Source organism: Desmodus rotundus, chromosome 11 (assembly GCF_022682495.2).
Source record: "Desmodus rotundus isolate HL8 chromosome 11, HLdesRot8A.1, whole genome shotgun sequence".
Classification (NCBI taxonomy): Eukaryota; Metazoa; Chordata; class Mammalia; order Chiroptera; family Phyllostomidae; genus Desmodus; species Desmodus rotundus.
This window is the reverse complement of record NC_071397.1, coordinates 8,206,826-8,276,729: the sequence shown is the minus strand read 5'-3', so window position 1 is coordinate 8,276,729 and position 69,904 is coordinate 8,206,826. Positions and strand designations below refer to the sequence as shown.

At 49.3% G+C, this 69,904-nt stretch overlaps 3 protein-coding genes across 8 annotated transcripts in view; 1 reads left to right on the top strand and 2 right to left on the bottom strand.

The window, feature by feature from the left end:
• The window catches only part of APOBEC2 (apolipoprotein B mRNA editing enzyme catalytic subunit 2), a 16,279-nt gene extending 5,358 nt beyond the window's left edge, over positions 1-10,921 (bottom strand). The window contains exons 1-2 of one of the 2 annotated variants that reach the window (XM_045193063.3): positions 10,850-10,921; positions 4,878-5,032 (exon numbers count right to left, since the gene is read on the bottom strand). In XM_045193063.3, coding sequence (XP_045048998.1) covers positions 4,878-5,008 — 131 coding nt within the window. In that variant the 5' untranslated portion in view covers positions 5,009-5,032; positions 10,850-10,921. Of the gene's footprint in view, positions 1-4,877; positions 5,151-10,849 lie in introns of those variants that run through there. The other variant, XM_071219715.1, reaches the window with a different exon arrangement.
• A 3,857-nt stretch (positions 10,922-14,778) lies between these two features.
• Positions 14,779-19,594, bottom strand: TSPO2 (translocator protein 2). The gene is made up of 4 exons (XM_024558078.4): positions 19,481-19,594; positions 16,432-16,624; positions 15,930-16,071; positions 14,779-15,707 (listed from the first exon to the last, which is right to left on the bottom strand). Exons 2-4 carry the CDS (start codon positions 16,602-16,604, stop codon positions 15,507-15,509), a joined length of 516 nt encoding a protein of 171 aa, XP_024413846.3. The 5' UTR covers positions 16,605-16,624; positions 19,481-19,594; the 3' UTR covers positions 14,779-15,506.
• An 86-nt stretch (positions 19,595-19,680) lies between these two features.
• Positions 19,681-31,264, top strand: UNC5CL (unc-5 family C-terminal like). Of its 5 annotated transcripts, none has more exons than XM_053913986.2 (9): positions 19,681-19,844; positions 23,717-23,978; positions 24,463-24,763; positions 25,518-25,780; positions 26,478-26,579; positions 26,846-26,913; positions 27,714-27,814; positions 27,956-28,069; positions 29,414-31,264. In XM_053913986.2, the coding sequence occupies exons 1-9, from the start codon at positions 19,842-19,844 to the stop codon at positions 29,646-29,648; spliced, it is 1,449 nt and encodes a 482-aa protein (XP_053769961.1). In that variant the 5' UTR covers positions 19,681-19,841; the 3' UTR covers positions 29,649-31,264. The 5 variants fall into 5 exon arrangements, with proteins under 5 accessions (XP_053769961.1, XP_053769959.1, XP_024413848.2 ...); XM_053913984.1 differs by having other exon boundaries at positions 19,697-19,844; positions 23,459-23,978; XM_024558080.4 differs by having other exon boundaries at positions 19,718-19,849; positions 23,459-23,978.
• The last annotated feature ends 38,640 nt before the right edge of the window (positions 31,265-69,904 follow it).

Genomic DNA, 69,904 nt, shown 5'->3' with positions numbered 1-69,904 from the left:
GCAGTGTTCCCTTCCCCCATCACCAATTCTTCTCTACCCAAGTTCCCATGTCCCTTGCTGACAAGTTAAGTTTCCATTGCAGAGATGGATGTGTTTGAGGATCCAGCCCCAGGGATTCCACCAGGTACTATACTTAGCTCTCTAAGCCCCCTCTCTCTCTGGTTGGATGTGTTTATTATTTACTTAACATTTTGGGAGAATGGATGGCTGATGATTCCCCTCTCCTCTTTCAATCCCTGCTGAGATTAGCTCTCTAATTAAACTCACTTTCCCGCCAGTCTCCCCACCCCAGACCACTTCTGAAGTTTCCTGGTTGCTACACGATCCCTTATTTCCCTGGAGTGTTTTTTTTTTTTTTTCCTTCCCAGGAAGCACAGAGTTTACCTTTCTTGCCCAAACCCTTTTCTGCTTTCAAGACTAGCCAGACCACCCCACTTCACCCCGAGTGTAATCCAAAGTCACTTGTGTGATGGATTCTCAAAAGTCTTCACGAATGTTGTCGATAAGTTCTGTGACTTTAAATAAAACAATGTATAAGGAAACCAAATTTACCATAGGTTAATTGATATAAACAAGACTTAAATTCCTATGGCATCTCATCAACATTATAATGAAATGTCATGGAAAGAAACGTGGTTATTAGAGGACCACAGTTCATGATTGCGTGATTGGCTTGGGGCTTCAGCAAATGACTGTGGTCCTTCAGATTTCCTTCTGGAACCCCCAAAACTATTGGTTCAACTCGGCCAAGTACAGCCCCACTGAGAATGAATTTGGCCCAGCGTGCAATGGCAAGGTGGCTGGATGGTCTGAGACTGCTGTTTTCCTCTGCCCCTCTTAAGCTCTGATGTTTTCCCTCCTCCTCTCCCCTGGGAGGACCCCGAGAAATGTGGAACCCAAGGGAGAGGAAGAAATTTCACCTCTATAAATGCTGTTTTCCAACCCCCCTTGCCAGCAGCCACATGGTCTACCCTGTCCCCCAGCAGAGACAGCAGAGTAAGACAAAAAAGATGCCTCAGGAAGGGCAGTGCTTTCAAAGGGGCAAAGGAAAGTCAGGGAAGGTCTCAGCTCTCATCTCTCCTTTGGGCTTCCTCAGGGACTGAGTTTGCTTGGCTTCTCCTTTTTGGTCTTCGGAAGGAGCAGAAAGATCGAATGAGGTTCTTTGGGAATTCCTCCAGACTGAAACAGCTAGGCCCTTCAGGGAAAGCAGGAGAACAGCATTGGTAGAGGCCTGAAAATTCCCATGGAGCTAAGCCAACGTGGTCATCTCTGGTGATATTACAGAATCACAAAATAAGTCAATGCTATTATGCCCACTAGTAGAAGGAAGGAAATAGTGACACTTCTTAAATAATCACACTTTTTCCTAGTAGCATGACATGGTATGCGGGAGGACCATATTCACTTATACTCTCAACCTCAGCAGATATTTTACTGCCAAAGTGGGAGGCGTGTGCGGACGTTGGGGTGGTGGACAGGGCAGAGATGAGGATGACAGATTTTTCTGCCTGGGCTCAGTCCCTTCTTCAGGCACCAAAACCAACAGCATTATTCCCACTCCCAGCCTCAGACAACACGGCTTTAAGCACCACTTCCTCATGCTTTATGCAAACGAGGCCACTCACACCGCGTCTGCTTAGACCCAGGTTACTGGACGTTGCAATTCTGTAGGCAGGAAACTGAGACCCTGGACATCTAGAAAAAATTGGGACGATGGTCTGCTTGGTGGAGGGGAAGGGATGTGAGTAAGTCCGTGTGTGTGTGTGTGTGTGTGTGTGTGTATCTATACACAGACACAGATTTCATACATCCTGAATTTCTCTCCTTGTGAAGTTCTCCCTGCAGTGAATTTCCTCTCCCAACACCTGGCAGAGAGCCCAACACACAGTAGGTGCTCATCATTGGTTCATTCGTTTATTCAAAAATATTTACTGAGTACCTCTTAGGAGCTGGGTACTATTCTTGGTAATAGAGATAAAGGAGTTAAAAGGCAAAATCCCTATCCTTATGGAAGCTAGATACTAGTAGAGGAGATGGGCAGTAAAGAAATGATTCCTACTCAGGAAATATCAGTTGACTCTCAAATACTCCCCCTTATGTTGTTTTAGACACAGTGTGATGATGTGGAGTCTGACAGTCCTGGGGGTTCATGCTCTGCTCCATCCCCTGGCTTTGGACAAATCATCCATCCTTCCCAGATTTGGTTTCCTCATCTGAAATATAGGTTGAGTAATCCAGCCCCTCAGATTTTGAACCATTGTTGACACTCAGGAAATTAAACCTAGTGTTGAGGGATGGTGTTCTTTGGGGCCCCCAATCCCTCAGGGCCCCCTCTTAGGCGCTACCGAAACCCATCCGTTCTCTACTCTTCCTCATTTTCAGAGGGTCCGCTCAGGGGGGTGCTAGTTCAGCACCCAGCAGATTGGAAGAAAGAGAAGAAAAACGCCTGATTTCTAACTTTGCTGACTTCTGTTTACACTCTCGTTATGGAGACTTCAAGAACGAGAGCTGGGAAGAGAGACGCACAACGGACTCTTTGCCAACGTGAGCTGGCTTGGGCACAACTGCGGCTTGAGACCCTTTTTTAACACTGTCCGCCATGCTATGTGTTAACGTTCTTAGGTCTGCCTCTACCCCGAGCGCCTATTCAAACGTGAATCACGACAAGCAGGATATGTGTCTCCCTTTATTCCTAGCTGCTTCTCTCTCCTCCCTTCAGACTGCTGAAAAGCCACCCCCGCTCTTCTGCTAGTTTGTGGCCCAAGTCTAAGGAGCAGTATGGACAGACCCATCCCTGTGAAGTCCAGGCCAGGAGACCTGCTTGGGACTGCTTTGACTCCAGGGCATCTGGAGAGGGAAGGAGAGGAAAGCCGTCTCCTCATCCTGTCCCTGCACAGACACAGCCGCACCTCTGGGCTATTTTAAGCCATCTGTTTACCCCAAGGGGCCCGGGAGACAGATCTACACAGCTGTTACTTGTGGCCAGGAAACACTCAGGGCCCCACCTCCCTCCTGATCCGCGCTCTCAGAGCGCCCAGAAAGCAGCCCCCCTGTGCCTCTTTTCTGAGCCTGGGTCAGGGAAAGCCTCTGAACCACACTACCCTGCAGAAGGAGACAGATGGAGCTCCGTCTGGTAAACCTGGGAACCAGAATGAAGAAGAAAACAGTGGAAAGGGTACTTGGCTAGAGTCAGAAGACCTGCCATTTACCAGTTCTGAGGTCTTGGACGAGTCAGTCAATGTCCCTGACTCTCAGTTTCCCCATCCGCAAGTGGCAACACTATGTCTCCCTGTCCCAGCAGTGTGCTGAGGGTTGAGAGAGCTCGGGCACGTGAAAGCGTGCCGTGATTACAAAGACCTGGACAGATGTGACCCTTTCGTATCCACCACCCTGAGACTCCAAGGCCTATTCAACTCAACAATCTAATTCCGTTTTGGACCTTCCCTGTGCCTGTGCCGAGGAGGTCACAACACTGCACAGATGGGCGTGAGTGTGTGTGTGTGTGTCTGTGACCGGGACAGCATGGGCCAGTGTGCTCAGGTGTCAGAAACAGAATTGCCTTCCACAGACAGCTCCTGCAATCAAGGACTCTCGGGCCTGGTGGCTCCAGGCTCTCCCTATGTCTCTATTAATCAGTACCCGTAGCTTTTTGATCCCAAGCTGAGGGCGACATTAGTTGGCTGGACATGGGAGAACACAAGTTCAGAGGCTTTACCCTGAACTCTTGCCTCCAGAATCCGGAAGCATTTCCCCTCAGGTTCTCTTAGATACCGGGAAATATCTGAGCTGGAAGGGATCTTAGGAATCGGCTAGTGCAAACTGCTCATGTTACAAATGAGAAAAAGGAGGCCAGGACTGGAAAGCCACTTGCCAAGCTTAAGGCAGCAGCACGTCCAAATTGCCCCCCAGGGCTCCTCCCGCCTCTTGAAGGCAGCACACCTCCATTCTTCCTGAAATTTTCAGTGCGGCCCTTAGTCTGCCTGTGGGCACTGCTGGGCTCCCAGGAAGGAAACCTTGGGGCTCAGGAGGAAATGTGGCCCCACGTATCCCCTTTTTGTTCTTTTCGCTTAGGATCTTAGCAGGGTCTTCTCTGGAAGGGACACAGAGGGAAGAGGAGAAGGGCCACTTGGTGTTATTCCTGGAGATGGCACGATGTGGACAAGACAGAGGGACCCTGTCTGCAGCCCCCTCCTTGTGGCCTCAAGGCCCTTTGCTCTGGGTTCTGGTTCCCCCTGGGGCTGTGGCTGCAGGGGTTAGAACACCTCCTCTGTCCAGAAGCTCCTGGCCCTGGCCTGTTACCTGTGCTGTGACCTCCCTGTTTCCCTGGGGGTGGTTGGGGACAGTCCCTGGGGACACTCAGAAAAGACTGAAAGAGGACAAAACTGTTCCTCACTCAGGCTTGGAAAAGAATGAGTCTGTCTTCCCTGCTTTAGGGTCTTCTCCTGAGAGGCTCTACAAGAAAGGGCGAGAGACATGCAGATAGAGGGGAGGCCCATCAGGAGCAGAGAGAGAAGTGGAGAGAGGAGGTCCTTTGGGGCCATATTTAAATGTGCCAGTGTCATCCTATGTCCTTACCAGGTTCCCTGGGACCAAAGAATCTCTACCCAGAGAGGCAGGTGATGTCCCGAGACCAAGAGGCCTCCGGGGTGGTTTCATTGCCTCCAAGGAGCTACTCCTACCTCCCTGATTACAGGGTCTGTGGTGTCACCCCAAGAAGCCAAGCGAGATTTGCTGTGTCCCTGGCAGCCCCTACTGTGCACCCTGTGCATTCTTACCATTTGCCTCTGACTCCTGCTATTACCATCCTAGATTCCCCCAGCCTGTCCCCAGCCTGTGCTCTCCTAGGGAGGATGACCCCTGGCCACACTGGCTCTCACCCTGTGACGATCTCAAAGGGTGGCAGTTCAATCAGCTCCTTCAGCTTCTCGGGGTCATCCAGGTTCTCCAGATCCTCGCCATTCTGGGAGGCAGGCGCAGAAGCCTCAGCGTCCTCTTTTTTCTGGGCCATGGAGGGGCTGTGGCTGGGGAGTCACTGAAAGAGAGGAGAGGCAGCAGTCCGGGCCAGGGCTTGGCAGCAAAGTCCCAAGCAGCTGTCAGCAGCTAAATCTGCTGAGGGATGGCAGGCAGAGGACTGGGCAGGCCAGGCTGACTGTGCTTACCCTTCACAGGCTTTATAAGCAAAGGCCTCCGGCCCCTCCCCCAGGCCCTCTCCCTCTCTCTTTTTATAATTGAGTGACAGCGGGTGCCAGGATACGGGGAATGGAAAATCTGGCCATGAGTATCCCCTATTTATCAGTCGGCAAAGACAGGAAGCTGGCAGGTGGGGATGGCTTGACCTGCTCTCCCTCCCCACACATATTTATATTCTCTCACTCCTCTTCCCTCACCTTATATCCTTCCCTTTGTTTACCACCCAATTTCCCCAGCTCCTTGTGGGGGGAGGGTGTTGTGGAAGGGGCCTCATGGCAGGTACCCTGAGATTTAGGAGGGAAGCGCTCTCAGAGGTTTAAGTAGGATGAGGCTTGTGCTGAGGTGGTTGCGACACCCAGGCCAGTGTGCTGGAGGAAAGTTGGGTCCAGGGTGGGATAAAGACTGCCATTGTGGAAAGAAAGTGAATTGATACCCAAAAGGATTAGATGCAAATTTGCCCGTTATGGACGCACAATGCAATGACAAATTTGGGAGCCTCCAGTAGTAACAATGCTGCCTGCCGTTTACTAAACTTAGAGTTTTTGAAATAGGCCAGACCATGGGTTTAGTGGTTTACATGTGAAATTGGACTTAATGCGCTCATGGCCCTGGGAGGCAATGTATAGTATCCCCCTGTTATACATGAGGAAACCAAGACACACAGAAGGTTAAGGGCCTTGTCAAGTCGTAAGCCCGTAAGTGGCAGAGCCAGGATTGAAACACAGGCTTTTTTTTTATTATTATTAACTTTATTGGGGTGACATTGGTTAATATGATTATTTAAATTTCACGTGTATAATTCTATAATACATCATCTGTACAGGGTGGGGCAAAAGTAGGTCTACACTTGTTCATATGGAGATAATGGAATAATTAAAATAATAACACAAGAATAAAATCTGTAAACCTACTCTTGCCCCACCTTGTATACTGCATTGTGTGCCCACCACCCACAGCCTCGTCTCCTGCCACCCTGTATTTACTTATCCTCTTCACCCTCCCCCTGCCCTGCCCCCTGGTGACCACCTACTGCTGTCTGTGCCTATGAGGGTGTTTGTTGTTGTTGCTGCTTGTTTGTTTTCTTTTCTTTGGTTGCTTTCTGTTTTATATCCCACGTATGAGTGCAGTCATATGGTTCTGGTCCTTTTCTATCTGACTTATTTCACCAAGCATCACAGCCGTAAGATCCCTCCATGCTATTGAAAATGACAGTACTTCGTCCTTTCTCATGGTTGACTGGTACTCCATGGCATACACGTTCCACATCTTCTTCATCTGATCATCCACCGGAGGGCACTTAGGTTGTTTCCGTGTCTTGGCCACTGTGAATAATGCCGCAGTGAACGTAAGGGTACATATATCTTTACAAACAAATGTTTCAAATTTTTCGGGTAGATACCCAGAAGAGGAATTGCTGCTCATATGGTAGCTCTATTCTTATTTTTTGAGGAATCTCCATACTGTTTTCACTAGTGGAGGTATCAATTTACATCCCCGCTAGGAGTGTATGAGGGTTCCCTTTTCTCTATATCTTCTGCAACGCTTATTTCTTTTCTTATTGATAACAGCCATTCTAAAAGGTGTCAGGTGGTATTTCATTGTGGTTTTGATTTGCAGCTCCCTGATAGCTAGGGCAGTTGAGCATCTTTTCATATATTTGTATGTCTTCTTGGGAAAAGTGTCTGATCAGGTCCTCTGCCCATTTTTTAATTGGATTGGTTGGGTTCGTTTTTGTTGTTGAGTTGTATGAGTTATTGCTATAATTTGGATATTAGCTCCTTATCAGAAGCATTATTTGCAAATATCTTTTCCCATTTAGTTGGTTGCCTTTTTGTTTGTTGAAAGTTTCTTTTGCTGTGCAGAAGCTTTTTAGTTTGATACAGTCTCATTCATTTATTTTTGCTTTTACTTCCCTTGCCTTTGGGATCAAATTTATAAAACCCTCTCTGAGATCAAGGTTGATAAGTTTAGTACCTATAGTTTCTCCTATGTATTTTATTAAAACCCAGGCTTTTTACTCCAGAGGCCAGACCTTCAACCACAATGCTATGTTTCCTCTTAGTCAGTTTTTAAATTCATTTAACAAATATTTATTGAGCATCTCCTGTGGGCCAGGTGCTGTTTCAGATACCAGGGGCATAGCAAAGAACAAAAACAAATGAAAATCTGCTCTTACAGAGACTGAAGGGGTTGGACAATAAACAGGATAAGTAATACATATGATCTATTTGGTGGAGCTAAGTGCTAAGGAAAAAGGTAGGGAGTGGGGACAGAGTGATGAGGGAGGGGTGTTCAATTTTTGTAGGAGAGCCAGGGAAGGACTTTGAATAGGAGACAACTGAGAAAAGATCTGAAGGAGGTGAAGGAAAAAATAATATGGATATCTAAGGGGAAAGTGTTTCAAGTAAGAAAGGGGCAGATGCAAAGGCCCTGAGGTGGGAGCAAGCAAGGGCACCCATGTGTCTGCAGAGTCCTAAGAGACGAGGCCAGAGAGATAAATAAGGGCTAAACAGGCTGAGGCCTCATGGGCTCTTTTTCTCTGAGTGAGATGGGAAGCCACTGTCTTTGAACAGATGAGACACACAATCTGACTGAAGTTTTTACAGAATCGCTCAGGCTGCTTGGTTGAGAATAGACCAAAGGTGACAAAGAGCAGAAGCAGAGGGACCAGTTATAAGCCTATTGAAACTAATGACAGATGGGGTCCCCAGAGAAATCCCTGAGCTGGCACAGAGTCGGAAGATGGATGGATGGTTTTTGCAGTTCACACGAGAGGTCCTTAGCAGGGGCACAGGTTTTCATGTTTGGGGCCATGCAAACACTCTAGAACACTCTCAGGGCTACAGAAGGGTGGGGTCAGGGTCCCCCAGAGGTTGAAAACAGGAACGGAAGAACACTGGGGGACTGAGCCGAACATAGCTCCCAATGGGATTGGCTGGGGGAGATAAGAAGTAGGGGACCTTCCCATGGCCTGGGTAGAGAGTAGGAGCCAGGGTGGATTGGAGTACTGCGGGCTCTCTTCTCCAGAGAATTCCTAGCAGCCTGGTGCCTGGAGATGCCCAGGTATTTTTGTTTGCCTGAAATGGTCATCGTGTATACCTGTTGTCCAGCCATCATTACTACTAGTACCCCTCACACCCCGAATTTGGCCCAGTATAGACAAAAACTATATGGTCACTCTACCTATTGGGTTTATTACTGAAAACATTCTTATCCAGAGATTTTTTCAGGCATATTTCCAGGGGCATAAAGCACAGAATAGTGGTAGGAGTGCCTGTGTCCACGAAGAAAAGGCAGCATTGGCTTATAAACAGTAAGTACATAGTATTATTATCATCACACAAACACCCAGCATTTAAATGCAAAAGTTGGCTTCATTCTTTTACTTGATCCCCATTTATCGAGGGCTCGTGTGTACCGGGCACTACAGTGAACACCGAGAATACGGAGATGAAGAAGACACTGCCTCACCAGGAGCTCCCAGTCTTTAGGACGTCTGTGGCACCATGGAGCAGTCCACACGCATCAGCTCATTTAGTCCTCACACCTGTCTCACACCAGTGTGTATTGTGGGCTTGGTTTTGCCAGTTAGGGACCTGCAGCTCGGAAGGGTGAAGGGACTTGTGCAAGATTACACAAGGAGGTAAATCCAGGTTTTCTGAGCCCAAGTTCTTATTTCCAGAGCTGCACCCAGCTATTGCTGATGAATTATCTGTAACCACTATCAATGTGGCAGCTACAGTGATGTGGTCAGTTCAAGAGAGGAAGAGTAAAGTGTCTGGGTGGTGGGGCGGGGTCCTTTCAGTCTGCTGTTGCCCTGTGGGAAAGACTTCTTCCCTTGGCTGTCATGTGTAACTCTGGATTGCGAGAAAAGAAGAAAATTCCATATTTATATCTCCACCTCAGCCCTTGATTCACTGTGTGATTTTGGCCAAGTTAGTTAGCATCTCTGGGCCTCAGTATTTGCACCTGTGACACAGGCTGAGCTATTGTTCTCTATCCCAGCATAGTCAAAGGGGTGGAAATGAAGAAGCAGGGCTGGCTCCTGGGGACCTGTAGGGAGGAGATGAATAGTATGGTGAAAATGTTCTGACTGGGTGGTGTTGGAGGTGGTGCAGGGGTGGTCCCAGGCTGGTCCTCTCTGAAGAGGTGACCTCTCACTCCCACCATACCTGTATATAGTTTTTCCTTTGACACTTGAGTGCGTGCCCTAGACCTTCCCCTGGACTGATGACTGACAGCTTCCTTTTCCACTGCTCCTTTCCAGTCCCCCTCCCCCCATCTCTGGAGGCCCTCTGACAGCTCTGGCTATTTATGGCACCTTCTGGGGGCCTGAATTCCTGGCTGGTCCTTGTCTCTTCTTTCCAAGTAAGACCAGTTTCCCTTGCTAGCCCCAGAATGCAGCAGCTAATCTGGGGGATCAGATGCCAGGAGCCGGACTCCTCCTCCTGCAGCTGACACCAGACTCTTTTTAGGGCAGGCATTCCTGCTCCCCCTACCCCTCACGCCTCCAGGGTAGCACTACTGAGTAAGTTTCTATCAATATCACCTTCCTGCAAAGGAGGAAACTGGGAAATAAGGTATCTAGTTTAAGAGCTTACAGTCAGTGGGATGCTGGGATTTGAACCCATTGTCCTCATTTGTGTGTGCGTGTGTGAGGATATTGAGATCAGAGAGGTTAAGAGACTTGCCCAAGGTCACGTAGCTAGTAAGAGCTTTGTGCTTCCATGGTCATATGAACCCCTTCACCATTTAGTCCCTACTGCTATCAGGACTCAGGGAGGCCACCCTCTGAGGGAGGAAGGGCAAGAAGGGGGCTTGGAGAGAAGGAGTTCTTGCAAGCAGATTGGGCTCTGGAAGCAATTGGTATATGAGGGTGGGGGTGTGCGTAGGGGGTATAGGCATAGAGAGACCAGACAGATGGTGAGTGGGGAAGGAAACCAAAAAGGGAATTCTCCCAATCTGTCCCTGTGGGCCCTAGCGCCCTCTGTCCAGGTGGCAGTGGCTGGAAGGAGCTTGGTTAGGCCAAGAAGAAGCCACAACCTGCCTCTCCCTGTCCTATTTCCCATGGTCATTTCAGGAAATATTTGGAGATGCTTGGAGGGGGTGGAGGAGGAGGGAACAGGGCCAGGCACAGCTATTTCTTGGGTCTCGGCTGGATGCCGAGCTGCCCTCATGGGGAAGGGAGTAGAGAGGCCAGGAGGGGGCAGGTGGAAAATAGTATCCTCACCAAGGGAAGGTTTAAATTCTCACCCTGTGAAACAAGACACCTCGGGAGCCTGTTGATGGAGTGGGTGCTTTATGTGCAGGAACAGCTGGGACCCCAACAGCACGTTGCCCCAGAAACCTAGCTTGAGAATGCCAATTCCTTGGTCACTAGCGAGACAAGGCACACAAACAAGGGGCTGGCAGACAGGAGCCTGCCGCTTTCAGCAACCACTCTGTTGACACAAACATGGGAGTGTCCAAAGGTTTGGCTGGGTAGGAGGAGGGGCCAAGGGTCTCCCGGAGTCTGAGGCTGGGATCAGAGAAAGCACTAGAATTACATGGGAGTCAGGATTTTCATTATCCTCTTACGCAGGACACAGCACTTGGCTTGCCATGCAGAACACATTGCACCGAGCCAAACGGTGACACCTGGGACTTTAGTCCTGGTTACCTTGGTTCTCCATTCCGGTGGCAACTCCCAGAACTGTCTGGCTCCCTCCACGGTGTCTTTGAAGAAAGTAACCTGATAAGAATCATACACATTATGGTGACTAATAGTGTTCCTCTTTGAAGGGGTGTTTGCAGAGTCCAAGAACCTGCTGGGAGAAAGCGAGAAACTTAACAATCAACTTTTGAGAGGAGAATTTCCGTCCTTAGAAATGTGTTGGAGTAGGTGCCGGTGGCGGGCAGAGGGGTTTTTCTGGTATGCCCCTGAGCAGATAGTTTCCAGGACATGCTGGGGACCTCAGAGATATAGACCTTAGAGGGATAGATGAGGCTGAATAGACGCGACAGAAGCCCCTGGTATGACAGAGAGGCTGCTCCTTGCTTGCACGCTAGGAGAGAGGTCTAAGTGTGTGAAGGGTCCTTGTGAGCCGGGAAGCGGGCAGGGGTCTCTGTGGACTCTACCTGCAGATGAAAGAGGGCATCCAAACCACAGGGGCTCCCATCCAAAGCTAGGCTTTGTTTGGGTGGGTAACTGTGAGCCACTATGGAGGATCAGCAATAAACCTTTAAAAGGGCCTTGTGCTTGCTTTTTGGAGCTACAAGAAAGGGGACCCCTGGGAAGACTGAAATTGGGCTTGGCATGCTGGGGAACCCTAGGTGTTGGAATGGATGGTGGCCACCAAAGGGGAAGACAGACTTTGGAGCCCTGGCAGGGACTGACAGCACAAGGTGGGGTGGGGGGCTTACCTTCCACCACAGCTTGACTCAACCTGCCTGTAGGGAGGCGGGGCCAGAGATGCACAGAGGAAACCCTTCCTGCACTCTGCCCCACTCTCAGCCCCACCAGCCTTTGTCCACTGGACATATTCCCATCAGTTTGCTCTCCTCACTTCACCTTTGGGCATCTCTATCCTGCAGACATTGGCAAAGGGATGCAGAATGAAGGGTTCAGGGAAGGAAAGGAGAAACTAGAATACAGGAGAATGAGACATACCACCTCTAGGGCTCCTATTTTACCTGGTGTTGCTCCCCACCTCTCCAGACATTGGGTGGGACAGCTGCGTGGTGGGAGAAGAGCCATCTCTCCCATACCCACTCAGTAAGTCATCTTCAGACACATGTGCCCACTCAGGGGCAAATGGAGAACACTGCCCAAGGACAGAGAGGCACACACACATGATTTGGATTGTGGAGTCCTGGGACACATTTGGCAGACAGGAAGCAGCTCTGACTCTATTTAGGCACAACTCGAGGTAACAAGAGAGGAGGGGCTGAGGACAGTGTGTGCTCCAGGCCAGGTTCAGGACTGGGAGGTGGGGTAGAGGAGGAGGCCCTGGCAGGCTGGAAGGCTGGGGGATTAAAGCCTCCCACCCAGGAACCAAGGTGCTGGGGCAGAGGAAGATTTTAAGGATGACTTTGGGGTCAGATGTTGAGAGTTTGGGGTTGGGATCCTGCCCTTCCCAGCTGTTTCTGCACAAAGTCAGGAAGTCCTTTAGTTTGGCTCAAGCCATGTCAGGTAGTCGTGCTATTCCAGGGCTTGGGACATGGCCCAAATCAAGCTTCCTTCTAAGGCCAACTTTCTGAAACTAGAGGCCTCCAGCACCCTGGCTTTGTGACATGAGCTCACCCTGTAGAGGTCAAAGTCACATGATAGGCACGGTGCATCTTCTTGGAGGGTCAGTTTAACTTCTAGACCTAGCTGGTCACGCGAATAAAATTGGTAGCACATATTTATGATGCCTATATGAGATGATGATGATAATAATAACGACATATACCTCTAGCGAGTTCACTTGTCTAAGGTCACACAGCAATGGTGGAGCTAGGGTAAGAACCCATGCAGTGTGGCTCCCAGACCACCCTCCATCAATATGTATAGATTACATGTATAAATGGAGTTATAAATTCCACTGAAACTAACTGAGGGGAACATGTAAGATAAAGAGCCAGTGACGTGTGTTTGGCACTGGCCAGGCTAGTCCACAGATCTGAGGGGAGCTGACTCATTCTACTGGCTCTTAGAAGTTTGGAAGTACGAGGGTCCTAAAGCGGGGAGCGTCACATGAATCAGAACCATGTGCGCTTTATAAATGGGTGGCCTCATGGGTTCCCCTCCTAGAAGAGCTAAAATTTGTTAAGCTCTTTCTCTGTGCCAGACATCTTTTTACTCATCATCTCATTTATTCTTCCCAATAATTTTATGAGGTCCCCATTTTACAGATGAGGAGAACAAGGCACAGACAGTGAAATAAGTTGCACCAGGTTACTAGTTAATAAATGACAGTATTAACTCCAAGTCCAGGTCTTTCTGTCTCCAGGGCCAGACCTGAAAACCACTGCACCCCAGGGGTCCCATTACCCCAGATGATCTGATTCCCTGGGTCTGCAGTCCAGGTCTCAACAAGGGTCCCAGGAGGTCCCTGGGCCACACTTTGAGAAGCAACATCCTGTGGCAGCTGTTCTCAATCTGGCTGTACGTTAGGACCACTTGAGAAGTTTCAAAAACTATTAATGCCCTTCCCTTCCCCAAAGAGAGGCTTTTTTAATTGGTCCAGAGTGAGGTGCAGGTCAGCATTTTCTGTTAATGGGACAAGGTCTTCATTTAATCAATGAATCATCCAACCAACCACCCAATCACTAAATGAATCAGCAAAGATGTGTGAAAACCTGCTCTGTGCCCTGTGCCACACTGGAGCCGAAGATACGAAGGTGGGAGGGACCCTGCACGTGTGTGCCCTAGGAGTGCAGGTGACCAACCTGCCAGCTGGGCAGAGCTTGCCCTAAGTGTGGAGGCGGGGCGGGTGACATTCTTTCTAGCTATTCTTCCTTGGCGAGCTCCAGAAGGAGTCAGACTCTGCAGATGGTGGCGTCCTTCTGACTTCTCCCTCTGTGGGGTCCTTGGCCCCCACCGGAGAAGACATAGTTGGGTCCAACCCTAGAACTCAGGTTACAGAAACAGGTTATCAAAGCCGAAAGGGCTCCAAGAGATGCTCCATGCCTGGAGCTCTAAAATTTCAGTGAGTGGCTGACTAAAATGCTGGGAGCTTGTTAAATCTAAAGATGCCTGGAGCCCATCCCCAAGGTTCTCACTCCTAGGTCTTGGGGGGGGGGGTCCTGAGGAATATGCATTTTTAATAAGGTCCCAAAAGGCTCTGATTCATGCTCAGCAGTGGTTCTCAGGGGGCCCATCCTTGGAGAGACTGGTCAATATTTTTATTTTTATTTTATTTTATATATATATATCTTAATCCTCACCTGAGGATATATTTATTGATTTCAGAGAGACAGAGCAAGAGAGAGACAGACAGACAAACAGACATCATTAGTTACCTCTTGTATGAGTCCTACTAAGCAGGGATCAAACCTGCAACCTTTTGGGTACAGGATGATGCTGCAACCAACTGAACCACCTGGCCAGGGCCTGGTCAGGGCCTGGGTAGTACATTTAAAAGCTCCCAGGGCAAGGCATGTGGGCCTTCCAGCTAGCCTTGTTTAGGCTTTGGGCAGGTAGCCTCAGGGGCAACCACTGCTTGCTACCATTAGGGCTTTGAAACAAGAGGAGACAAAAACAAGAGGCAGGAAAGACTGAAATAAAAATGCCAATGAGCAGGTTTACAAAGAGAGAAGCAAGAGAGAAGCCTAGACAAGAAGCTCCTATTGAATTCACTTGTCAGCACCGAACCTTACATCTCCCTTATTCACAACATGTTTTCCCATTATAATAGTTATTAATTGATGTAAAAAATTAATAGTATAAGTATATGAAAACAAAAAAATGATTTATAATATTACTTATATTAATTACATAAAGCCTTAGTATGGCTTAGTATGCCCTTCCCTTCCCCAAAGAGAGGTTTTTTTAATTGGTCCAGAGTGGGGTGCAGGTCAGCATTTTCTGTTAATGGGACAAGGTCTTCATTTAATCAATGAATCAACCAACCAACCACCCAATCACTAAATGAATCAGCAAAGATGTGTGAAAACCTGCTCTGTGCCCTGTGCCACACTGGGGCCGAAGATATGAAGGTGGGAGGGACCCTGCATGTGTGTGCCCTAGGAGTGCAGGAGATTATTATGGCTATATAATGTACAATATATCTTATAACTATATTATATGTTAAATATGGTCATTGATATAATTAATATAATATTACTTGGGGCTAGGTTTGAGAGGGCATGTGAGTGGAGTGGAGATGGTGCATGATCGTCCTCATACATGTGGCCACACATTCCTCCTCGCGTGCATACTTACATACATGCACGCTCACACACATGCACACTCACACGCATGCACACACACTTCTACCCCACTCTGCGGCCCTTGGACATCATGCACTCAAACTCAGACATGCTCTTCATATCACATCCTCAAATTTATTCTCAGGGTTTTATTAATCGCTATTACTAAATTAATAGTTATTAATACAGGATTATTAACTTGCATGAAGTGTAAAGTAATGTTCCTTCCTCTTTCCCATTTCTATAAATTCTAATGAAGAGTGGCACCAGAGGACCCAGGCCAGTGGCCACATTAGGGTCAGTTACCTTTATGAGTTGTCAATCCCTGGCCCCCTCCTTCTCCCCCCGGAGCCTCACAGCCTGCCTGCAGTGTCTCCCTCCCTTCCCTGGCCTTCCTCCTCCTTTTCCCGTGCCCTGGTGCCTCAGCTGCTCTTCTCCCCTGTGGGCTGCGGCGGGTGCTCTGGACAAAGGCTGTCCCTCCACAGGCGGTAGGCGATGGAGGCGGTGACGGTGAGCCAGGCCAGGTAGGGCAGCAGAAGCAGGGCGGCCAGCTTGTTGATGGGGTGCCAGATCAGCGCCATGCTCACCACCAGCCCGTAGAGCAGCAGCAGATGCAGCAGGGCCTGGGCCGGGGGCAGGGCAGTCAGGCAGGCTGGCCTGAGAACCAGACCCCCGACCTTTCTGCAGCACCCAGGACCCCGTGAGCCAAGTTCCTGGGACTCTGTACACTCCACTGGAGTTCAGAAGAAGTCTGCCCGCCCGACACCTGACTGCCCCCGATTGAGCTGCTGTGCTATCTGCTTCTGGGGCCAACATTACCTCCACTGCTGAGCACTGTACCTTACCAGACCGGGGGTGTGGGCTGCGAAAAAGAGAATCAGGGCGGTCCAGCTGATAGCGAGCTGCACAGCATAGAGGCCGAGAGGAAGGGCCAGGGGCCGCCTGAAGCCCCCTCCCATGTCCTTCCACACCAGGTAGGAGGCATAGCTGTGAAGAGACGGTGGCAGAAATGCTCGGAAGGAGGATGTTCCATGGCACATGGAGGAAACCCTCTGGCATAAGGACTCCCGGTTACAAAGAGAGGACCCTTGTGGGCTGAAATGAGGGCAAATGTGTCTAGGCAGCATTTGAGGGCTGAGAGCAGTTGGGCATGGGGAAGTGGGGGCGGGGTGGGGAAACTTGGGGAGGACTGGCTGGAAGCCTAGGCAGACACAGAAGGAACCCACCATACGAGGCAAGAGAGGGTGCCATCCCTTTGGAGGTCAGTATGCAGCAGTAGCTCAGGCATGGGGGACTTGCTCCCGCTCCAGTGAGTGCCAAGGCCACGGCGTGCAAACGGGTGCTCACCCCATGACAGAGTAGATGGTTGTCCACACAAGCAACAGGGCTTTGTAGGGTGGGCACCAGGGCAGCTTCCTCAGGCCGTCACACCAACCAGACAACCTGTGCGGAGCAAGGAGCCCGACCAGGATGGGCCCCAGCTGGGGCAGAGCCACAAAGATGACCCCTTGAGGCCACATTCTCCTCAAGAAGGCAAAATCTGGGTGGAGGGCAGAGAACATGCTCGTGGTGAGCCTTCCCCTTCATCATTTCCTTGTGTCTCCTCGTCTGCCTCCTGCTATCTGACCCCATGCCCTGGTCTGAGCACCCTGTCCCCCCATAGGAGGTCTGGGCATAGAGGCTCTCTCCCTACTTGGGCCACTCCTGTCCCACTCCTTGCCCCTTTTCTGGTTTCCATGGACTTATTTTTCCCACACCTGTCATTTGGCACTCAGAGGATGCTGTCTGGTATTGCTAACTGCTTCTGAGGTAAATGTTCCTCTTCCCCAATGAATATATGAACCCTGCAGCTCAGGTCCACACACGGCCATCTTTTGTATCTCCCATGGCAGGTGGCACTTGGCCCTCAACAGGGACAGTGTCTTAGACCGAACTCAACAAGGTGACATCACTGCCCTGGAAGGCCCATGTTCGAAAGGTGGGAGCCTGAGATCTCTGAGGGTCTTTTCTTGTCAACAGTGGGCCAGCCCATCTGCCCAGGGCTTATCTTACTGCACCAGACTGGCAAACCCCAGGGGCCCAGCCCGCCTGAGCTCCTGCCTGAATTCAAACTCAGCTGAGTGACACCGTGGGTTCTTTTCTCTGAAGCCTTAGGTCTCCTCTACCCCTTGGGGGACGTGGGAAATTCTTCCTATGCCTATCCACTTCCCGAGGTTAGGTACCACAAGCACACACACCCAGATTTCTCATGGCCTGATTTTTCAAGGAAACAAATGCCTGATTTTTGATTAAAAAGCTGCATGCTCATTTGCATGTTGCTGTGAATGCCCCTCCTCCAGCCAAGGCCCCCAAATCCACATCATTCTTCTCATTTGCACATGACTGGCCAGCCTCCTCCTCATGATTGACAGGATTGGAAAGAAAAAAAGGTAGTTATTCTCAGGGTTCTGAAGTGACTGACTGCCTACTGCCTGCTTGCCTGTCAAGAGCCCTCGACCATGTCTTGGAAGTTCCGGGGACAATGCTGACCCACCTGCCTGCCTGTGCATTGATTTTTTCTGCTCTTCACTGCTTATTGGTTCATCCTCTGCCTTCCTGTCTCTCTATCTCTGCGTTTTCTATTATTCTACACAGTGTTGGAGGCCCACCTCACCCTCCCACCCCATCCTCTTTTCTCCTGTTCTCCACCATTCCCAGTGCCTCCTTATTCCCAGGCCTGTGCTCCCCTTACCTCAGGCAGCACACCTCCCAGACTGGGTACCCGAGGACATATGATGTGTGAAAGGCAGAGGAGGGTGGGGGAGGAGAAAAGGGTGGAGTGGGGCTCCCAGCTGGCCTGCCCTTCTCCAATGACAAGGGTGGTGATATTGGCTCCAGAACCCAGGTTGTTGCCTGCATGGTCCTGAGGACCTCTCTCAGATCAGCGTCCCTGGTCTGCTGGTTGTGACCCCTGGAGCAGCCCCTTGATGGATGGTTGAGACTTTGGCATTGTGAGATCTAGATGTCCTGAGACAGCTCAGCCTCAGGTTGCAAGGCCACTCACAGCTTTGGTCTCTGCATCCTGTGAGTCAGCTGTGTGTCTACAGGGGTGGTGAGGGACCCTCAGATTTCTGTAGACCTTTCCTGTGACTGGGATTATCCCCAAGCACCAGCTTTAAAAATGAGTTCATAATACATAGACATGGCCGCTGGTTACAGCCTGCTAGTCAGCATGGCCTTTTCTGGCTTAGGACTCAAGCTCGACATCTTTCACAAACCCCTAGAACTTTATGACTCAGAGGAAAACACAGCCTTCTCTGTGACTCAGACAGAACTTTTCCCAGGAAAGACTAACCTCTCCCCTCTTTGTCCCCATCAAAGTTCTGAGTACTCTCCCTTGCTTGTTGTACTTTAGGCGTAAGGTCCCCTTCCAGGTTGGCTGCTCTCCCCTGTTCCTTTGCCCCCCTCTCCACTTTGTGGACCCTGCGAGATGTTTATCCCACCCTCTTGCCTCCACTCCTGGGAAGGCAGCATGAGGGAGGGGTAGCAGTCAGGCCCAAGACGCTAGAGAATCATTAACTGAGATGAAAGCAGTGGTAGTTCCTTAGTTCCTTCTGTCTTAGGGGAGATGGGAGAGTTCACCGTGGTTTCTCAACTGCAGGAGGCCAGACCGCGGAGATAAGCACTTACTGTGCACCATTTCGCGGTGAGTGCTCTTATTTATTAGCTGAATAATGACAATGATTATCCCTCACAAGGTAGATATTATCTGCACTTGACAGACAAGAGAAATGAGGCTCAGACAGGTTGAGCTATGCACCTAACAGTACCTAGCTGACACCTGGTTCAGTGTCGGCAGTCTGAATCCGAAATGCATCTTTTCTCTTGGCTGGTCCAACATTCATTCAAGTCTTTGTGGAACACCTACTCTGGACCAGGCTGTACCAGGAGCTGAGGATACAGCGGCAAACAGCTAAAAAATAATCCTTTTTCATCGGGAGCTTTCATTCCAGTGTCAGTATCTTTCCTACACAGAGGTTCTAAAGAAGGACTAGGGCTGGCAAATGGCCTGAAGTCCAGCTCTTCCTCAGTGTCCCTGCCAGCTCTGAGTACGGGCAGTGGAAAGAACACTGGGTGGGGAGAAGTGCCTCTCAGTGCCTCTCTGTCATCTCTGGGCAGGAATAGGGTGGAACTGGACACTAAGCTCCCTGGCCTTTGCCCCACTGGCAGCACCTGGGAGCTTCTTAGAGATGCAGAAGCTCAGGCCCCATCCCCGACCTATGGGGCCAGAACCCACATTTTAACAAGATGCTTAGGTGGTTCCTGTGCACATTATAGTTTAAGAGGCTTTGGTTAAGTTTCCCTCCTTTTACATTCTGCCATTTCAATAGCCTTTGGTGGGGGGAAAGTCACTCACCAGCAGAGGGCACTGTAGGGAGGGCATTCTCCTGTACCTGGGGCTGCACCTGTATCCAGGTTGTCTCCTTTCTGTCCCTGGCCCTTCCAAACCTATACTGGCAAGTTCACTGACTTCTGGGATTCTCAGCTACTCCCCCACCTTGGTTGGACTTTGCCAACAGACAGGAACTGGCTTCCCCACTCCAATGTGGGGCGGCTGGGAGGAGGACTCTGCCGGGAAGCCCTGGGCCACTCCTGTCTGATTCCCCGCCCACCTGCACTGGTCTGCTGGTCTGGCGACAGGGTCTGGCTGACCTCTCTTTTTCTCAGAGAAGAGACTACTGTTCCCAAATAAGCAGACAGCCTCTGGGATCACCTGCATGGTAAGGTGAGGACGCCCCTGGGGCAGCTGAGGTTGGGGCGGGCATTGTGTTGGGGCCACCTGGGGCTTACAGGAGGAGTCAGGCCAGCTCAGCCAAGGCTGCCAGAGAGTGGAGACCCTGTGCTGGAGGAGAGGCAGAGGGGCTTGGGAGACAGCCGCTGCCCAGTGGGTGTGAGGACCAGGGGTGTAGTTCTGTGCACTGTGGACATGCATGCCATGCTGATGAATGCTTCCCATGACTGAGGACTGGACCCCCACATCTTGGTACTTTTCATGTACTTCAATAAGTGGGGATCTATTAGGGTCGAGTAGGCGCGGTAAGAGCCAGTGATGTGGGAGATGGGTTGAGAATTTCCTCAAAGAAGATGAGCAGAGCTCTGCAGCAGGAGCCTCAATCTTTGTGCTAGAGGAGGTGACTCCCTGGGGACAGGGAGTGGCAGCATTCCAAAGGGACCTCATCTTGGAAACTGGGGTCTGGCACACTGGACGCGTGGTAATAAGGAGTCAGGCATGGGGTTGGGAAGCTCCAGCCTACATTGAGCTGGTGGCCATGCTGTCAATTCAGGACCCTCCCGGGGCAAAGGGGAGGGAGCCTGGAGAGACCTACTGTCAGTGTGGGAGAACGGGGGGGGGGGGGGGGGGGGGGGGGGGGGGCTGAGCTGGGGGAGGAGCTGACCGGCTCCAGGCCAGGTAGTGAATGGGATCCACGTGAAAGGCCCAGTGGGCTTTGGGGAGCAGTACATACCAACTGCTCCAGGGGGGGAGGCTGGGCAAGGGGACTCTGCTGGGCCACATAATGAGGTGGAAGGGATTTGGACTCTGGTCTTTGGAGCCCAGGGAAGGTGGTTGCCATAAAGCCAGAGCGGAGCTGCGCCTTTCGTTCACCTGGGCCGGCCCATCCCTGCCGCTGGTGCCTCGGTGGGCAGGGGGTGGGGGTTGTCTCTCACTGTGGAACCAAGGATGTGCCTGTAGTTCCTTGTATTTATTTTGACTTTATTTTTGTTTCTTTCTCTCCCAACTTCATTTCTACTGAGAGTGGAAAAGTAGAGAGCTGGGGAAGAACCAGGGGCAGGAAGAGAAAGGGAGTGTTTCTAGAAGTCCTTGTCATCCCTGCTCATTTTCCCTTCTGTCTTCAGTTGTGGCTTAATAATCTCCCGTCCGTCCTCCCTGCAGGGAGAGAAGTTGGCTTCCTTATCTGTGAAATGGAAATAAAAGTACCACCTAGCTTATAAGGCTGCGGGGAGGATCGCAAGAGAGAGGCCACACAGAATGCGTCAATACTGCGGTGCAGAGCAAAGCCCCGTAAATGTTAGCTCTTATTATCACAGTTATAATTCCAATTATCTGTAAACTGGAAGAACTCAAAGGCATGGATGGGACGTAAAGGGAAGCTTCTCATCTGTTTCAGCCCCATCCCCACCAGATGTGGGGCATTGCCAACTCACCCACTTCACTCGTGTGCCTGAAAAAGGCCGGCAGCACCGTCCGCACAGCTGGGTCCTATGACAAAGGGAACAATGCCCAACCTTCCCTTCCTGTCTTCATTTTCAGTGAGGACACAGGGAGACAGATCCCGCCCCAGTTCTCAATCCTCAGGATACAGAGAAGCTTCTGCTCCTGTCTGGGAGGAGCTAGGAAGGGGGCTTAGGCTCTAGGGGTCCCAAGGAAGGAAGGAAGCAGATGGACAGTGAAGGAGCGGGGGGAGGGGGGGGGCTGGGGCAAGGCCTCAGCTCCCCGTGGGTGGTTTGAGTGAAGGGAGTGGGGGGAGCAACAGATGCCAGACCCTTGTGAATCTGCCCTGGAGTGAATGAGTCCCATTCCCCCAGAAGCTTCTTGAGAGCTGAATCAGATGCCATCTTTGGCAAGACTACACTCGCAGTGCCTGGTACGCAGCTGGTCCTCAGAAAATGTTCATCTGAGGGCAAAAACACACGTGACCAAGTTTAATCAAGAGTACGATGGGATGGCGGTGGAGAGAGATTTTGGAGGCACAGGCTGTCTAGGGCTGGTGAGCCAGGGGTGGGGGTGGCACTGGGGCTTTACTGAGTAGGAGGGGTCCAGGTGAGGAGAAAGTCAGCTGGGGAGCACAGGCGAGGGGTGAAAGAGCAGTATGAACAAAAGCCAGAGGCAAGAATTAATGAGATGTGAGGAGCTCAGTCTGGCCGGAGTGGAGAGTATATTGGAAATCAAGGGTGGGAGAGGCAGTAGCTTCTGGAGGGCTTCAGGAAGAGCTGACATGTGTGCAGGAGGCTGCTGGAAGGCCCAGGTCCCAGTTTAAGGCCCCCCTGCTGCCGGTTGGTAGCTGGGTAGCGAGGTAGCCAGGTGAGCAGGTGGTCAGTTCATGCTTTAGCTCTGCCTCATTCCAGCCTCACTGGAGGCCCCCATCTTTGTTTTCTCTTTTTGCTTTCACTAATTAACTTTTGTTACTCCTATATTTTGATGTATCCCTGTGGGCTCCCTTCCGGCCTTTCTGCAGGAGGAGGGGCATAAATAAACGAGCATATTAGGATAGGGCTTTATCACCTACACATGCTTTTCACATGATCTCACGCCACCCTCGGAATCACTCTGAGAAGTAAATTTTTTCTACCCGTAATAGCTTTTAAAAAGAATTGCAAAGTTAATATAAAATACATGCCTAGTGTGAAACACTCAAAGGATACACATAAAAGAGAGTTTAAAAAAGTTGGCTCACACCTTCCACCCTCTCCATTTCTCGTCTCTTTCAGTAGTGACCACTGGGAATGGGTTGGGGTGTGTCCTCTCAGATCTGCATATCCAAGACAGGAATCACCCGCACAGGTGGCTATGAGCACTTGAAATAGAGCAGGTCCCAACTGTGATGTGCTAGTAAGGGCGAAATACACACGGAGCTCAAAAACTTACCGTGAAAAAAGGATGTAAAATATCTCTCGAATAATTCTATATTGATTACTTGTCACAATAATACTATTTGGAATATCATTGAGTAACATATTATTAAAATTAATTTCTCCTCTTTAAATTGGCTGCTAGAAAGTTGAAACGTACATACGTGGCTTACGTTATAGTTTCATCGCGCGGGACTACTCTAGCCTACTTTCCCTGTAATTTGTATCTGGGGCTGGCAAAAGTCGGCGTACAGCTGTGAGTGTGCAAAACAGTTTATTCTTGCATTATTTATTTATTAATTATTGTATGATTTACTTGTATTATGTAAACTTACTTTTGCCACCCCCCCGTATATACACTTATAAATATGTATCTATGCATATATATAGTTTTGTTATTTACATTAATGAGATCAGAGGATTCTAGCTCCCTGTGAATTGCTTTTCCACTTAAAGATTTTTTTCTCTCTTGGCATGTGTAGGTCAAGGTAGATAGTTTGACAGACGAGGAAACATTAAGGAATATGACAAGCACCTCAGCCAGTGGCCAAGGTGGCATTTGAATTCACATCCTCTAAACCCAAGCTCTGTCTGCCTCAGGGGAGTTTAATTGGATGTTTAGGTCATGAAGAGCTATGGCAGGTTCCTGCGCGAGAGAGAAATAGGTGAAGTTCCGTTAAAGGAATTCATCTGACGGGGTGTTCGGGGTGCACTGGAATAAAGGCAATTCGCTCTCTCATTGCAGTCATTTGGAAGCCAAGTCTTGGCCTGTACGACACTGAAAAGGCTTAGCCTGGCACTGACCTCCTTCCCCGTCCTGCCCTTGGCCTTGGCTGTCACAGGGGAGCAGGGGAGCTGGCTGCATCCAGGGACAAGGCAGATGTGCTTCCATCAGAGTTCCTTCCAACCTGCCCAGTTCCTACTGCTGGTGGGGGTTCTGGTGGCAAGTGTCCTCCTTCTGGTCCAGTGCCTTCGATGGCACTGTCCTTGTTGGATGGTGCAGGCCTTCTGGAAGCTGGATAGGCAAGAGGAGCCAGTGTCTGAATCCCCACCGCTACCAGAAAATGAGTCCCCAAGGCCATGCCCACCAGCCACCCTGTCGGAGATGGCTGCCTTCTACCAGGAACTGCACATGCCCACCAAGGGCCTCACCGTCATCCGTCAGCTGATGCACAAGCTGTTGGTATTTTCGGCGCGAGAGGTGGATCACCGTGGCGGCTGCCTGATACTCAAGGACACGGGCATCTCTCTGCTCATCCCGCCAGGTAACAGCGCCCCGGCTCGCTTCTCGCCATGTAGTTGTTCAGATTGAGCATTGTATATTGGAGAGTGCATCATTCAGAGACCGCTTCCTAATTTTGAAAATTATTTATATTTTTAGTATGACTTTATTGACTCCAAAGATAAATATATTGTGTATTTTTTGTGACAACTTCCTGGCAGGTGGAAGTAAAGTGCCTTGTTCTAATGAACACTATGTTATGACAATCCTCCAATAAAGGAAAATAGAGTGGAGGAGAAGCATTCTTTGCAAATTCACACAAGCCCTGGGTGGGCTAGTGGCAGCCCTGTAAGAAGGGCGGGTGACTCATCAGCTCACAGTCATCCTGATCTCCATCGTACTGCCTTCCCGGGTGGGCACCCTCTACCCTGGGCTCCCGCCCCTCCTGCCCTCCAACTCTGGCCTGGCCCTCCTGGGGCATGGGTGTGCCTGCCTGGCAGGCCCATCTCAGGTCTCCGTCTCCCCAGGTGCTGTGGCTGTGGGCCGCCAGGAGCGGGTGTCACTGATCCTGGTGTGGGACCTGTCGGATGCCCCATCATTGTCCCGAGCCCAGGCGCTGGTGAGCCCCGTGGTGGCATGTGGACCCCACGGGGCCTCCTTCCTGAAGCCCTGCACCCTCACCTTCAAGCACTGCGCGCAGCAGCCCAGCCATGCCTGCACCTATAGCAGCAACACGAACCTGCTCGAAGCTAAGGCCTGGAAGCCCCTGGGACAGTCAGGGGCCCACACCTCCCTGGACGAGTGTCGCATCAACCTCTCCCACTTCAGGTAGGCACAAGCCTATCGGCCTGTCCTTTCTGCCCCCTTTTTTTCCTGTTTGCCCCGTCCTTATTTCTCTGTATGGATTTGCCCCCTTGTCTGTCCCAGATGGCCTGCAAATCCCTTATCCCGCTGTGTCCCTTCTTGATCCCTCTGTCCTAGAGCCTCTGACAGCTTGTGTCGCTCCAACCCTGTCCAGGACTGCACTCCCCCCCCCATGTTCTCTGTCTGTCCAGAAGGGTCTGACTTACCCCCAGCCCTCCTTCTGGAGGGGCCCTGTCCTATCCCCGCCTTTGTCTCTCTAAGGTTGTCTGTCTGTGCCCTGTGCCCTTGTTCAGGATTACCCCCCAACTGTCTAGGGCAGTTTGCCTCCTCCAGTGCTCTAAGAAACCATCCCATCTCTTGCGTCTTTAGCTCTGTCTTTCTAGGACCTTAGGCCCTTCTTCCTCTCACTTCCTTGCCACTCATTAACCAGAGCAGGACCGGCCATCTGTGGGGCCCTTCTGAAGCATGGTGGCCCCGAGCCCTCCTTCCCACTGTCCTATGCTGGAGGGTATTCATGGGCTCTTCTCCCACACTCTGTGATGGTCACTGAATGTGACCCACTGTTTGTCCCCCATCAACTCCCCACCTCCACTTCCTCCCTATACACCCCAGCCTGCTCTCCCCCGCTCCTTGAAGGGCCACACAGAAGCCTCTGGCACAGCAGGAGCTGGGTGGCTGATGTGCTTGTCTCTGTCACCCTCTCCCATCTACTCTGCAGCCTCTACACCTGTGTGCTGGAGCCACCCGCAGGCCAGGAAGCTCGAAAGTGGCTACAGCTGGCGGTGTTCTGCTCCCCACTGGCACCAGGGCAGACCCACCTGCAGCTGCGCGTCTATTTCCTCAACAACACACCCTGCGCCCTGCAGTGGGCCCTGACCAATGAGCAGCCCCATGGCGGCCGCCTGCGTGGGCCATGCCAGCTCTTCGACTTCACTGGGGCCCGAGGGGACCAGTATCTAAAGCTCAAGTACATCTCTGAGGGTGAGGGAGGCTGGGGAGACCCCACAAGAGGGACGGGTCTGGGCCTCCCACTGGGGTGAAAATCTAGGAGCCTCAAGTTCCTTTCAGAGACCCCTGGGCAGACTCCAAGGGGAGCCCTCTGGCTTCTGCTGCTGCCTCCAGGGGCCCCAGGCTCTGCCCACTTCCTCCATCTCTCTGTGGCTCACTCAGCCCTGCCTCTTCCATGGGAGGATAAGGTGATGCAGAGTTGGAGGAGGGGAGGAGAGGCGTGGCACCGTCAGGAGGGCGGAGGATGCTTTTATTGTTCCACCTGGATGGAGCTTGCGTGGAGGAGGAGTCCCAGTCTTCCCTGCTTGGGCCCTTTCCTGTGTGGCATGGGCTGTGGGAATTGCCCCGGGACCTAGGGCATCTGTATGGGCACGGATGCATGGAGTTTCTGGGGGTAGTGGATGAGGGGGGACTTGGAGGGGAGGGTGCAAGGGTGGGGCTGTGTGCTGTGCATGTGTAGGAAGTGTGTGGGGGTAGAAGGAAGACCACCCACAGGGTCTCCTGCCCAGGCTCTGGGGACTCCCATTCACTGCGGATGCCCCTCTTGACTTTGCTCCCTCCTCACCCCTCAGCACAGCACCCTGCATAGTACCTGCCACAGAGCAGGCTTCCTTAAACTCTGTGGAAGGCCCTGCCCTCTGAGACCTTCTGCTCTCTGTCCCCTCCCCAGGTTGGGAGAATGTGGATGACAGCAGTTGCCAGCTGGTTCCCCATCTCCACATCTGGCACGGAAAGTGTCCTTTCCGTTCCTTCTGCTTCCGGAGAAAAGCAGGTAGTCTAGGCACCTGAGCCCACTTCCCGACCCCTCCTCTCCTCTCCCCACCTGGGCATCGTGGAGCTCTGCAGCTCCACATTCAGCCACGCACACAGACCTGTTCAAGGAGAGGACCCACAACAGGTCTTTGTGGAGAGAAAGGTGGAGTGTCCTGCCCGGCTTCTTCAGCTTTCCAAAGCCTCCCTGGAGAGCCCCTTTCAGGTCTCTTGCTCTTACGCCAGGACTTTTCCTTTGTCACCTGCTATGTCCTCTCCTTTTTGTAGCCAATGAGAATGAGGACTGCTCGGCACTAACCAACGAGATCATCGTCACCATGCACACCTTCCAAGATGTGAGTTGGAGCTGAGGGCAAAGGAAGGTTAGGTCCTGGGGGGAGTGCTGGACCAGGTGGGAGAGGAGTCTGGTGCCCGGTAAGTATGGCCCTAATCACATAATTGAGCAGGTGAAGATGGTACCTGGCCTCCAAGTCACTCCCCATCCTTGACTCTTGTCTGTTCATGGATGAATCCAGTAGACGGGTGAAAGAACCAAACCTCTTCTCAACCCAGGGAACCTGGGCATCAGAGGGGTGTGGTTTCTTTCTAAGCTGACTGTCTTCACCCAATAGATGAGGTGTATCTTCAGTGTGGAGAGTGGCCAGGAAGGGGTCTTCAGTAGGTGGGATTGGAGTTAGAAATCCCACTCTCTCAAGGGAAGATATGAAGAAATCAGGGTTGAGAATCTTTGGGGAACCATAGTGGCATCTTAGTGGAGGGCAGGCAGATACCCCTCAGGGGTGTCAGCAGGGGAGGAGGAACCAAGGAAAGGAGGAGTGGAGGGAAGGGGACAGGTATGCCTGAGTTCAGTGTCCCAGGACCCCACCCAGGACTTCTCCTGGCGTCTTAGGATGCACTCTATTTGGTCTTCATGTCCCAGGTCCCAAAAACCTCAGCACACAAACTTAAGGCTGAAGGTTCTGGGGTCAGAGAAGCAGAGGGTGGGGGTCCTGTGTGGGTAGGGCTGCATCTACTGGTAAAGTAGCTCTGAGTGACAGGCTGAGGGATGACATGAGAAGTGGAGGTCGGTTCCCCAGCTTCTTGCTTAGATGTCTCCTGACCCCTAAGTGTGTCCCTGGCACTTCTGTTGGTGCAGGGCTTGGAGACCAAGTACATGGAAATCCTCAGATTCCAGGCATCAGAGGAGGAATCCTGGGCAGCACCACCCTCTGTCTTCCAGCCACCCCCATGCAATAGGTGAGGTAGGGGTTGCTTGGGCTGCTGCCTGCAGGGTGTTCGGGATTCCCTCCCCAGTGCCCAGGGCATTTGGGAGTGTGTAAAACCAGACTGGGAGTCTTTGATCCTCCCCTCTGAGAACACGCTTTCCTGGGGCCTCAGGTTGCCTCCCGAGCTCTTTGAGCAGCTGCAGATGCTGTTGGAGCCGAACAGCATCACAGGCAATGACTGGAGGAAACTGGCCACCCACCTGGGGCTCTGTGGCATGAAGATTCGGTAAGAAGGGCCAGTTCTGTGGATGAGAGAGGAGGGGGGCTCTTAGGATGCCAGATAAGGGAGAAACTTAAAAGGCAGAGAATGGCTACTCCCACCCTATTGCCCATAAAAGGGCAGCTCTTTCCCTTTGCCACTATATTCTCAGCCTAGAATGATGCCTGGCTCCTAATACGTGCTCAATGAAAACTTAAACATGAATCGATTAACATGTAAGTTACATGTGAGCACTTAACATGCTGTGCCCTGAGGTGTAGATTGGCAGACTGTAAGATAATGGGTATAAGGCATGTAGTTGAGTGCCTGGCACATGTTAATAAATGTTGGCAATAATGGGGGCAATGCAGCCATGGTCTCTGTCAACAGAAATCAGCAGAACAATTTCGAGCTAAGCCCCAGAACCCAGACTCAGGGAAGCGCTCAGGGAAGAATTCACCCAGGAGATGGACTAGACCTGGGCCCAGCTGAAAACAGGATGGATTTAAAAATCACCCATTTATTGAGCATTTATCAAGTACCTACAATGTCCTGGAGAACTACGCTAAGCGTTAGGACACAAAATGAATAGTCCTAGCCCCCAGGAGCTCACATTCTAATAAGGGGTACAAATTGCTTGACAGAATAAAGGCAAGTGTTCCTTGTGCCTTATTGCATGTCTCCTGTATGGCAGAGCAAGTTGAAAACAGGCACAAAATAGTTAAAGGAAGTTGTGAGTGCAGAATGGGAGATGGGAAGGGAGGTTGGCCATTCTGTCTGGGGGGAGCAGCAAGAGTTTGGAGGCGGGCTGTGTGCAAAGTGGTAAATGGTTAGCCTGAAGAAGGAAGGTTCAGGACGGGAGCAGGAAGGAAAGGTCAGAAAAAAACAGGGTGAGGCCAAGTGGTGAATGAGCAGGAAAATCAGGGGTGTGGGCTTGGTGAGTAGGCAAAAGAGACTCTGGAAGGTTTTTGAGCAGGGGAGGGTCTTGGTAAAAGCCACGGTTTAGAACATGTTTCCCCAGTGGTGGGCACAATGTTGTGGCCTGGGAGAGAGGGAGGAGGAGAGGAGAGTGTTTTGGGGTGGTGGAGTTTGGAGGTAGAGAGGACAGCTGCAGGAGATCAGAGCTGGAAGCCACCTCAGGTCCTCTCATCTAAGCCCTCGGGGTAAGAAGAGGAAACTGAGGCTTAGAGAGGAGTGACCTTTGAGCCACGGCAATCTCAGATTTCGATGTCCTGAGCCTTCCTTCCCTTCCCCCACCTCGAGTCTCCTGGAAGGCAGCTAGAGCAGGATGAAGACCAGAGCTGGGGGCAGGGTGCGGATCTCACTGCAGTGGCCCTGGCTCCTCCCCTTTCCTCCCACACCTGCGGCCAGGTTCCTGTCCTGCCAACGAAGCCCTGCAGCGGCCGTCCTGGAGCTTTTTGAGGAGCAGAACGGCAGCCTGCAGGAGCTGCACTACCTCATGACCCTCATGGAGCGGCTGGACTGTGCCTCCGTCATCCAGAACTACCTGAGCCGGACGAGCTGCGACAGCCCAGCCCCGGTCCGCGGCGGGGCCTGGGAGACCCAGGGGCTGGAGCTGGAGCTGGAGCTGGACGAGAAGCTCTGAGCGCCCTACCACCCGCGGTGGGGTGCCGTCCGCAGCACTCTAGGAACTGGGGTGTGCCCGGACACCTAGGAAGAACATAGCCGATGTTCCTGGCTGTGCCCACCGACCTCATCAGAATCCCCAGACCCTGCCTAGGGCCACTGTGAGGCTGGACTGCCATCGCCAGCCTCCCAGGGTCAGGACCACCCTTGTGACCCTCTTTGTCCTGCATGCAGATCCCCTCCTGGACAGCAGGGGGCGCAGGAGGCCGGGAGATGGCCCCGCTTTACCGCAGGAAGCTATTTACCAGACCAATGGACTGCGAGGTTGCTGTGTTGGCACCTTTGGGGACTGGTCAGCCCACAGGGTTCCGAGCACTTAGTGATACCCAGAATTGGACTGGGTACCACGCGGAATCCTGGAATATATGAGAGAATTTGGAGACTTGACAAGCCCACCGTTCTCTTGTGGGAGTCAAGATGGGCGTATAGGAGCTGGGGGAAAACTGTAAAACAAGGCATGCGGGGTGGGGGGAAAGCGGGTTTACAGTTGTGAGTAGCGGAAGAGTTTATTCTTGTATTATTATTTATTAATTATTGTATTATTTTCCATAGGAACAATTGTAAACCTACTTTCGCCCCACCCTGTCCATCCTGTGGTTAGGGGATGCGGCAGTGCAATGAACTGTACTGCTTCAGGAGCTGAGAAGAGAGGGAGCTGAGTAGGGCTGGAGCAGTGAGGATGCTGGACAGGCGAAAAGTGACTCAGAGACCTTCAGGTGGGGGTAGGGGCAGATGGCGACTATACTGAGGGGTAGAGTGAGCGTGGAGGGCTGAGGCATTAAGGAGTTTGGCCTCGTGGGTGTGAGGTGAGGGTCCACAGGGGTTCAAGGCCAGATCTATCATGCCGACTGTCCACCTGCCTCCTTTGCCTTCCTTTGTCCTTTTATCCTTGCCTTGTCTTTCTCTCTCTGCCCTATGTCTGTTATAAAACAAGAAAGCTGAAAGAAAACTTCAAGATTATCATTCTTGCCCAACCTTTTCATGTCTTTATTTGAAACGGGGACTTTTAAGTCTCTGTGACTTCATTTTGCTGTCACAGTCTCCTGCAGTCCTTCATCCCTGACCCTGTCTCTCTATTACTCTATGTCTTAGTATCTTTTTTTCTCCACCTTGTTACTGCACCTGCCTTTGTGTGTTTCATTCTCTGAAACCCTCAGTCATTCCCCTCAGGCAAGTGTCTCTAAACCAATGTTATATATCAAGGGCTATCGAAAGACACTAGGCTACCCTAGGAATGAATGGGTGGGGATTTTACCTTATGCATCAAGATCCAGTTTAGGGCCAGGAAACAGAGGGATTAAAGAACACCCCCCTGCCCCCAGTCAAGCAAATATTTTATTCAGCACCTACTATGTGTTAGACACTATATAGAAAAGAAGTTGATAGCTGGGTCCTGAATAGGGAACAAAGGATCTGACTCAACTCTAGCAATTCTTTTGTTTGCAAACAGGTGTTAACTTTTTCAAAGGCAGGTGAACAATGTTTTTGGCAACATTAACAATTTGCTTCTGTATTTAATTTAAAAACATTAAGCCTTTTTCTGTGACAAACAATGTTGTATAATAAAATATGAAAATTGCCTTTCTTTGTTACTAGCTCTGTTTTGCTCAGATTGATACATTTGGTTGTGGGTATAAATGACTTTATTTGGTAAAATTGTACTGAGAAGGGCAGGTTGGAGGGAGCATTTTGCAGATTGTTCTTCCAGTTTGAAAATTGTCAGAGTCCAGCATGGTAATCAGGGAGGTTCACTTTTCTTCCTTGTTGGAAGCAAACGAGGCCCTCACACCATCTCCCTCTTAACCTTAGCTCCATCCACCCTCCCCCACCCTTCTCATTAGCCCTCCCACCCCACCAGGGCCTGCCAGCCACTGCAGGTTGGTACCTAGGCCTCCTCCCTCTGCACTTGGCTCAGGATCGGTCTGCTAAGAGCATTTTACCCCTGGAATCCCAGCAGTTTCCCCCTTTCTCCCATCATCTCTTCCTTGCTTTCCACACCAGCCAAAGGCATCTTTATTTTGTGTTCGTCCTTGCCCGTGAAGAAATCATCTTAAGGGTTTCAAGTGTTCCAGAAATGTGAATGAAGGCCAGGACGGTTTCTGTGATGGGACTAATGCCTCTGGCCCCTCCCTGCCCTAATTCCTGGGAAAGGACTTGAAGTGGAAGTGCCAGGAAAGGGAGGCTTGGACATCTTGGGGGTAGGTGGCAGGCTGCCTGATCCCTGTATAGTGGGTTTTGCCTTCCCCAAATCAAACCTGACGTGCATGTATCTGCTGTCACCTGCAGCTGAGACATGTTCTAGGGACATTAGGAGACTTAGTGCTTGCCCTGGCCATGGCATTAATTAGAGCAGCTCTCATTTCTCTGGCTTCAGTCTCTTTACCCTTTGAATGAATCAACTGTGTTCCAGGCTCTCCAAGGGTCTTCTTTTGAATTCATAGGGTTGTGCAGAAATGGCACAGTGGTAACCCAGGGGACATACACTTGGGGATTTTTCTTTGCATATGGCCTTTAAATAGAGCAATTGGTTACTGCCTGTGGCGTTACCTGCAGCCCTTTCTTGATAGGTTAGTGTCACCAGCATGTCTTGGTGATGTAGTCTTTCCTATAAGTCAGCTGGGCAACTGCTGGGCTGGCTGCCTGCTGAGAAGCCGGGCACCAAAGAATAGACAAGAGTCACACACAGTAACTCTGCTATTCATTCAGCTTTTATTGAATGCAGGTTACTTAATATCCTACTCACACTCTAACAGTCTGAGAGAATTATAACACAGCAATCAACGGGCGATAACGAACCCGAGTCCCAGCGTCTCAGTCTGCAGGTGCGGGAGGCAGCACAGTGGGCAAAGGAGTGATCAGTGTCTTGTAAGGAAGGTCCTCCAGAGCCAGGTGGGCAGCAGGGCAGGTGAAGTCCTCAGTCCAGCAGGGCAGAGCCTCTAGTGGCCGATGCCAAGGGAGACCAGCTTGGTGCGGAGCAGCACTCTGTTGTTTGGGGCTCGGCTGTCTCAGCAGTGGTCTGGAACTTGTCTGTCATACCTTGAAAATGGTGTACTTCCCCTTTCTGGGTCTTTTTGATAAATGTCTTGGCAGCCCTGATGTCAAATGTGGAATTGGCCCAGGAGCCTATGGGCGGCACATGGCTGTTCTGCTTGACACCCTGCTGGCAAGTGTGGAGTTTGCCCAGGCACCTAGCTATGGGTGGTCCCACTCGGCAGACATGGCTGTTCTGGTCACATGTGCAGATATTTTGGGTGTGTCTCCTTGCCAGATGTGTCTAGCATGACTTAGGTAGTTTTCCTCCTGAACCAAAGTGTCATGGGTGATGGACAGCCATCTTGGTTGACATGAGTGACTCCATTTTTTTAATATAGTTTATGCCATCTTGATTGGACCAATGCCATTTTATTGATCCTGCTCTCCACAGTTATCTGTCTAGTTCCTAAAAACACGAAATTTGTGATTCTGCTTTTATGCATGTTGTAGAAGCCCATGCCTAAACTTCTCCCGTTGGGTTTAGAGCTGGGAGGAGAATGAGCAGGAGAGGTCAGGTCTTTAGGGTTAGAGACTCCAGTGCTCAGAAGTAACATGTGTGCTTGACACCCTGTTTACCTGCCGAGTGACATTCGTGCCAGTGGCCAGATTTGTGTTGCCCAACAGAAATAGAATGAAAGTCACATATTTAATTTTACATTTTCCAGTAGTCACCTCAAAAAATGTAAAGAGAAACAGGTCAAGTCAGTTTTAATAATATATCTTATTTAACCTAACATATTCAAGGTATTATAATTTTCCTATGTGATCAATAAAAAATTATTAATGGCGTTTTTTACATTCTTTTTTCTTAAAGGATTTGGAATTCGGTATGTAGTTCACAGTTACAGCACATCTCAGTCTATACTGAGCATGTGCTACCTTTTTGTTAGAAATATTTGGCCAGTATTTCGCTTTTATAAAATTTATAGCATAAAAAGTACATTTACATACACAAGTTAAGCTAGAAGTGTTCCAAAAATGAAATGAGGTATAAACTTAAAAATTTAGATCAATTGAAATAAAATAAAAGTGCAGTTCCTCAGTTGTACTAGCTGCATCACAAGTGCTCAGCAGCTGTGTGGCCAGTGGGTCCTGTAGCGGACGGTGGGGGTATGGGTTATGGCTCCAGTTGGGCGTAACTTTATAGTGTGTTTTATAGCGTGTTTGATTCATTCATTCATCAACCATTTGCTGAGCACAAAGTGTTGGTGATAAAAGTTCAATGAAGAAAAGCATACTTGCTCCGTAGGAGCTTCTGGAATGGTGGCAGTGGAGAGAAGGGCTCTTTTCCTCCCTCTCTTTCCGCACTCCACACCTGACACAAGAAGGAAATGAGGAGGCTCAGGCAGACCCCCTCTGCTGTAGAAATGGCTTGCACACCGGTGTGATGGAGAGGCCAGGGGCTCAGTCAGGTGCTTCGTCATCCAGCACATTAGGTGGGTGCTTGGCTGTTGACAACAGAATTCGCTCTGGTTGGTTGAGGCAATCAGAGGATTTTACTCTGAAAGATAAATAATAACTTGGAAGGCTGAGAAATAAAATTGAGGTAATGTTTCTTCCAGCAACGATGCCCTAAACTGTGCGGTAGTGTTACAGAGCAAGGGCAGGGGGTGGTGGTTCACGATAAATTATTACAGAAAGGATTCCCCCTTTCTGTCTCTGGAGGTTCCTTCCCCCACGCCCACCTGCTAGGTTTGAAATGCCCGCCACCAGAGGAAAGACGTCTCTCAATGCCAGAGACTGGTGAAAAGGAAAGGAATTGTTTACTTAAAAGTTACACAAACTTAAAAGTAATGACTTAATGTCTTCAATAAGATACTAAAGTCCTTTAGAATACCCACAGATGCACAGTCCTTCCCTCTCCCTGTGCCCAGTCCGGGGTACCGTGTCTCAGGAAAGGAAGTAGAAGTCTGTGATTCAGGCTCCCGGCACCATCAGCTGTGTGGCTGCTGCAATCTCCAGTTAATCCAAAGCCATGTGGCACCTTCTCACGGCCCACCAGCAAGAGTCCTCTCTCCCCTTTCTTCCTGGCAAAGTCTCTCCTGCTGCCTAAGCTGCGTGGCAAAAAGAAGCACTCCAAAACCACATGGTCCTCTCTACTCTCCTTCAGAACCGCGTGGTCCTCTCTTTACTTCACCAAAGCTGCCTGATCCTGGCCCTCTTCCTTTCCCCTCAGAACCTCGTGGTACTCTCCTCTTTACTTCAGAACCACATGGACCTTTATCTATCTACTTGCTTCAGAACCTCGTGGTTCTCCCATTTACTTCAGAGCCCCATGGTCTACTCCTTTCTCCCTCAAAACCTTGTGGTCCTCCCTCCTTCTATGGCTGCCGCGCCTAGGTTTAAATCCCAGCGCCCATCTTCCTTTGCAGCCCCATTTCCGACTCCTCCTACAGTCAGTTACACCTGCCAGCATCCCCGTATTCTTCCAGCTTTACTGGGCTGCCATAGTAAGTCTGGGCAGGTGTGGCCCCATGGGCATGGAGCCAATCGTCTCCAAGCTCTCACGCAGGCCCTGTAACCAGGGGGAGTTGCTTCCCAGTCCCATCTTGGGTGGAAGTCACTCCCATCCCCCTGGCTCAAAGCATGGCCACAGCTATTTAACATATGTATGAAACCAGTTAAAGGTTATAGATATGTTAAATGACCGTGCCAGCGGATAGCTGCAAAGCTGTTGCTACCCAAAACAGCTCTGAATGGCCCTGTTCCATGTGTCCCATCCCCTCTGGCTCAGGCTTGTGGGGGTGAGGACATCCTACATACATTTTTCTAATATTTCCTGGACACCCCGAGTCCTGGACCCCATTACAAATCCCTTCTTGGGGCCCTCCTCTTGGCTGCACCCTGCTTCAGTAGGACTAGCCCAAGTGGGAGACGCTGGTGTTTCTATGGCTGCACTAGTGAGCGCTGAGTCTCAGGAACTGCAGGTGCCCCTGCCCACCACCGCCACTTCTGAGGCGGGAAGCAGATCTCACCACCACCGGTTCTGAAAGCTGAGGCCTCTGCTGCCACCCTTGTCAGCAAACAGGAAAACTCCATGCACTGTACTGCCCGCTTCTTCACGCTACCCATGTCTGGATGAATCTCAAGTACAGGCATCAATCAGATTGGCAGCACCCTGATTGCATGCCGAATCCTGGCTGCAAAGGAGTCTGGAAATTTGAACTCTGACTTGCATATTGGGGAGGTAGGATTCATTACATGCAAATATTCCCACATATGGAAAAATATTCAGGAGTTGATTGAGAGCCGTGCACACGACAGATTTCCGTTAGAGCCAGGTGCCGTTAATGCTGTGGCCCCAGGCAGCGAATCTCTTCCCCCAAAGAGTCCTGACCTCAGCAAGGGTTGGTGGTGTTATTCCCTGACCTTCAGAATCATCTCGGTAAAGTATGACTTCACACATCCCTCAGGATGCCCTTCTGATCCCTGCACAATCCAGGGTCAGACCTTGACATATTTCATGAGAAGGCAACAAAAGTGCACCCACAGAAGTGAACTGATTTACTGAGTTCCTCCTCCAGCCCCACGTACCTTCCTGTACTGCAGAGGCTGAAAAGGAAACCCGCGTTCCCCCGATTCCTTGGCAGATGGGGATCTAGATATGTTTGGTGTCTGCCAACCTGCTGAACTCATGGAGGAGCTTGACTCAGCATTAAATAGTCTGGGGGGTCGAACAGGGCACGAGCCTGCTGCTTATTTTTGAGGAGCTGCAGTCCGGGAGCCAGCAGCTGTGGCAGCACCTCCCTGACTTGGCAGCTGCCTCAGCGCCCTGGTTCTGGGATGTGGTTTGGGGAAGTTTGACTTCGAGTCTGTTCCTTCAGCCCTTCCAATGTTTCTGTGAACTATCTAGATTCCATATGATAGTGTTTTGTGCTTAAACTAGCTGAAGGGGATTCTATAATGTACAACTATGACCCCTATCCAATATGCTCATGATTCTTTCTTTGGAAAGACTGTCCCTTATTCTGTGATCATACCCTCCCTTCTTTGTTGGTGTCAAAGGGTCTTTTAATTTATGAATATATAGTGATAGAAATGATAGTTTTATTAAACTATTTTTACTTGGCAAAATAAAAAGTTAGTGATCTTGTGTTGATTTCCCCCTCCCCAAATTAAAGAACCGAACCAAACCAATGATTAATATTAGAAATACAAAAGCCTGGGCCCTGGCTGGTGTGGCTCTGTGGGTTGAGTACTGGACTGCGAACCTAAGGGTCTCTGGTTCTATCCCCAGTCAGGACACATGCCTGGGTTGTGGGCCAGGTCCCCAGGAGAGGGGGTGCGAGAGGCAACAACACACTGATGTTTCTTTCCCTCTCTTTCTCCCTCCCTTTCCTTCTCTCTAAAAATAAATGGAAAAAAAAAGAAATACAAAAGCCTGGGAATACTCTTTTATGAGAACTTTTATCCTTAATCATTCTTTTAAAAGCCTTACACAAGTATGTTTATTCATCTACTCAGCACATATTTGAATACTTATTATGTGCTTAGAATCATGGTGTCCCTCATTTACTTTCTTATCTTTAGGCAATCTTTCTCATGCTGTCTTAATTCTAGCCTATGCTAGTTTCTTCTTGGCCAACAAAAAGCTAACATCAATAGTAGCTGGTTAGTGTCATAAAGACATTACCCTGAGGACAGGAATATGCTTTATATTAACTAGCAGCCTTCAGGTGGGAGTAGATTTGCTTTGCAAAAAAGCTAGGAAAGATGCAATCATAAAATTAAGAGTAATATTTAGGAAATGCTGAAGTGGGTGAATATGGGATTTTAGAAAAATTCCTTAGTGGAATAGAGAGTAGAGATGGGGATGGGGAAGGACCTAACACCTAATCTGGGGAGGAGCTGGCCATCCTGTCCCTGGGGATCTCAGAAAAACATGAGACGCGTGTGTGACAGAGAAGGGGACCTAGTGTCATTGGTCATCTTGCATATCTATGAAGGGAACCTTCACATCCTGCTTGTGCCCATTGTATGCCCATCCACGGGCTTCCCCAAAGTTGGGCTTCCTGAGCTGGGGCCGAAGAGGCCATCTGTGGCCAGGTGGCAGAAGTGGACAACTTGCCGTGCACATGGTCTTAGGCCTTGGGAAGCTCCCGTTTCTGGAAACTCTTTCTTTGTGTGTTTGTGCTGCCCTTTTTGCCTGTGACGACCCCCTTCTTTCCGGACCAGGCTGGTCAGACATGACGCTGGTACATTTCCCGGTGGGAGCACATCAGGTGACCTTCTTCAGCCTTTGTCTCTTTCCCTTAAAGAACATTTTTTAACTAATTTGATTTCATCAAAGCAGAATGCAATTCCATTCCTTGGAGGCTCAGTCTTGGCAGCCTGGTAACATGGGACAAAGTAAGGACCCTGAAACTCCACAGACTTGAACTTAAAAACCAAATCTACCACTTTTCACGAAGACCTGGGCAAGTTACTTGATGTGTGTGAGGTTCCATCTCCCTGTCTGGACGATGGGGATAACAACACCCTTCTTGAAAGACTCTTGTGAGGATGAACGAGACCATGAATGTAAAACACTCAGCCCACTGCCTGCATTTGATTTGGTTCAATAATATTTGATGTCTTTCTCCTGATGTCTGCAACACCATGCAGGGGCCCCTGGGTTGGACATTTATGGATTCCATCCCCCTCCCCAACATCACCCCAATTTCCTTTCAGGAATCATCTTTCCCCACTGGGCATAGTCTTAGAGGGAGATAATACCAAAGAGGCAGAATCTTTCTTTCCTGCCCTTGGTGTAGCCAGGAGGCTGGAGCACATCATTATCGCTGCAGACACTCCTGGGACAACAGATGGAGGACTTGCCATAAAATGAGTGTTTGTGTTCTTTAAAAATTCATATTTTAAAACACGAACACTTAATAGGGTGGTACGAGGGAGTGGGGCCTTTGGGGTAGCTAGGCCACGAGGTGGAGCTGTCCCAGATGGGAGTAGTGCCCTTAGGAGAGAAGACGCGCGCGAGAGATCTTGCTTCCCCTCTCTCTGCTCTGCTCTCTGCCTGTGAGGATGTAAGAAGATGCTCATGTGAAACTGGAAAGAGCTGTCACCTGACACCAGATTGCTGGCACCTTGATCTTGGGCTTCCCAGCCTCCAGAATTGTAAGAATTCAATGCTTTTTATTTAAGCCACCCAGTCTATGGTATTCTATTAGCAGCCTGAGCTGGCTCAGATGGGATGTGTGGAATGGTTAGTGGTTCCTCAGAGCCATGGAGGTGTGCCTACCTGGGTATTCCTCTCTCTGTTGCCCTGGTTGCCAGGAGCCCCTCCCAGAAACTTCCCCTTTGGCTTACATTTGCCAGAACTGGTTTCTCTTGGAACCAAGAGCCCACTATAACACCCCTTAACCTTGTACTTTAGCCATGAAATAGCCTAGACTCTGTATTAGTTATCTACCACTGTATAACAAATTACCCTCCAAATCAGTGACTTAAAACAACAATCATCATTTACTAGCTCTCCGTTTCTGTGGGTCAGAGCAGTTTTTGGTTCAGGGTCTCTCTTGAGGTTGCATTGCCCGAAGGTTTGGCTGGGGCTGGAGGGCCCTCTTTCACAGTGACCCATTCACATGTGGCAAGTTGGTGCTGGTTGTTGGCCAGCCTCCTCAGTCCCTCTGCCCAGGGGGCTCCCATAGAACACCTTGAGAACCTCTACAGTGTGGTGGCTACATGGTTGATTCTAGATGTTCTGATGAGGTGGTCAGGGGTAAAACAACTGTGACCTCTGGGGCTTGGAACCATCCGTGCCAGGCAAGTCAACAACATTCTTCCTCTGAAGTTGTTTCTAAGCAGAAAAGGCTTATTTTAATCTTGGCTAATCCTAACTGTTTTGTTCTCCAGCTGCCTAAAGCAGGATCGCCTCAGCAAAACTTGGAGCAATGCTGTTTAACCTTTTTCAGAAGGCTTGGAAAGGTAACGTACTCCTTGGCAATCATTTCCTGGTGGAGCCTCACAACAACCCTATAGGGCAAGCAAGGATGCGGTGACCCCAGTTCACCAATGAGACTGAGGCCGGTGGTTGACAAGTAAGTGATGGTTAGTGAGGCCCAGAGGTTAAAGGCATAGTGTCAGTACAGAGATAGGCCTGGGTTTCAAGCCTGAGTCTGTCATTTACTAGCTGTGTGACCTTGAATGAATTGCTTAATGTATTTGTCTGCCTCCATTTCTGCATCTGTAAAACCTGGGGAACAATAGTGCCACAGTAATGGTGGCAGTCTTCGGTCTTGTCAGGGTTAAATGAGGCAGCTGATATAAAACGCTTAGTGTAGTGTCTGACACTTAATAAGCACCCAGCAAACGTGAGCTGTTGTAATGAATATTAGCTCAGGGCAGATTATGTTCTTTAGTAATTTTCACAGTGGGTTGGTTTGTTCTCATTGGTGAACACACTCTTTGGTGCTTGGAAATAAGAAAGACAATGTACCACACCCCCGCACACACACACTCGCTGTCTCACCCACCTCCCTAGGGCTCCTCCTTCTTTCCCATTCTTCCTCAGTTGTCTTTTATACTACCCTGATATTTGAAGAATGCAGGGCTATAAAAATTTATAGGGTTCCTGTGTAGTATCCAATTTACTGCAGGCCTTCAGGAAACTGTGTTCAATAAGTACTTGTTAACTCAATCAAAAATCAAGTCATCCATGTGGATTAATGATTAGCTGCCCAGCTGGCTCAGCAGCCCACACACATGCTCCTGCAAAGCTCCTTCAGGCTCACCTGTGGAAACCTGTTCATCTTCAGCCCAGACCTTGGCCAGCATCACCTGTGGCCTTCCCTAGGGGCAGCTTTGGTAGTAGGCTGTGCAGGTCCTCTTGGACTGAAAATAATCCCTTGACATGTGACAACACTTCTCAGCTTAACAGGCCATGCCACATCCATTATTTTCCTGGATTCCCTTCTGCAGAGAACTGAGGGCTGAGAGAGAAGTTCAGTGATTCTCCCAAGTAGACGCCCTGGACCCAAATCCAAGCCTCTTTGTTCTGAAGCCTGGACTATGATGACACTTGAAATTTCTGTCCAAATCCTCACCCCTGTTAGAGCTAAGTCTTGCATCTCCCTTAGATCCCTGTAGATAAAACATGCAAAGCACACATTTTATCCGTAGGACATCCAGCTCTACATCAGTGGCTAAAATTGTTAGGCGAGATAGCTATTACCTAGGGCGAGTGTTTATCCACATGTTCATGGGTGTGACGAGTGGAGGCTGACAGCTGTCCATGAGAACAGATTTCCCTCTTCTTCACTGTAAAAGGATTGCAGGGGGCACACATTTCCCAGGGTCCTTGCAGTTAGGTGAGACCATGTGACCATGTGACTGGTGAAATGTGGGGGATGCCCGTTACGGTGAGTCCCTCTGTAGACCGGTGTGGCTGGAAAACTTGGGTTACCCTAAAATAAAGTTTCCCTAAAATAAAAGAGTATACAAGGGGGCAGCTATGACATCTTATACCCCTTACGATTGGAATGAGGGCTCCTACTGCACGATGAATGTTTATGTGCTGTTCTTTACTTAATACGAACTATTTAGAATCTCCCCACCCCATCTTGGCCCTGTATTTTCAGTGGGATGTTTCTATATGCATTCTTTTGTTTTTTCAGTGTTTCACTTTGAAGGAACTATAGACTCACAAAAAGTTGCAGAAAGGGTCCAGAGAGCTCTGGTAGCCTCATCACGTGCCCCCCAGTAGTGACATTAAAACAGGGTGCAGACAAGAGAAGGGCCCCAAATAGGGATTTGTAATGGGGTCCAGAACTCAAGGTGTCCGGGAAATATTAGAAAAATATGTATAGGATGTCCTCACCCCCCACAAGCCTGAGCTGGGGGAAGGGACACATGGAGCAGGGCCATTCAGAGCTGTTTTTTATGGGAACAGCTTTGCAGCTAACCTTTGGCATGGTCATTTAACATATCTATAACCTTTAACTGGTTTCATAGATATGTTAAATAGCTGTGGCCTTGCTTTGAGCCAGGGGGATGGGAGTGACTTCCACCCAAGATGTAACTGGGAGGCAACTCCCCCTGGTTATAGCACCTGTGTGAGAGGTTGGAGATGATTGGCTCCATGCCATGGGGCCACACCTGCCCAGACTTACTGTGGCAGCCCAGTAAAGCTGGAAGAATGAGGGAATGCTGGCAGGTGTAACTCATTGTAGGAAGAGTTGGAAATGGGGCTGCAGAGGAAGACTGGCGCTGGGATTTAAACCCAGGTGCAGCAGCCATAGCCAGGAGAGGACCACACGGCTTTGGCAGAGTGGGGACCCCATGGCAGCAACACAGCTGATGGTTCTGGGAGTCTGAATCATGGACTTCTACTTCTTTTCCTGAGACACGGTACCCCGGACTGGGCAGAGGGAGAGGGAAGGACTGTGCATCTGTGGGGATTCTAAAGGACTTTAGTATTTTAATGAAGACGTTAAGTCATTACTCTAAGTCTGTATAACTTTTAAATAAATAATTCCTTTCCTTTTCACCAATCTCTGGCATCAAGAGACATCTTTCCTCTGGCGGCAGGCAAGGTGAACCTAGTAGGTGGGGGAGACCCCCAGAGACAAAGGGGGGTCCTTTCGGTAACAGTATATCGTTCACTCCCCCGTTGGGTCTGTTCTGTAACATGGTGATTGAGGAAGGCCAGCCTTGGAACTTACCGACTACGTGACCTCTGGCGGAAGGGTTATGCATTATAAAGTGGGGTTTATAACGCCATCCGCACAGGATGACCGAGGATGAATTGAGCTGAGCTGAGCTGAGCTTAGACACAATGTCAGCACAGCTACTGCATTTGGCCCAGTGCCTAGCACAGGACCAGAGCTTAATAAATGGCTGTGGTTGTTGCTGTTATTCTGTTCAATGACTTTAATTCTTTCTTCCATTTTAGCTAAGTCCGTCCCCTGCTCCGGATCATTCATTTCTCCTCTCCTTTCCTTTGGTTAACCAGGGATCCTGGAATGCCCACATGACCCCCTTGCCGTGCAAGGCCATCTACAGCCCCCCTGCACACGTGCACCGACATTCCTGAGGGAGGACCTGCTGGGAGAATGAGGCTCGCCATCCCTGGAGTCTCTGGAGCCTGCAGTGAGGGCTTGCGAAGTAGGGAAATACCCAGCCCTGGCCCTAGCCGTAAATCCTGGGACATTTATTCCCCCAGTTTCACTGAGAAATAATTGACACATGTCATTGTGTAGGTTGAAGGCATACAGCACGATGGTTTGACTTACATCTATTGCGAAATGATTACCACAATAGGTTCAGCTAACATCCATCACCTTATAGAGACACAATAAAAGGAAAGAAAAGAACATAAGCAAAAAGAGAAAAAATTTCTCCTGTCACGAGAACTCTCAGCATTTACTCTCTTGACACCTTTCCTGTGGAGCGATCGGCAATGTCAGCTCTAGTCATCCTGCTGCGCCTTACCTGCCTAGGACTTACCTTGTAACAAGAAGGCTGCACTTTTGACCACGTTCTTCCATGTCCCTCCCCCACCCTCTGCCTCTGGTAACAAGTCTGAGCTCTTTTTTGTAAGTTATGCTTTTTTCATATTCCACATACAAGCGAGATATACAGTTTCTCTTTGTCTGTGTCTGTCCTATTTCACTGAGCATAATGCCTTCAAGGTCTGTCCGTGTTGTCACAAATGGTAGGATTTCCTCATTTTCCTGCCTGAGTAATATTCCTCCATGTGAGTGTACTAGTATTTTTATCCATGCATCAACGGACACTTAGGTTGTTTCCGTGTTTTGGCTATTATAAAAAAATGCTGCAATGGACGTGGGGGTGCAGGTATCTTTTAGAGTTAGTGTTTTTGTTTCCTTTGCATATAGTTCCAGAAGTGGAATTGCTGGGTCATACCGTGGTTCTATTTTAATTTTTTGAGGAACCTCTATATGTTCCCACCGACAGTGCACAAGGGTTCCCTTTTCTCCACATTTTTCTCCAGCATTTTTTACCTCTTGTCTTTCTCATGGTGGCCATTCTAACAGGAGTGAGGTGATATCTCACTGGGACTTTAATTAGTATTTTCCTAATGACTACTAATGTTGAACACCTTTTCATGTATCTGTTGGCCTTTCCGAAATCCAGAAGGACATTTTAACTGATTTCAATTCAGTAGATTTTGAATGAGAACAAATTGTGTGTTTGGGAGACCTAGAGACAAAAAACAACATGGACATGCCATTTGGGGCTTCTCATTTCATTCAGGACACTTCACTAAGGTAAAGAACCCCTACACTGCAAGCTGTCTACACTCGCTTTCTCTAACCCTCTCTTCCTATGTCCTTTTGGACCTTCTCTAGCCAGGGCTTCAAGGACCCCCTCTCCCTGGACCTCCTCCCCACTAGCTGGAAGCCCTTTCTAAGTCCCTTTGGCTGGTTTCTCCCTGTCTCCTCCTTCAGTGACCTCATCTAGTCCTGTGGCTCTAAAGACTACCTTGATTCTGAGCGCTCCCAAGTTCATGTTTCTGATCTCTCTGAGCTGAACTTCAGGCTCATCCAGGTATCTGCTTCCTATCTCTGTCACTTTCTGATACTATTTTCCTGTGGTTACATATTTATTTACCTGTTTGTTTCCTCACACCACCATGTAAGCTTCATGGAGGCAGAAACTTTGTTCTATTTACTGCTGCATCCTCAGCACCTGGAACATAATAGCAGTGATTCAATAAATATTGATATTTATTGAAGGGAAGAAAGAATGAAAGAGTAAGAGCCAGAGAAAGGATGTAATGTTACAGGAAGTCAGGAGAGCAATGAAGATTGCTACCATTTATTGATACCTACTAGGAGCTGATCACTCGACATTCATGTTTCTTTAAATCTCTTGCAACAACTTTGTAAGGGCGGCATGTTGACTTCACAGATAAGGAAACTGAAGCAGAGTGGCTACACTTTGTTTGTGGGATCCAGGATCCTAGCCCCAGTCCGCACCAGTCTGCCCACCTCTCCCTCTCCTCCAGACTGAACATCTAGAAAGGTTTGTGGGAGCAAGGAAGTGTCCCTGAAGACATGTGTTCGTGTCTTCCCACAATGCCATGTTTATCAGGGAGACCTTCCCCCACAAACCAGTGGAGTCCTGCGCACGTAACACACGGAGGGGAGCTTATGCGATAGAAGTGAGCAGAGTGAGCACCGGCAGCAACGTTTCCATCACTGGTGGCGTCTGCAGGTGGAGGGGGGTGTGGGTCTCCAGCCCAGCAGCTGCAGTGGCCGCACATGCCTGGCAGGGCTCCGAGTATGACCCATGGTACAGCCAGGCTCAAGCACTGGGTGGGCAAAACATTGTTTTTCTAGCCCACTAAGAATGAAGGTCCCATTCATATCGGTGTCCAGATGGAGTCCTCATCCAAGTGTCCAGACTTGTGGTTTGGGGCATTCCAGCCCCCTCCGAAGGGCATTCTCATCACACCCCTTGCCTCGGTCTTGGCATAGCTCTTGACATCACCATCACGGCTGACAGTGACTCCACATTGGATCGTCAAAGGCGTCCAAAAAGTCCACCGTGCTCTTGCTCTGTACATGTTGTGAACTCCCAGTAGCTTCATCCACAGCTCCTAGGAGTTCTGAGGGCCAGCTTCTCTCCCCAGCCCACTCTTGGTAGATCCTGCCTTGGAAAACAAAGGCAGGCCCTGGCCGCTTGAAACTTCTTTTTCAGGCCTGGAAGCAAGCAAGTACTGAAAACTACCTATGAAAGGTTCTTTACGAGAAGCTGTGACTGGAAGGTGGGGTAGGGGGGTGGGGGGCTTCTGGTATTTTGAAGGTCAGGGAGTGAGGAGAGGGGCCTGGCTACAAGTAGGATGGACTAAATTGTGTCTGTCCATCACCCTGCCCCGAAACTCAGATGTTGAAGTCCTAAGTCTGGAGACAGGGTCTTTAGGAGGTAATTAGGGATTAGTGTCAGGTGAACTCATGGAAGGATTATTGTCTATGAGAAGAGACACCAGAGTGTACTTCTCATGCTCACCCCTGCCCTCCCACCCCCCTCGCACGCAGCCTGTGTGAATGCAGCAAGGAGAAGTCACGTGAGCACACTGAAAGAAGGCAGCCACTTGCAGGCCAGGAAGAGTTCCCACCAGAAACCGCAGTGGCCAGCATATTGGGCTTGGACTTCCCAGCTTTGACTGTGAGAAATGAATTCCTGTTATTGAAGCCACACTGTCTATGGACTGGTGTTATGGCAGCCTGAGCTGACTAAGACATCAACCATCTCCATTTGCTGGGATTGAGGGTTTCCCAGAAGGCAGGACTTTCACCGAAAGTCCTGGGACAGCAGGGACAAGGTGGTTGCCCTAGCTATTCGTACCACTAGCCACAGTGTGCTGAGGTGGGGGATGTGTGTCTCAGACTTTTCTGCCGCTCCTTTCTCAACTCCTTTCACACATCCTTACCCTTAGGAAGGCAAAGTTCTCACACTTTTAATAGCTGAGGTCTGTGAAGAAGACACACTCTGGGGGCACACACGGTTCTTGCACACAGGCAGGCTCTGAACCTTGTGGAGAGATGACAACACACAGCACTGTGCGGAGTGGGGGGCCCGAAGGGCTTTTCCAGGACAAGTGCAGGGCAGTGGAAAGTGGCTGAGGTCCCAGAGATTCTGGTTTCAAACCCTGGGGCAGCCACCTAATGGCAGTGTAATCCTGGGCAGCAAGGTGCTCCGGGCCCTGCACTGCACAGCCCCAGGGGATTGCCTGGTCCTCTGACGACTCTGCCTGCCATTCGCAAAGGAAACAATGCGAACGGTGGTGCCTTTCAGCCTTGTGCAACACGACAGGACTGAAGCACTCTACCTCAGGCTCCCTTTGCTGAGCTTCCTCAAAAGAAACAGATAAGAGCTACTTCATGGGGCTGCAGAGAGAATTCAACAAGATAATATCTTAGTAGGTGCTTGATAAATATCAGCTCTTGCTTTCCTTTCCTTCCCTTAAAGCCTCCTATATGAGCAGTAAGGTATAGCAGAGTGGTTAAAAGACTGGGCTTCGGTCCAAGATTGCTAGGGTTCAAGCTGTGTGATGCTGGGCAAGTTAATTAATCTTTCTGGGCCTCATTTTTTTTTCTTTTGTTGTGTGGCATAGAAAGAGGGTGACAGTAGTACCTACCTCATGAGGCTGGGTCCTAGGGTGGATTTCGTGAGATACCATTGGTAGAGCGCTAGTGCCCTGCCTGCACCTAGAAAGGGCCCCTGGGAATGAGGGTGACTCTGCTCCCTGGATGAGACCCTCTCCTGTCCCACCTTTCTCTCTTTCCTTCTTGGACCCTCTGCCTCTGGGCTTTTCTGGATTAAGTAAAATCCTGCCTTTAAGATCATGTACTTTTTCACCTCTGCCCCATGAAGGGCCAGGGGATGCAGTGTGAGTGAGGCCACCTGGCACACGTTTCCTTAGGTGTGTCAGGTAAGACTGTTTCTGGAGGCTGCGTGAGCATAGGGGAAGACACAGCCTCTGTCCTCCAGGTTCTCCAAGGCAGCCCTGAAGGGCAGTGTGAGGGAGTGAGCAGGGGCCCTTGGAGGGAGAGGCCTTCTGCTACAGGGAGCCAGAAGGACCTAAAGGTGATCAGGGTTCCTGCGGGAAGCAGAGGCGTCCACCGCGGTTCTTTCTCCTGCTCTGCCCAAGCTTCTGAGCCAGAGCTGCAGAAGCCGGCGGGAGACCAGATGCCCCTGTGACCTTTGGGAGACCTGTTTGCAGGGTCCCTGGAAGCTAAGGGCAGATGGTGGGGGTAAAGGGCTCATGAATAATGTAGGTCAGCGGTTCTCAGCGCTAGTTGCGTGGTAAACACTTCTGAAGAACTAGAGATTCCGATTTAAGTGGTTGAGGTGGGGCCAGACATCCCCTACTTCAACTTTTAATTTAGAAAAAATTCAAATCTACAGATACGTTGCAAGAAGAATACAATGAAAACCTAGTACCTTTTGCACATATTTGCCACATGTGTCACTCTCTCTCTCCTTCCATATATATGTTACAACAGAATCATTTGAGTTAATTTGTAGACATCACAAATCTTCCCCTTAAATGCTTCAGCACGCCTTTCCTACAGATGCTCCGCTACATAACCACAATACAATATCATACCCAGTAAATGTTATATCGACATAATAGTATTTAATATACCATCCATGTTCAAACTGCCCCTATTGCTCCCAGAATGTTCTTTATAACCCCCTCCCAGCTCCACCCCCCCCTCCATCCAAGTCCTGCATTGCACGTCTCTCTATCCTTGAATCTAGAATAGTTCCCTCCAATTTTCTGGCTTTTTTGATACTGACATTTTTGGAGAGTCCATGGCATTTCTCCTGAGGAGTACCCTGCAGTCTGGGTCACTCTGGTTGTTCCCGCTGATTGAGTTCAGGTTCAGCTCCTTGGTAAGAAGCCTGCAGCACACTGGGAGCCGTTCTATGTCATTGGTCTTGCCCCGAGTCAGGCCAAGCTGATCCCTCGGTGCTCCGGTGTCTGCCGTATTTCTCCACTGTACCCTTTTAATTAGCAAGTAATCTTGGGATTGTATTTTGATTGTATGACTATCTTACCAACCTCTTACCCAACCAATGGTGAGAGAGTAAGTACACTGATGATCCTTAGTGGAGTGATTATTACATCATAATATGGTAAATGATAATTTTCCTGCTTCTATCATTTTTTCTACGTCATTAACACTTTCTTCTGTGAAAAAGAGTTTCCCCATGCTTTTGAATAGCCCCATGAACTTCAAAAAAATTCCTATCAAATTTTATAATTCATCATAAATATTAAAGCTCAAACTGTCTCAAGTTTTGCCAGTGGGAGCCCCTTCAGATTGGCTCCTGTGTTCCTTTGACATGTCTTCATTAGAATTTAAGCATTTTTAAATTTCTAGTATAACTTGATGTTCTAGGCTTACTTTGTACTTTGGCTGCTGGATTGAATCAGTCATTTCTCCAAGGATCCTGGCCTGGTTTCTTTTCACGGAGAATGGTATTGAAAAACCAAGATCTGGGCACTCCGTGTGCTCATTGTTGTCGGGGCATTGTTGTTTTAGGCCTTTTCAGGGGACAGAGCTAGGAAACGCTTTTTAAAAAACAAATCTCAGTTTCGCTTTGGTGCTTCCAATTCAAATCCAACACGTCAGGTTCTTCCTCTCCACACTCCATATTGACGTTTCCTTCCTCTCCTGGCGGGACCTTGTACTCAACAATGTCAATATGTTTACTAATTTTCTCTATTCGGCAATCTACGTAACGTACATTTAGAATTACTGCACCAGAAACACTACGAACAACAAACGCAGTAAGAAGAGTTGATGCTTCTTTGTAGTTCTTTTTCCTTTTTAGAATATATTCCGTTAAGGCTATATAGTCAGAGGAGACTGTGTCCAAAATTACTTGAATTGTGTTTTTTTCTATATGATTTTATATAGAGTTAGTTGTTGATTTAATTTTATTTTTGAAACATGGAAAACATTAAACGATTGATACATAAAAAATGAAAAGAAATATATGTGAAGAAGTCTCATTTTTACCATTTCCGTGACATTTCTACACACCTCCTGCTGGTAACTACTTTCATTAGGTCCTCATTTACTCTTCCTGCCACTGGTCCAGCAGAGGAGGAAAAGGGGACGTGAGCTAAAGAAACTAGGTGAATCTCTCTTACGGTCTCGATGAAAAGAAAATAGTGCAAGAACGAAGAGAAAAATCGTAGTAGGAAATGGAGGGACATATAAAGCAGAAGCCAGGGACCCAGGAGGTCACTCAGGCTAGAGAGTCTCAAAAATTCAGATGACCCTAAAGACAATCGCATAGGGGCCTACCTTGCAGGAGATGAGTGCTTCCTGAAGGTGGGGCCAGGTGGGCCTCCCCTTAAAGTGGTGAAAGGGGCGATTTCACGAGCCCTGCCCTCAGGAATAAAGGCAAAGGGGAGTGGAGTATGGGCCAAGCATTATGACTAAGAACTGTTAGGCTCTCAAGAAGGGAAATGACAAGTTGTATAGAAGGACAGACACCTGTCAGCCAGAGAAGCAGCAGGCTGGGTCCCAAGACAATTAGTCTGGGACTGGAAAGTGGCCACGGAGGTTAGATTTTTGTCAAAGGGCCCTCAGGGTCCCTTAAATGGCACAGGGCGAGGGCTGAATCCAGCAGTGTGTCCCTATTTCTAAGAGCAAAGGCAGGAAGGCTGACACCCTGAGTGAGCTAAGACTTGTGAATTCTACGAGGAATCCCGTTTATCGCTGTTGAGCATGCCTAGATTAAGGACGGGCATTGCACTGAGAGAACGATTTAATGTGCAGGCCGAAGACAGCGTGACGGCAGTGCTGCCTAAGGACTAGTGTACCTCTTTCTCCTCCAGGGAGAAGAAAGCGGTCTTCCGCTTGGAAAGGTGGGGAGAACGCTGCAAAGAGGGGATTGAAGTCAAGGACAGGTGTGGAGGCAGGAAAGCCAGCTGCAGCAGCTGTAACGAACTCGGGGCTCTGAGCCTGATGAATTATGTCCTGGGGCCCTGGAGGAACTTGACACGCGATTCCAGAGCCAATGTCATTAATCTTTGATAAATTACAGAGGAAGAGATTTGTGCTCAAAGACAAAAGATGAGCATATGTGCTCTTGTCATTCAAAAGGGGAAAAGAGTGAACCCTGGAGGCTGCAGTGCAGTGGGCCGGGGTGTTCTCACCGGCAGGAGTATGGGAGGGTGTGCACGCTCTCAGGAAAGTTGGTTTTGAGTCCCAGCTCTGGTCCTGGGCTGGGGCAGGGACAGAGCAGAAATCTGGAGGCCTGGTCCCCACTTTCAGGACCCGGGTGGTCTGGAACAGGTCAAATCAGAGGGAAGATGGGAAGTTGGGGGGTTTCTCATTGCCCCTTCTGTCCGATCCCCAGTTTACCACTGTGGACCTCTGGCAGCCACGTTTGATCTGCCTCAGGTGCGGTTCCCCAGCAGCAGACCCTGAGACAAGTTTCCATGTAAAGCGTCAGGAAGGGTTTCCAGGAAAACTCAGCTGGGGGTGGGGGGAAGTGGGACGGGGGAGAGAAGGGCATACAAAGCAAAGTCCGTGGAAACTTTGTCTCAGTCTTGCAGGGACCTCTACAAACAGTGTAGGTTTCACTTGGGGTTTGTTCGGGTCGGGGAGGGAAGTGCAGTATGCTTACTTCCCATTTTGTCTCTTATCGATTAATGTCCAAGGCAGATATGAAATCCTAGGGGTGAGGCAGCCCAAGAGCAGTCCTCTTGTTACAGAACACACGGGGGGCGGGTGCTGAACAATATACTATTACCAAAAGGACCCCCACTTTCTCTCTGGGGATACCCCCCTACTAGGTTCGCCTTGCCCTCTGCCAGAGGAAAGATGTCTCTCAATGCCAGAGACTGGTGAAAAGGAAAGGAATTATTTATTTAAAAGTTACACAGACTTAGAGTAATGACTTAATGTCTTCATTAAAATACTAAAGTCCTCTAGAATACCCACAGACGCACACAGTCCTTCCTTCTCCCCGTGCCCAGTCCGGGGAACCGTATCTCAGGAAAAGAAATAGAAGTCTGTGATTCAGGCTCCCAGCACCATCAGCTGTGTTCCCACCACAGGGTCCCCACTCTGCCAAAGCTACATGGTCCTCTCCCCCTTCTTCTCCTACAATCATTTACACCTGCCAGCATTCCCATATTCTTCCACCTTTACTGGGCTGCCATAGTAAGTCTGGGCAGGTGTGGCCCTATGGCATGGAGCCAATCTTCTCCAAGCTCTCACACAGGTACTATAACCAGGGGGAGTTGCTTCCCAGTTACATTTTGGGTGGAAGTCACTCCCATCCCCCTGGCCCAAAGCATGGCCACAGCTATTTAACATATCTATGAAACCAGTTAAAGGTTATAGGTATGTTAAATGACCATGCCAGGGGTTAGCTGCACAGCTGTTGCTATGCAAAACAGCTCTGAATGGCCCTGCTCCAGGTGTCCGTTGCCCCAGCACATTGAGTTCTGGACCCCATTACAAATCCCTATTTGGGGCCCTCTCTTGGCTGCACCCTGTTACACTCTGACAAAGAGAATTGGGTGCTGGTTGACTCAGGTGAACACACACCAGGAGCTAGTCAAGGGCTCCAAAGGGATGCAGGTGGGGCCCTGACTGCCTGCACACACTGCTTGACCCAGTGGCCCTGGCCAAGCTGGCAAGCCTGTGGAGAGTATCTGATCCCAGATTGGCCCATCAGGTTCCCTGTCCTGGGTGCTCAGAGCAGGGCCTGCTATCTTGGTGATGGCCATGCTCCACCATTTGGGCTCCGGGGACTTGTGTCCTGTTGTCTGAGTGGTGCCTTTTGAGTACTCTCCTAACGCTTGCTGGAGTTCCTGACGTGTGGAAACTGCTGTCCCAAGGCAGAACGCAGAGAATTGGGATTTTTCAGCATCCTTGTAGTTGGGGTCAGGTGTGTGATCAGGTGGCAACAGGGAGGAGAAACTTCGTGGGACCCCATTTAGAAGCAGATACAAAGTTCTGCGTGGGGTGTCCATTTTACTCATGCTGCTGGTAGCCCAGGCTTCTTGCTTTTGGCATACAATGTCTAGTTCCTATACAGAGGTGGCAGCATAGGGTGGCAGCGGAGTTGAGTCCCTGGCAGCCAGAGCTAATCTAGTTCCTTCTGGGGGAGGCATTAAGAGTGACAGGTCTGAGGAATGCTGTGGGCAAGGCTCCTTGGAGTCCAGAGAGACATTTGACCAGGTCTCTTGGCCATCCCAGGGGACAGATAGTAGAAATGTGGTGGACTATTACCCAACACTGGTTCGCCATAATGAAGGAAAAAAGTGACCGATGTGTAGGCGCTGGCCAGAAAGGAGTCCCTGGGAGCACACCACAGGGGTCTGTTAGCTGCGTCCACTCAACGTTGTTCTCAGCGACTTGGGTGGAGACGTGGAAGGTGTGTTCCGCGGCACTAGGGTAACACAAAGCTGAGAGGACCAGAAATGCATCAGGTCACAGTCTCGGATTTCAAGATGAGCTTGCTACCCTGGAAAACCAGGATGAAAATAAAACTCAATGGAATAGGCGCCCGTTCTACACTGAGTTAAGAAAAAAAAAAAAGCAAGTGCTTAAGATAGACTTGATAACTGCGTGGAGAAAAATCTGAGGGAGAAGGAAGAAGTATCCCTCTTTACATATTTATACCCCACTTATGTCACAAAGAATTTTAGGGGGCTTAAAAGATATGTGAAACTGTTACAGAGCAAGGGCAGGGGGTGGTTCACGATAAATTATTACAGATAGGATTCCCCCTTTCTGTCTCTGGAGGTTCCTTCCCCCACGCCCACCTGCTAGGTTTGAAATGCCCGCTGCCAGAGGAAAGACGTCTCTCAATGTCAGAGACTGGTGAAAAGGAAAGGAATTGTTTATTTAAAAGTTACACAAACTTAAAAGTAATGACTTAATGTCTTCAATAAGATACTAAAGTCCTCTAGAATACCCACAGATGCACAGTCCTTCCCTCTCCCTGTGCCCAGTCCGGGGTACCGTGTCTCAGGAAAGGAAGTAGAAGTACGTGATTCAGGCTCCCGGCACCATCAGCTGTGTGGCTGCTGCGATCTCCAGTTAATCCAAAGCCATGTGGCACCTTCTCACGGCCCACCAGCAAGAGTCCTCTCTCCCCTTTCTTCCTGGCAAAGTCTCTCCTGCTGCCTAAGCTGCGTGGCAAAAAGAAGCACTCCAAAACCTCGTGGTCCTCTCTACTCTCCTTCAGAAACTTGTGGTCCTTTTCCCCATTCCAGAACCGCATGGTCCTCTCTTTACTGCACCAAAGCTGCTTGATCTTGGCCCTCTTCCTTTCCCCTCAGAACCTCGTGGTTCTCCCATTTACTTCAGAGCCCCATGGTCTACTCCTTTCTCCCCCAAAACCTTGTGGTCCTCCCCCTTCTATGGCTGCCGCGCCTAGGTTTAAATCCCAGCGCCCATCTTCCTTTGCAGCCCCATTTCCGACTCCTCCTACAGTCAGCTACACCTGCCAGCATCCCCGTATTCTTCCAGCTTTACTGGGCTGCCATAGTAAGTCTGGGCAGGTGTGGCCCCATGGCATGGAGCCAATCGTCTCCAAGCTCTCACGCAGGCCCTGTAACCAGGGGGAGTTGCTTCCCAGTCCCATCTTGGGTGGAAGTCACTCCCATCCCCCTGGCTCAAAGCATGGCCACAGCTATTTAACATATGTATGAAACCAGTTAAAGGTTATAGATATGTTAAATGACCATGCCAGCGGATAGCTGCAAAGCTGTTGCTACCCAAAACAGCTCTGAATGGCCCTGTTCCATGTGTCCCATCCCCTCTGGCTCAGGCTTGTGGGGGTGAGGACATCCTACATACATTTTTCTAATATTTCCTGGACACCCTGAGCTCTGGACCCCATTACAAATCCCTTCTTGGGGCCCTCCTCTTGGCTGCACCCTGCTTCAGTAGGACTAGCCCAAGTGGGAGACGCTGGTGTTTCTATGGCTGCACTAGTGAGCGCTGAGTCTCAGGAACTGCAGGTGCCCCTGCCCACCACCGCCAGTTCTGAGGTGGGAAGCAGATCTCACCACCACCGGTTCTGAAAGCTGAGGCCTCTGCTGCCACCCTTGTCAGCAAACAGGAAAACTCCATGCACTGTACTGCCCGCTTCTTCACGCTACCCATTTCTGGATGAATCTCAAGTACAGGCATCAATCAGATTGGCAGCACCCTGATTGCATGCCGAATCCTGGCTGCAAAGGAGCCTGGAAATTTGAACTCTGACTTGCATATTGGGGAGGTAGGATTCATTACATGCAAATATTCCCACATATGGAAAAATATTCAGGAGTTGATTGAGAGCCGTGCACACGACAGATTTCCGTTAGAGCCAGGTGCCGTTAATGCTGTGGCCCCAGGCAGCGAAGTCTCTTCCCCCAAAGAGTCCTGACCTCAGCAAGGGTTGGTGGTGTTATTCCCTGACCTTCAGAATCATCTCGGTAAAGTATGACTTCACACATCCCTCAGGATGTCCTTCTGATCCCTGCACAATCCAGGGTCAGACCTTGACATATTTCATGAGAAGGCAACAAAAGTGCACCCACAGAAGTGAACTGATTTACTGAGTTCCTCCTCCAGCCCCATGTACCTTCCTGTACTGCAGAGGCTGAAAAGGAAACCCGCGTTCCCCCGATTCCTTGGCAGATGGGGATCTAGATATGTTTAGTGTCTGCCAACCTGCTGAACTCATGGAGGAGCTTGACTCAGCATTAGATAGTCTGGGGGGTGGAACAGGGCACGAGCCTGCTGCTTATTTTTGAGGAGCTGCAGTCCGGGAGCCAGCAGCTGTGGCAGCACCTCCCTGACTTGGCAGCTGCCTCAGCGCCCTGGTTCTGGGATGTGGTTTGGGGAAGTTTGACTTCGAGTCTGTTCCTTCAGCCCTTCCAATGTTTCTGTGAACTATCTAGATTCCATATGATAGTGTTTTGTGCTTAAACTAGCTGAAGGGGATTCTATAATGTACAACTATGACCCCTATCCAATATGCTCATGATTCTTTCTTTGGAAAGACTGTCCCTTATTCTGTGATCATACCCTCCCTTCTTTGTTGGTGTCAAAGGGTCTTTTAATTTATGAATATATAGTGATAGAAATGATAGTTTTATTAAACTATTTTTACTTGGCAAAATAAAAAGTTAGTGATCTTGTGTTGATTTCCCCCTCCCCAAATTAAAGAACCGAACCAAACCAATGATTAATATTAGAAATACAAAAGCCTGGGCCCTGGTTGGTGTGGCTCTGTGGGTTTAGTACTGGACCGCGAACCTAAGGGTCTCTGGTTCTATCCCCAGTCAGGACACATGCCTGGGTTGTGGGCCAGGTCCCCAGGAGAGGGGGTGCGAGATGCAACAACACACTGATGTTTCTTTCCCTCTCTTTCTCCCTCCCTTTCCTTCTCTCTAAAAATAAATGAAAAAAAAAAGAAATACAAAAGCCTGGGAATACTCTTTTATGAGAACTTTTATCCTTAATCATTCTTTTAAAAGCCTTACACAAGTATGTTTATTCATCTACTCAGCACATATTTGAATACTTATTATGTGCTTAGAATCATGGTGTCCCTCATTTACTTTCTTATCTTTAGGCAATCTTTCTCATGCTGTCTTAATTCTAGCCTATGCTAGTTTCTTCTTGGCCAACAAAAAGCTAACATCAATAGTAGCTGGTTAGTGTCATAAAGACATTACCCTGAGGACAGGAATATGCTTTATATTAACTAGCAGCCTTCAGGTGGGAGTAGATTTGCTTTGCAAAAAAGCTAGGAAAGATGCAATCATAAAATTAAGAGTAATATTCAGGAAATGCTGAAGTGGGTGAATATGGGATTTTAGAAAAATTCCTTAGTGGAGTAGAGAGTAGAGATGGGGATGGGGAAGGACCTAACACCTAATCTGGGGAGGAGCTGGCCATCCTGTCCCTGGGGATCTCAGAAAAACATGAGACGCGTGTGTGACAGAGAAGGGGACCTAGTGTCATTGGTCATCTTGCATATCTATGAAGGGAACCTTCACATCCTGCTTGTGCCCATTGTATGCCCACCCACGGGCTTCCCCAAAGTTGGGCTTCCTGAGCTGGGGCCGAAGAGGCCATCTGTGGCTACGTGGCAGAAGTGGACAACTTCCCGTGCACATGGTCTTAGGCCTTGGGAAGCCCCCGTTTCTGGAAACTCTTTCTTTGTGTGTTTGTGCTGCCCTTTTTGCCTGTGACGACCCCCTTCTTTCCGGACCAGGCTGGTCAGACATGACGCTGGTACATTTCCCGGTGGGAGCACATCAGGTGACCTTCTTCAGCCTTTGTCTCTTTCCCTTAAAGAACCTTTTTAAACTAATTTGATTTCACCAAAGCAGAATGCAATTCCATTCCTTGGAGGCTCAGTCTTGGCAGCCTGGTAACATGGGACAAAGTAAGGACCCTGAAACTCCACAGACTTGAACTTAAAAACCAACTCTACCACTTTTCATGAAGACCTGGGCAAGTTACTTGATGTGTGTGAGGTTCTATCTCCCTGTCTGGACGATGGGGATAACAACACCCTTCTTGAAAGACTCTTGTGAGGATGAACGAGACCATGAATGTAAAACACTCAGCCCACTGCCTGCATTTGATTTGGTTCAATAATATTTGATGTCTTTCTCTTGATGTCTGCAACACCATGCAGGGACCCCTGGGTTGGACATTTATGGATTCCATCCCCCTCCCCAACATCACCCCAATTTCCTTTCAGGAATCATCTTTCCCCACCGGGCGTAGTCTTAGAGGGAGATAATACCAAAGAGGCAGAATCTTTCTTTCCTGCCCTTGGTGTAGCCAGGAGGCTGGAGCACATCATTATCACTGCAGACACTCCTGGGACAACAGATGGAGGACTTGCCATAAAATGAGTGTTTGTGTTCTTTAAAAATGCATATTTTAAAACACGAACACTTAATAGGGTGGTATGAGGGAGTGGGGCCTTTGGGGTAGCTAGGCCACGAGGGTGGAGCTGTCCCAGATGGGAGTAGTACCCTTAGGAGAGAAGACGCGCGCGAGAGATCTTGCTTCCCCTCTCTCTGCTCTGCTCTCTGCCTGTGAGGATGTAAGAAGATGCTCATGTGAAACTGGAAAGAGCTGTCACCTGACACCAGATTGCTGGCACCTTGATCTTGGGCTTCCCAGCCTCCAGAATTGTAAGAATTCAATGCTTTTTATTTAAGCCACCCAGTCTATGATATTCTATTAGCAGCCTGAGCTGGCTCAGATGGGATGTGTGGAATGGTTAGTGGTTCCGCAGAGCCATGGAGGTGTGCCTACCTGGGTATTCCTCTCTCTGTTGCCCTGGTTGCCAGGAGCCCCTCCCAGAAACTTCCCCTTTGGCTTACATTTGCCAGAACTGGTTTCTCTTGGAACCAAGAGCCCACTATAACACCCCTTAACCTTGTACTTTAGCCATGAAATAGCCTAGACTCTGTATTAGTTATCTACCACTAGGTATAACAAATTACCCTCCAAATTAGTGACTTAAAACAACAATCATCATTTACTAGCTCCCAGTTTCTGTGGGTCAGAGCAGTTTTTGGTTCAGGGTCTCTCTTGAGGTTGCATTGCCCGAAGGTTTGGCTGGGGCTGGAGGGCCCTCTTTCACAGTGACCCATTCACATGTGGCAAGTTGGTGCTGGTTGTTGGCCAGCCTCCTCAGTCCCTCTGCCCAGGGGGCTCCCATAGAACACCTTGAGAACCTCTACAGTGTGGTGGCTACATGGTTGATTCTAGATGTTCTGATGAGGTGGTCAGGGGTAAAACAACTGTGACCTCTGGGGCTTGGAACCATCCGTGCCAGGCAAATCAACAACATTCTTCCTCTGAAGTTGTTTCTAAGCAGAAAAGGCTTATTTTAATCTTGGCTAATCCTAACTGTTTTGTTCTCCAGCTGCCTAAAGCAGGATCGCCTCAGCAAAACTTGGAGCAATGCTGTTTAACCTTTTTCAGAAGGCTTGGAAAGGTAACGTACTCCTTGGCAATCATTTCCTGGTGGAGCCTCACAACAACCCTATAGGGCAAGCAAGGATGCGGTGACCCCAGTTCACCAATGAGACTGAGGCCGGTGGTTGACAAGTAAGTGATGGTTAGTGAGGCCCAGAGGTTAAAGGCATAGTGTCAGTACAGAGATAGGCCTGGGTTTCAAGCCTGAGTCTGTCATTTACTAGCTGTGTGACCTTGAATGAATTGCTTAATGTATCTGTCTGCCTCCATTTCTGCATCTGTAAAACCTGGGGAGCAATAGTGCCACAGTAATGGTGGCAGTCTTCGGTCTTGTCAGGGTTAAATGAGACAGCTGATATAAAACGCTTAGTGTAGTGTCTGACACTTAATAAGCACCCAGCAAATGTGAGCTGTTGTAATGAATATTAGCTCAGGGCAGATTATGTTCTTTAGTAATTTTCACAGTGGGTTGGTTTGTTCTCATTGGTGAACACACTCTTTGGTGCTTGGAAATAAGAAAGACAATGTACCACACCCCCGCACACACACACTCGCTGTCTCACCCACCTCCCTAGGGCTCCTCCTTCTTTCCCATTCCTCCTCAGTTGTCTTTTATACTACCCTGATATTTGAAGAATGCAGGGCTATAAAAATTTATAGGGTTCCTGTGTAGTATCCAATTTACTGCAGGCCTTCAGGAAACTGTGTTCAATAAGTACTTGTTAACTCAATCAAAAATCAAGTCATCCATGTGGATTAATGATTAGCTGCCCAGCTGGCTCAGCAGCCCACACACATGCTCCTGCAAAGCTCCTTCAGGCTCACCTGTGGAAACCTGTTCATCTTCAGCCCAGACCTTGGCCAGCATCACCTGTGGCCTTCCCTAGGGGCAGCTTTGGTAGTAGGCTGTGCAGGTCCTCTCGGACCGGAAATAATCCCTTGACATGTGACAACACTTCTCAGCTTAACAGGCCATGCCACATCCATTATTTTCCTGGATTCCCTTCTGCAGAGAACTGAGGGCTGAGAGAGAAGTTCAGTGATTCTCCCAAGTAGACGCCCTGGACCCAAATCCAAGCCTCTTTGTTCTGAAGCCTGGACTATGATGACACTTGAAATTTCTGTCCAAATCCTCACCCCTGTTAGAGCTAAGTCTTGCATCTCCCTTAGATCCCTGTAGATAAAACATGCAAAGCACACATTTTATCCGTAGGACATCCAGCTCTACATCAGTGGCTAAAATTGTTAGGCGAGATAGCTATTACCTAGGGCGAGTGTTTATCCACATGTTCATGGGTGTGATGAGTGGAGGCTGACAGCTGTCCATGAGAACAGATTTCCCTCTTCTTCACTGTAAAAGGATTGCAGGGGGCACACATTTCCCAGGGTCCTTGCAGTTAGGTGAGACCATGTGACCATGTGACTGGTGAAACGTGGGGGATGCCCGTTACGGTGAGTCCCTCTGTAGACCGGTGTGGCTGGAAAACTTGGGTTACCCTAAAATAAAGTTTCCCTAAAATAAAAGAGTATACAAGGGGGCAGCTATGACATCTTATACCCCTTACGATTGGAATGAGGGCTCCTACTGCACGATGAATGTTTCTGTGCTGTTCTTTACTTGATAGGAACTATTTAGAATCTCCCCACCCCATCTTGGCCCTGTATTTTCAACGGGATGTTTCTATATGCATTCTTTTGTTTTTTCAGTGTTTCACTTTGAAGGAACTATAGACTCACAAAAAGTTGCAGAAAGGGTCCAGAGAGCTCTGGTAGCCTCATCACGTGCCCCCCAGTAGTGACATTAAAACAGGGTGCAGACAAGAGAAGGGCCCCAAATAGGGATTTGTAATGGGGTCCAGAACTCAAGGTGTCCGGGAAATATTAGAAAAATATATATAGGATGTCCTCACCCCCCACAAGCCTGAGCTGGGGGAAGGGACACATGGAGCAGGGCCATTCAGAGCTGTTTTTTATGGGAACAGCTTTGCAGCTAACCTTTGGCATGGTCATTTAACATATCTATAACCTTTAACTGGTTTCATAGATATGTTAAATAGCTGTGGCCTTGCTTTGAGCCAGGGGGATGGGAGTGACTTCCACCCAAGATGTAACTGGGAGGCAACTCCCCCTGGTTATAGCACCTGTGTGAGAGCTTGGAGATGATTGGCTCCATGCCATGGGGCCACACCTGCCCAGACTTACTGTGGCAGCCCAGTAAAGCTGGAAGAATGCGGGAATGCTGGCAGGTGTAACTCATTGTAGGAAGAGTTGGAAATGGGGCTGCAGAGGAAGACTGGCGCTGGGATTTAAACCCAGGTGCAGCAGCCATAGCCAGGAGAGGACCACACGGCTTTGGCAGAGTGGGGACCCCATGGCAGCAACACAGCTGATGGTTCCGGGAGTCTGAATCACAGACTTCCACTTCTTTTCCTGAGACATGGTACCCCGGACTGGGCACAGGGAGAGGGAAGGACTGTGCATCTGTGGGCATTCTAGAGGACTTTAGTATTTTAATGAAGACGTTAAGTCATTACTCTAAGTCTGTATAACTTTTAAATAAATAATTCCTTTCCTTTTCACCAATCTCTGGCATCAAGAGACATCTTTCCTCTGGCGGCAGGCAAGGTGAACCTAGTAGGTGGGGGAGACCCCCAGAGACAAAGGGGGGTCCTTTCGGTAACAGTATATCGTTCACTCCCCCGTTGGGTCTGTTCTGTAACATGGTGATTGAGGAAGGCCAGCCTTGGAACTTACCGACTACGTGACCTCTGGCGGAAGGGTTATTCATTATAAAGTGGGGTTTATAACGCCATCCGCACAGGATGACCGAGGATGAATTGAGCTGAGCTGAGCTGAGCTTAGACACAATGTCAGCACAGCTACTGCATTTGGCCCAGTGCCTAGCACAGGACCAGAGCTTAATAAATGGCTGTGGTTGTTGCTGTTATTCTGTTCAATGACTTTAATTCTTTCTTCCATTTTAGCCAAGTCTGTCCCCTGCTCCGGATCATTCATTTCTCCTCTCCTTTCCTTTGGTTAACCGGGGATCCTGGAATGCCCACATGACCCCCTTGCCGTGCAAGGCCATCTACAGCCCCCCTGCACACGTGCACTGACATTCCTGAGGGAGGGCCTGCTGGGAGAATGAGGCTCGCCATCCCTGGAGTCTCTGGAGCCTGCAGTGAGGGCTTGCGAAGTAGGGAAATACCCAGCCCTGGCCCTAGCCGTAAATCCTGGGACATTTATTCCCCCAGTTTCACTGAGAAATAATTGACACATGTCATTGTGTAGGTTGAAGCCATACAGCACGATGGTTTGACTTACATCTATTGCGAAATGATTACCACAATAGGTTCAGCTAACATCCATCACCTTATAGAGACACAATAAAAGGAAAGAAAAGAACATAAGCAAAAAGAGAAAAAATTTCTCCTGTCACGAGAACTCTCAGCATTTACTCTCTTGTCACCTTTCCTGTGGAGCGATTGGCAATGTCAGCTCTAGTCATCCTGCTGCGCCTTACCTGCCTAGGACTTACCTTGTAACAGGAAGGCTGCACTTTTGACCACGTTCTTCCATGTCCCTCCCCCACCCTCTGCCTCTGGTAACAAGTCTGAGCTCTTTTTTGTAAGTTATGCTTTTTTTGTATTCCACATACAAGCGAGATATACAGTTTCTCTTTGTGTCTGTCCTATTTCACTGAGCATAATGCCTTCAAGGTCTGTCTGTGTTGTCACAAATGGTAGGATTTCCTCATTTTCCTGCCTGAGTAATATTCCTCCATGTGAGTGTACTAGTATTTTTATCCATGCATCAGCGGACACTTAGGTTGTTTCCGTGTTTTGGCTATTATAAAAAAATGCTGCAATGGACGTGGGGGTGCAGGTATCTCTTAGAGTTAGTGTTTTTGTTTCCTTTGCATATAGTTCCAGAAGTGGAATTGCTGGGTCATACCGTGGTTCTATTTTAATTTTTTGAGGAACCTCTATATGTTCCCACCGACAGTGCACAAGGGTTCCCTTTTCTCCACATTTTTCTCCAGCATTTTTTACCTCTTGTCTTTCTCATGGTGGCCATTCTAACAGGAGTGAGGTGATATCTCACTGGGACTTTAATTAGTATTTTCCTAATGACTACTAATGTTGAACACCTTTTCATGTATCTGTTGGCCTTTCCGAAATCCAGAAGGACATTTTAACTGATTTCAATTCAGTAGATTTTGAATGAGAACAAATTGTGTGTTTGGGAGACCTAGAGACAAAAAACAACATGGACATGCCATTTGGGGCTTCTCATTTCATTCAGGACACTTCACTAAGGTAAAGAACCCCTACACTGCAAGCTGTCTACACTCGCTTTCTCTAACCCTCTCTTCCTATGTCCTTTTGGACCTTCTCTAGCCAGGGCTTCAAGGACCCCCTCTCCCTGGACCTCCTCCCCACTAGCTGGAAGCCCCTTCTAAGTCCCTTTGGCTGGTTTCTCCCTGTCTCCTCCCTCAGTGACCTCATCTAGTCCTGTGGCTCTAAAGACTACCTTGATTCTGAGTGCTCCCAAGTTCATGTTTCTGATCTCTCTGAGCTGAACTTCAGGCTCATCCAGGTATCTGCTTCCTATCTCTGTCACTTTCTGATACTATTTTCCTGTGGTTACATATTTATTTACCTGTTTGTTTCCTCACACCACCATGTAAGCTTCATGGAGGCAGAAACTTTGTTCTATTTACTGCTGCATCCTCAGCACCTGGAACATAATAGCAGTGATTCAATAAATATTGATATTTATTGAAGGGAAGAAAGAATGAAAGAGTAAGAGCCAGAGAAAGGATGTAATGTTACAGGAAGTCAGGAGAGCAATGAAGATTGCTACCATTTATTGAAACCTACTAGGAGCTGATCACTCGACATTCATGTTTCTTTAAATCTCTTGCAACAACTTTGTAAGGGCGGCATGTTGACTTCACAGATAAGGAAACTGAAGCAGAGTGGCTACACTTTGTTTGTGGGATCCGGGATCCTAGCCCCAGTCCGCACCAGTCTGCCCACCTCTCCCTCTCCTCCAGACTGAACATCTAGAAAGGTTTGTGGGAGCAAGGAAGTGTCCCTGAAGACATGTGTTCGTGTCTTCCCACAATGCCATGTTTATCAGGGAGACCTTCCCCCACAAACCAGTGGAGTCCTGCGCACGTAACACACGGAGGGGAGCTTATGCGATAGAAGTGAGCAGAGTGAGCACCGGCAGCAACGTTTCCATCACTGGTGGCGTCTGCAGGTGGAGGGGGGTGTGGGTCTCCAGCCCAGCAGCTGCAGTGGCGGCACATGCCTGGCAGGGCTCCGAGTATGACCCATGGTACAGCCAGGCTCAAGCACTGGGTGGGCAAAACATTGTTTTTCTAGCCCACTAAGAATGAAGGTCCCATTCATATCGGTGTCCAGATGGAGTCCTCATCCAAGTGTCCAGACTTGTGGTTTGGGGCATTCCAGCCCCCTCCGAAGGGCATTCTCATCACACCCCTTGCCTCGGTCTTGGCATAGCTGTTGACATCACCATCACGGCTGACAGTGACTCCACATTGGATCGTCAAAGGCGTCCAAAAAGTCCACCGTGCTCTTGCTCTGTACATGTTGTGAACTCCCAGTAGCTTCATCCACAGCTCCTAGGAGTTCTGAGGGCCAGCTTCTCTCCCCAGCCCACTCTTGGTAGATCCTGCCTTGGAAAACAAAGGCAGGCCCTGGCCGCTTGAAACTTCTTTTTCAGGCCTGGAAGCAAGCAAGTACTGAAAACTACCTATGAAAGGTTCTTTACGAGAAGCTGTGACTGGAAGGTGGGGTAGGGGGGTGGGGGGCTTCTGGTATTTTGAAGGTCAGGGAGTGAGGAGAGGGGCCTGGCTACAAGTAGGATGGACTAAATTGTGTCTGTCCATCACCCTGCCCCGAAACTCAGATGTTGAAGTCCTAAGTCTGGAGACAGGGTCTTTAGGAGGTAATTAGGGATTAGTGTCAGGTGAACTCATGGAAGGATTATTGTCTATGAGAAGAGACACCAGAGTGTACTTCTCATGCTCACCCCTGCCCTCCCACCCCCCTCGCACGCAGCCTGTGTGAATGCAGCAAGGAGAAGTCACGTGAGCACACTGAAAGAAGGCAGCCACTTGCAGGCCAGGAATAGTTCCCACCAGAAACCGCAGTGGCCAGCATATTGGGCTTGGACTTCCCAGCTTTGACTGTGAGAAATGAATTCCTGTTATTGAAGCCACACTGTCTATGGACTGGTGTTATGGCAGCCTGAGCTGACTAAGACATCAACCATCTCCATTTGCTGGGATTGAGGGTTTCCCAGAAGGCAGGACTTTCACCGAAAGTCCTGGGACAGCAGGGACAAGGTGGTTGCCCTAGCTATTCGTACCACTAGCCACAGTGTGCTGAGGTGGGGGACGTGTGTCTCAGACTTTTCTGCCGCTCCTTTCTCAACTCCTTTCACACATCCTTACCCTTAGGAAGGCAAAGTTCTCACACTTTTAATAGCTGAGGTCTGTGAAGAAGACACACTCTGGGGGCACACACGGTTCTTGCACACAGGCAGGCTCTGAACCTTGTGGAGAGATGACAACACACAGCACTGTGCGGAGTGGGGGGCCCGAAGGGCTTTTCCAGGACAAGTGCAGGGCAGTGGAAAGTGGCTGAGGTCCCAGAGATTCTGGTTTCAAACCCTGGGGCAGCCACCTAATGGCAGTGTAATCCTGGGCAGCAAGGTGCTCCGGGCCCTGCACTGCACAGCCCCAGGGGATTGCCTGGTCCTCTGACGACTCTGCCTGCCATTCGCAAAGGAAACAATGCGAACGGTGGTGCCTTTCAGCCTTGTGCAACACGACAGGACTGAAGCACTCTACCTCAGGCTCCCTTTGCTGAGCTTCCTCAAAAGAAACAGATAAGAGCTACTTCATGGGGCTGCAGAGAGAATTCAACAAGATAATATCTTAGTAGGTGCTTGATAAATATCAGCTCTTGCTTTCCTTTCCTTCCCTTAAAGCCTCCTACATGAGCAGTAAGGTATAGCAGAGTGGTTAAAAGACTGGGCTTCGGTCCAAGATTGCTACGGTTCAAGCTGTGTGATGCTGGGCAAGTTAATTAATCTTTCTGGGCCTCATTTTTTTTTCTTTTGTTGTGTGGCATAGAAAGAGGGTGACAGTAGTACCTACCTCATGAGGCTGGGTCCTAGGGTGGATTTCGTGAGATACCATTGGTAGAGCGCTAGTGCCCTGCCTGCACCTAGAAAGGGCCCCTGGGAACGAGGGTGACTCTGCTCCCTGGATGAGACCCTCTCCTGTCCCACCTTTCTCTCTTTCCTTCTTGGACCCTCTGCCTCTGGGCTTTTCTGGATTAAGTAAAATCCTGCCTTTAAGATCATGTACTTTTTCACCTCTGCCCCATGAAGGGCCAGGGGATGCAGTGTGAGTGAGGCCACCTGGCACACGTTTCCTTAGGTGTGTCAGGTAAGACTGTTTCTGGAGGCTGCGTGAGCATAGGGGAAGACACAGCCTCTGTCCTCCAGGTTCTCCAAGGCAGCCCTGAAGGGCAGTGTGAGGGAGTGAGCAGGGGCCCTTGGAGGGAGAGGCCTTCTGCTACAGGGAGCCAGAAGGACCTAAAGGTGATCAGGGTTCCTGCGGGAAGCAGAGGCGTCCACCGCGGTTCTTTCTCCTGCTCTGCCCAAGCTTCTGAGCCAGAGCTGCAGAAGCCGGCGGGAGACCAGATGCCCCTGTGACCTTTGGGAGACCTGTTTGCAGGGTCCCTGGAAGCTAAGGGCAGATGGTGGGGGTAAAGGGCTCATGAATAATGTAGGTCAGCGGTTCTCAGCGCTAGTTGCGTGGTAAACACTTCTGAAGAACTAGAGATTCCGATTTAAGTGGTTGAGGTGGGGCCAGACATCCCCTACTTCAACTTTTAATTTAGAAAAAATTCAAATCTACAGATACATTGCAAGAAGAATACAATGAAAACCTAGTACCTTTTGCACGTATTTGCCACATGTGTCACTCTCTCTCTCCTTCCATATATATGTTACAACAGAATCATTTGAGTTAATTTGTAGACATCACAAATCTTCCCCTTAAATGCTTCAGCACGCCTTTCCTACAGATGCTCCGCCACATAACCACAATACAATATCATACCCAGTAAATGTTATATCGACATAATAGTATTTAATATACCATCCATGTTCAAACTGCCCCTATTGCTCCCAGAATGTTCTTTATAACCCCCTCCCAGCTCCAACCCCCCCTCCATCCAAGTCCTGCATTGCACGTCTCTCTATCCTTGAATCTAGAATAGTTCCCTCCAATTTTCTGGCTTTTTTGATACTGACATTTTTGGAGAGTCCATGGCATTTCTCCTGAGGAGTACCCTGCAGTCTGGGTCACTCTGGTTGTTCCCGCTGATTGAGTTCAGGTTCAGCTCCTTGGTAAGAAGCCTGCAGCACACTGGGAGCCGTTCTATGTCATTGGTCTTGCCCCGAGTCAGGCCAAGCTGATCCCTCGGTGCTCCGGTGTCTGCCGTATTTCTCCACTGTACCCTTTTAATTAGCAAGTAATCTTGGGATTGTATTTTGATTGTATGACTATCTTACCAACCTCTTACCCAACCAATGGTGAGAGAGTAAGTACACTGATGATCCTTAGTGGAGTGATTATTACATCATAATATGGTAAATGATAATTTTCCTGCTTCTATCATTTTTTCTACGTCATTAACACTTTCTTCTGTGAAAAAGAGTTTCCCCATGCTTTTGAATAGCCCCATGAACTTCAAAAAAATTCCTATCAAATTTTATAATTCATCATAAATATTAAAGCTCAAACTGTCTCAAGTTTTGCCAGTGGGAGCCCCTTCAGATTGGCTCCTGTGTTCCTTTGACATGTCTTCATTAGAATTTAAGCATTTTTAAATTTCTAGTATAACTTGATGTTCTAGGCTTACTTTGTACTTTGGCTGCTGGATTGAATCAGTCATTTCTCCAAGGATCCTGGCCTGGTTTCTTTTCATGGAGAATGGTATTGAAAAACCAAGATCTGGGCACTCCGTGTGCTCATTGTTGTCGGGGCATTGTTGTTTTAGGCCTTTTCAGGGGACAGAGCTAGGAAACGCTTTTTAAAAAACAAATCTCAGTTTCGCTTTGGTGCTTCCAATTCAAATCCAACACGTCAGGTTCTTCCTCTCCACACTCCATATTGACGTTTCCTTCCTCTCCTGGCGGGACCTTGTACTCAACAACGTCAATATGTTTACTAATTCTCTCTATTCGGCAATCTACGTAACGTACATTTAGAATTGCTACACCAGAAACACTGCAAACAACAAACGCAGTAAGAAGAGTTGATGCTTCTTTGTAGTTCTTTTTCTTTTTAGAATATATTCCGTTAAGGCTATATAGTCAGAGGAGACTGTGTCCAAAATTACTTGAATTGTGTTTTTTTCTATATGATTTTATATAGAGTTAGTTGTTGATTTAATTTTATTTTTGAAACATGGAAAACATTAAATGATTGATACATAAAAAATGAAAAGAAATATATGTGAAGAAGTCTCATTTTTACCATTTCCGTGACATTTCTACACACCTCCTGCCGGTAACTACTTTCATTAGGTCCTCATTTACTCTTCCTGCCACTGGTCCAGCAGAGGAGGAAAAGGGGACGTGAGCTAAAGAAACTAGGTGAATCTCTCTTACGGTCTCGATGAAAAGAAAATAGTGCAAGAACGAAGAGAAAAATCGTAGTAGGAAATGGAGGGACATATAAAGCAGAAGCCAGGGACCCAGGAGGTCACTCAGGCTAGAGAGTCTCAAAAATTCAGATGACCCTAAAGACAATCGCATAGGGGCCTACCTTGCAGGAGATGAGTGCTTCCTGAAGGTGGGGCCAGGTGGGCCTCCCTTTAAAGTGGTGAAAGGGGCGATTTCACGAGCCCTGCCCTCAGGAATAAAGGCAAAGGGGAGTGGAGTATGGGCCAAGCATTATGACTAAGAACTGTTAGGCTCTCAAGAAGGGAAATGACAAGTTGTATAGAAGGACAGACACCTGTCAGCCAGAGAAGCAGCAGGCTGGGTCCCAAGACAATTAGTCTGGGACTGGAAAGTGGCCACGGAGGTTAGATTTTTGTCAAAGGGCCCTCAGGGTCCCTTAAATGGCACAGGGCGAGGGCTGAATCCAGCAGTGTGTCCCTATTTCTAAGAGCAAAGGCAGGAAGGCTGACAGCCTGAGTGAGCTAAGACTTGTGAATTCTACGAGGAATCCCGTTTATCGCTGTTGAGCATGCCTAGGTTAAGGACGGGCATTGCACTGAGAGAACGATTTAATGTGCAGGCTGAAGACAGCGTGACGGCAGTGCTGCCTAAGGACTAGTGTACCTCTTTCTCCTCCAGGGAGAAGAAAGCGGTCTTCTGCTCGGAAAAGTGGGGAGAACGCTGCAAAGAGGGGATTGAAGTCAAGGACAGGTGTGGAGGCAGGAAAGCCAGCTGCAGCAGCTGTAACGAACTCGGGGCTCTGAGCCTGATGAATTATGTCCTGGGGCCCTGGAGGAACTTGACGTGTGATTCCAGAGCCAATGTCATTAATCTTTGATAAATTACAGAGGAAGAGATTTGTGCTCAAAGACAAAAGATGAGCATATGTGCTCTTGTCATTCAAAAGGGGAAAAGAGTGAACCCTGGAGGCTGCAGTGCAGTGGGCTGGGGTGTTCTCACCGGCAGGAGTATGGGAGGGTGTGCACGCTCTCAGGAAAGTTGGTTTTGAGTCCCAGCTCTGGTCCTGGGCTGGGGCAGGGACAGAGCAGAAATCTGGAGGCCTGGTCCCCACTTTCAGGACCAGGGTGGTCTGGAACAGGTCAAATCAGAGGGAAGATGGGCATGCTGGGGGGTTTCTCATTGCCCCTTCTGTCCGATCCCCGGTTTACCACTGTGGACCTCTGGCAGCCACGTTTGATCTGCCTCAGGTGCGGTTCCCCAGCAGCAGACCCTGAGACAAATTTCCATGTAAAGCGTCAGGAAGGGTTTCCAGGAAAACTCAGCTGGGGGTGGGGGGAAGTGGCACGGGGGAGAGAAGGGCATACAAAGCAAAGTCCGTGGAAACTTTGTCTCAGTCTTGCAGGGACCTCTACAAACAGTGTAGGTTTCACTTGGGGTTTGTTCGGGTCGGGGAGGGAAGTGCAGTATGCTTACTTCCCATTTTGTCTCTTATCGATTAATGTCCAAGGCAGATGTGAAATCCTAGGGGTGAGGCAGCCCAAGAGCAGTCCTCTTGTTACAGAACACACGGGGGGCGGGTGCTGAACAATATACTATTACCAAAAGGACCCCCACTTTCTCTCTGGGGATACCCCCCTACTAGGTTCGCCTTGCCCTCTGCCAGAGGAAAGATGTCTCTCAATGCCAGAGACTGGTGAAAAGGAAAGGAATTATTTATTTAAAAGTTACACAGACTTAGAGTAATGACTTAATGTCTTCATTAAAATACTAAAGTCCTTTAGAATACCCACAGACGCACACAGTCCTTCCTTCTCCCCGTGCCCAGTCCGGGGAACCGTATCTCAGGAAAAGAAATAGAAGTCTGTGATTCAGGCTCCCAGCACCATCAGCTGTGTTCCCACCACAGGGTCCCCACTCTGCCAAAGCTACATGGTCCTCTCCCCCTTCTTCTCCTACAATCATTTACACCTGCCAGCATTCCCATATTCTTCCA

Coding starts and splice junctions, on each gene's coding strand:
- TSPO2 (XM_024558078.4), bottom strand. CDS start 16,604: ATGTGGCCTCAAGGGGTCATCTTTGTGGCTCTGCCCCAGCTGGGGCCC. Junction 16,072..16,431: donor ACCATCTACTCTGTCATGGG/GTGAGCACCCGT, acceptor GTCTCTTCACAG/CTATGCCTCCTACCTGGTGT. Junction 15,708..15,929: donor CAGCCCACACCCCCGGTCTG/GTAAGGTACAGT, acceptor CCCCCGGCCCAG/GCCCTGCTGCATCTGCTGCT.
- UNC5CL (XM_053913984.1), top strand. Junction 26,580..26,845: donor CTGCTTCCGGAGAAAAGCAG/GTAGTCTAGGCA, acceptor TCCTTTTTGTAG/CCAATGAGAATGAGGACTGC. Junction 28,070..29,413: donor CTCTGTGGCATGAAGATTCG/GTAAGAAGGGCC, acceptor ACCTGCGGCCAG/GTTCCTGTCCTGCCAACGAA.